The 72,089-nt window shown below is 41.4% G+C and overlaps 2 protein-coding genes across 3 annotated transcripts; both read left to right on the forward strand.

Moving 5' to 3' along the window:
• Positions 1-3,868: 3,868 nt before the first annotated feature.
• MYCT1 (MYC target 1) lies at positions 3,869-30,410 on the forward strand. Its single transcript, XM_075064064.1, has 2 exons — positions 3,869-3,950; positions 26,283-30,410. Exons 1-2 carry the CDS (start codon positions 3,899-3,901, stop codon positions 26,813-26,815), a joined length of 585 nt encoding a protein of 194 aa, XP_074920165.1. The 5' UTR covers positions 3,869-3,898; the 3' UTR covers positions 26,816-30,410.
• VIP (vasoactive intestinal peptide) lies at positions 3,885-57,348 on the forward strand. Of its 2 annotated transcripts, none has more exons than XM_032773076.2 (7): positions 3,885-3,950; positions 49,370-49,486; positions 51,599-51,739; positions 51,970-52,074; positions 54,161-54,292; positions 54,758-54,872; positions 56,466-57,348. In XM_032773076.2, exons 1-7 carry the CDS (start codon positions 3,931-3,933, stop codon positions 56,472-56,474), a joined length of 639 nt encoding a protein of 212 aa, XP_032628967.1. In that variant the 5' UTR covers positions 3,885-3,930; the 3' UTR covers positions 56,475-57,348. The 2 variants fall into 2 exon arrangements, with proteins under 2 accessions (XP_032628967.1, XP_032628969.1); XM_032773078.2 differs by lacking the exon at positions 3,885-3,950 and adding an exon at positions 40,626-40,686 and having other exon boundaries at positions 51,596-51,739.
• Positions 57,349-72,089: the final 14,741 nt, after the last annotated feature.

Raw genomic sequence — 72,089 nt, forward strand, 5'->3', positions numbered from 1 at the left:
TTGATTGTCCTTCTGTTTACTCATCTCTATATGTTTAGCATCCCTGAAAAACAGGCCTCTTTTGGTTAGGAGTCTAGACATGGATGTAGGCACCAGGTTTGAAAGTTCTGGTCACTGTATTTTATTATCTCTTTTAAACATACTCCAAAAAGGATGATTTAGACCTTAGACTTGTTTAGGAGAGAGAAGATTTCTTCCCTATTAATAATTTTCAAAATAATTCGTACTTCTGAAAGTCATGCTTCTTTCACTTGGTGTCTAATACTTGGCCCCTGGTTTGAAAATGTTGGTCATTGAGTTTTCACTAACAAGTCATGTTTCTTTCTTTAATACATTTTAGCTTGGTGTAACATCAGAGTTCAGAATCAGTAATATTGGGCTAGAACCAAATCCTCAGATCTAAATATGCCTGAACTTTGGGGTTTTGGAATTCAAAGCCAGACATGGATGATGTAACTGATCCCATTGTCTATGAAAGGCTGAACTGGACCCTACAAAAACTCTGGAAGAGAAAAGAGATTTGAAATCTGTACCAGAATTTTATAGATTTTATAGACTTATCACTAATTAATTAGCAGGTGCATTTAAGAAGTAAGAGCTTTTGCTCTAGGACCTGCAATGTTTTCACAAGAATACATAGTCATCTGTATTCTACTGCTCCTTCTACCTTTTCACAGAAATATAGCATATAAACAATGCACATACCATTAAGTCTCTTGATTGTATTTTTGAGGCATAAAGTGTGTATTATTATTACCATTAGGGCTGTCAAGCGACTGAAAAAATTAATCATGATTAATTGCACTATTAAACAATAATAGAATACCATTTATTTAAATATTTTTGGGTGTTTTCTACATTTTCAAATATGTTTATTTGAATTAAAACACAGAATACAAAGTGTACAGTGCTCACTTCATATTTATTTTTTACTACAAGTACTTCTACTGTAAAAAATCCCAAAAGAAATAGCGTTAGGTGAATTGAAAAATACAAGTACTATAGTTCAATCTCTTTTCAATGAAAGTTGGACTTACAAATGTAGAATTCTGTACAAAAAACTTCCATTCAAAAAGAAAATTATGTAAAATTTTAGAGCCTGCAAATCTACTCAGTCCTACTTCTTGTTTACCCAATCGCTCAGACAAACAAGTTTGTTTACATTGCAGGAGATGATGCTGCCGACTTCTTGTTTATAATGTCACTTGAAAGTAGGCTGACCAGATAGCAAGTGTAAAAAATCAGGACCGGGTGGGAGGGAGAAGAGTAATAGGTGCTTGTGCAAGAAAAAAGTCCCCAAAATTGGGACTATCCCTATAAAATTGACACATCTAGTCACCCTTCCTGAAAGTGATAACAGGTATTTGCATGGCACTATTGTAGCCGATGTCGCAAGATATTTACGTGCCAGATGCTCTAAAGATTCATATGTCCCTTCATGCTTCAATCAGCATTCCAGCAGACATGCGTCCATGCTGATGATGGGTTCTGCTTGATAACAATCCAAAGCAGTTTGGACCAACGCATGTTCATTTTCATTATCTGAGTCAGATGCCACCATCAGAAGGTTGATTTTCTTTTTTGGTGGTTCGGGTTTTGTAGTTTCCACATCAGAGTGTTGCTCTTTTAAGACTTTGAAAGCATGCTCCACATCTCATCCCTCTCAAATTTTGGAAGGCACTTCAGGTTCTTAAATCTGGGGTCGAGTGGTGTAGCTATTGTGACAAAGTTCCTCCTCCACCTTGGTGGGTCCTGCGCTTATTGGCGGATTTGTTCACCTCAGTGATCTTCCCTTCTTGTGGAACCCACAGTCTGAGTCAGCTCCTCCTGTGTCTGATCAGGAGTTGGGAGGTTTGGGGGGAACCCGGGCCCGCCCTCTACTCCGGGTTCCAGCCCAGGGCCCTGTGGATCGCAGCTGTCTATAGTGCCTCCTGTAACAGCTGCATGACAGCTACAACTCCCTGGGCTACTTCCCCATGGCCTCCTCCAAACACCTTCTTTATCCTCACCACAGGACCTTCCTCCTGGTGCCTGATAACGCTTGTCCTCCTCAATCCTCCAGCAGTACACTCTCTCACTCTCAGCTCCTTGCCTTCTTGCTCCCAGCTCCTCACACACGCTCCTTCTCCTCTGGCTCCTCCCTGCCTGACTGGAGTGAGCTCCTTTTTAAACCCAGGTGCCCTGATTAGCCTGCCTTGATTGGCTGCAGGTGTTCTAATTAAAGTAGCTATCTCTACTGCCTTCTAGAAAGATCTTAATTGGCTCCAGGTGCCTTGATTAACCTGGAGCAACTGCCATTTGGTTACCAGGGTACTAGGGATTTGTTTAGCCTGGGGCTAACATACCTGTTTCTCAGTACTTTACTGTAGCCATCTGGCCTTGCCCCATCACACTATCTTTAGAAATCTCACATTGGTACCTTCTTTCTGTTCTGTGAAATCTGCAGTGAAACTGTTCTTAAAATGAACATATGCTGAGTCATCATCTGAGGCTGCTATAACATGGCAGAATGTGGATAAAACAGAGCAGGAGACATACTATGCTCCCCTCAGGAGTTCAGTCACAAATTTAATTAATGCATCAGCATGGAAGCATGTCCTCTGGAATGGTGGCTGAAGCCTGAAGGGGCATACAAATGTTTAGCTTATCTGGCACATAGCATATCTGGCCAGCTACCAAAGTGCCATGCAAATGCCTGTTCTCACTTTCTGGTGATATTGTAAATAAGAAGAGGGCAGCAGTATCTCCTGTAAATGTAAACAAACTTGTTTATCTTAATAATTGGCTGAACAAGAAGTAGGACTGAGTGGACTTGTAGGCGCTGAAGTTTTATTTTTGAATGAAGGTTTTTGGTACATAATTCTACATTTGTAAGTTCAACTTTCATTATAAAGAGATTGTACTTGAATTAGATGAATTGAAAAATACTATTTCTTTTGTTTATCATTTTTACAGTGCAAATATTTGTAATAAAAATATACAGTTTGATTTAAATTACAACACAAAATACAATATATATGAACATGTAGAAAAACATCCAAAATATTTAATAAATTTCGGTTGGTATTCTATTGTTTAACAGTGCGATTAAAACTGATTAATTGCAATTAAAAATATTAATCACGATTATTTTTTGAGTTAATTGTGTGAGTTAACTGTGATTAAATAGACAGCCCTACTATTTATTACTCCTTTTGCAGTGGTAGGTAGAAACCCCAAGCAGGGATTAGGGCCTCACAGCACTAGGCATCATTCAAACCATAAAATTGCTTTTTGGAACATGAGCTCTCTCTTTCCTCCCCACATACATCCTTTGATTAACAGAGGAACTGTGAAGTATAGTAATTAAAACAATATTCATACGAGTGGTGAGATTGTCAGGTCTAAGCTTTCGTTCTAGTTGAACAAACAAAAACATACTGTTATGAGACATTTAAGGAAAGGATATTTAATAAGACACCAATCCTGCCTTCCTGGTTTCTTGACAATTCCCCACTGAAGTCAGTAGGTGTTTTGAAATGCTTAAAGTAGGCAGGATGAGGGGGATTGATGTGGGGCAGAGGAAGGAACCCTCATCTCTCTCAGATGACTTTGGATACAGTGGCAAGCTTTAGAAAAAGAGATTTGGTATTGTTTTAAGTCAATTCACTCCTTAGCTGAGGAAATGACGAGAGGGAAATTGTCCCCGTCTCAGGAACCATGTGGCACTCCAAGATAAGACAAATAGTTACTAATTTGAGTCTAAAAGCAGGAAATGTGATACTTTTTATTTCCTTCTCTGCAAGCAAAACAATGTGACTGGCTGCGTGAACCCATTTCTTCTGCTGAACTGCAGACATATCAAAATCTAGTGCTTCATCGTGGACGTACCAATTTCGCATTTATTATTTTGGATGTTATGGATAAAAACAGTACTCATTTGGATAGTTCATGGCCGCCAAACTTTTGGGGTAAGATTATTTTTTTACTAGAGTGTTATTAGTAGCAATTATAACACAAGTATGCCACCAATTACTTTGTAAAATGTCATGTTATCACCGGGGCAGATTTCTAGAATTATTACCACTGAAATAATTAATGGATTACTTATTCTTGTGGTGCAAATATTTTCCAAATGCTCCTTAATGAAGTGTCAGGATAGTTTCTTGAAAAATCCAAACAGTTGAGATCTAGCAGGTGGGTTTTTGGACCAACTCTCACCCATGGTCGGATCCAAAGTCCATTACTGAAGTCAATGAGACTTTGTCAATTGATTTCAATGGCTTGTTAAGCACCTAATCTCAGTAATTTAATGAAACTGCTCGTATAAGGAAAGCAAGCAGGATTTGGCCCATTTTCAGATGAAAGGGATGTAGCAAAGACTAAAGGAAGTGCAATTTTTTGAATAATCGGGTTGTCTTTCCAAGCTGTGAAAGGTTTCTAATAAGCTGAGAGCCTCACAAAATCAACTCGTCTTCACAGTCTCTCAGAATCTGACCTGTCCTTTGTCCATTAACTCTAATGTGCTATTGTGAAAACCTGGGAAGGGTTTCTTAACCAAAATATATTGGGTATAAGACAGGGGTATTAGTAATATCAAAAATTCAGTAGGTAGATTCACACGCAAAAAAACCCAAACCACCAGCAGCAATCATGGAGAGCCCTTCACTCCAAAAAGTCCTAAAACTTGCCCTGATTTGCATTACACAAGTCACATACTGTATATTTGCCTATTTTAGTCTTACCATCCCTTGTGATCTTTACAGGAGTCCTTGCAATATGTAAACCTACAAAATAATATACGGTAAAAACAACAGAGACCTGCTTTACTATGAGGATGCATTGGGAGTGAAGTGGGAGATAAGCTTATGGGACACATTTGCGGGAGTTCCTTTGTGTCACCTTGTGTGAGTAACAGACCTCTGAGTGCCAATCTCTGATTCTTGTATTGATACGTGCACTTTATAGATGTGCTCTTCTTGTTTCAGGTACTGTCCTCTGGTATCTGAAGCAAGGATGGCTGCCAGTTTTTAGAGTGAAACTGCATATTTTTGTAAAGTAGCTATTTCAGAATAGGAATGAAAAAGTGCTTTCATATAGCCGATACTTTGAGAATCCTTGAGTAAGAGGCACTATCTATCGTAAACCCCAGATTTTATTCCATTCTTAGCCAAGTATCCAGAGCACTATATTTTCTCTCTAATGGAAAAATCCATCAAAAGGGCAAAGTTACATGAGACATTGTGAATTCATAATCCAGAGTTTCTAACTCAACAGGCACTGTGGTTTTCCAGGCAGAGGAGTCCGTGGACAAGGTCCTTCATCTGCACTGCGGGCTGGGCATCTGCTTTACCCCTGGGGCCTAGTGTTGGCACTATGGCCCGCTGAGTAGCTGTATTGCTATTATTTTTCTGCTCACTTTTGGGTGCCTCCCAGGGCTTGCCAAACCCCTGATTGTTCAGTGCTCCTGGCTGACTGTACAGAGAAGCACCTGCACGAGTTGCTATAATGCTGAGAGAGTCAGCATTCACTTCCATAAAAAATTTCTTGTGCTGTTGCTAAGGAATTGATATTGCATAGCACCACAATTCCCTCCACGTGGTGACACCCACACAGTAGATCAACTTCTCAGTGAACCAGCCAGTGTTCCCGTTGAAGGGCTTCCATGGTTACAGAGAGAAGATAGAGATGCCTCTGGCTCAATGCTTCTCTCCCCAATAGTTTTGGGACATAGCAGTGGGATTGGCACTTCTTTCTTTCCTGCCATATCACATGGGAACGGGTGGAATAGGAGAGGTGATCAAATGACACTGATTTTCAGGAGATGTCATCAGTTAAACTGAGGGTATAGCATAGCTGCTTTCAGGAAAGTCTGACTTTAAGAATACATTTTCCACTCTCTTTTTAAAGAAGGATATAGGATTGTGGGCACTAACAAATTTACTTGGGCCAAATCCTGCAGTAGTTCACACACAGTCTTAAATTTACTCTTGAGAGTCATCCAGTTCATTTCAATGGGATAATAAATGGATAGACTTAAGTGTGTGTGTAATTGTTTGCGGATCAGGGGCTTACTAGAGGTGGACAAAATTAAGTACTGTAAAAAGTGTTAGAACAATTCACCATCATTATTAATCTATTGTCCAATAGCTAGTATCACACTCTGGAAATTATCTACAGGAATCCTGTTTTCTGGAACTCTTGAAGTTTCCACTGTTAATTTGAGACTATAGCTCTTTTAGAAGTGATTTTAAGAATTTTAAAACAAAGAACATAGTCAAGTCTCCACTGCGAGACTTACTGTTTGTTTATATTTGAGCACACATTATTCTTTTCCAAACCAGTCCATGCCACAGTATATTATTAAAAGCCCACATGTTCACTCCCCACTAGGTTACCTCCTTCTGGCTATTCAGGGGATAAGCTCCGTCCAGATTTGATGCCCCTTTCTGTCATTTGCTCTCACTGCTGCTCTTTTTGCTTTCTGGGACTCAGCACGCTCTCTTTTCATGACTTGGCCCTCCAGGCAGGTCGCTATTGGTGTTTCCCCTTTGGGGTATTAAAGTCCCACTAGATCAGCTATCTTCATGCCACTCCAGACAGTTTTCCAATCCAAGGCTAGGTCCTGGGCCTCTTTCCCAGTGGCTGTAAGGGAAACTCAGGCCAACCCAGTACTCCAGGCTCCAATCCAGGGACCGAATGTCTAGCAACTATGGTCTGCTTGCTTCCAGGACACCTTTCTACCTCTCTGCTCTATTTCTGTCCCCAGTTTTCCAGCCTAAACACTCTTCTTCCAGGAAGCAAGTGTACTATTTAACTGTCTAACCCCAAACATCCTCCCTTCTCCCAGGAACTAACTACAGATGACTTCCGCTACAGCCCCCTTCTGGCCTCAGCTTGCTGGCTTTGTACAGGGCCAGCCTATACCTGCTCAGCTGAGCTTCATCTTCTGTTAGGGTTTGCCTGTCCAGCCTAATTCTTCCCCAGGTGCAGCCTCTTAGTTTAATTAGCCCCTTTCCAGTTATCTTAAACCCTTCAGGTGAGGTGCGGAATGAGCACCGCATCAAACCAGCTAAGCAAAGTTGTATAGATATATATGATAGGAGCAACATATGTGCACAGTTTGGTTTGAGTCATGTTATGTGAATTGAGTTAGTGGTCTCAGTCCACTTCCTATTAGACAGCTGTCCACATCATAAAAAAACAACTTGAGAAATGACTCCCAAAACCCAATATACAGCACAAATACATGAATAAACTGTAAACAGAATAATTTTGTGGGAATAAAAATCATGAGTTTTTCTATTAAGTATAGAAAGATTTATTTTATCCTCATTTCCTAGTGTACACTTCCATGAGTTTTGTAATAGATGTCATGGTCTTGTCACTAAACTTTCTCTATTTAATAGGGAAACCATAGCAAACATGTGATAGGATGTGATACCTTCTCCTTCTGTCACCTAGAGGTACTTAGCCAGGTTGTTGTAGCCTCTGGCAGCTCTGCTCCTTCCCTAGCCAATTCAAGAGATCTCAAGAGGTGCTTCCTGGTTGCAAGGAGGAATTATTTTTCCCACTTGGAAAGCAAGCATATGCCTGTCTCGGACAACTTGGCTGGACTAATCTGGCAAAGAAGAAACCTCCCCCTGTAGCCAGTTCTCTCTTTCTGGATCCCATCTGTTTATAGAATCATAGAATCATAGGGTTAGAAGGGACTGAAAGGGTCATGTAGTCAGGGGCGGCTCTAGACATTTCGCCACCCCAAGCAGGGCAGCATGCCACGGGAGGCGCTCTGCCAGTCGCCAGTCCCGCAGCTCCAGTGGACCTCCCGCAGGCGTGCCTGCAGAGGGTCCGCTGGGCCCGCGGCTCCATCGAAGCTGCACGGGACCAGCGAACCCTCCACAGGCACGCCTGTGGGAGGTCCACCAGAGCCGTCAGCCGCCCTCCCGGCGACCGGCAGTGTGCCCCCCGCAGCATGCCACCCCAAGCACGTGCTTGGCGTGCTGGGGTCTGGAGCCACCCCTGCATGTAGTCTACCCCCTGCCAAGATTTTTTGTTGGCAATATACTCTCTGTGGGGGGAAATGGGAGTTAGGTGTGAAGATAACAGTAGTACCAGTTTGTGTAAAGAAGGATCAGACTGCCAGTCTTGTCAGAATGGTGGCTACGGGTCTCATAGATCTCACGGACATACTACTGATGGAGAGAAATGCTGGCATGAAATGTTGTAGGGTAATCTAATATATATGTGCATTTCTAGTGTACTCACTAAATATGGCATCTTGGGAACATAGTCTGGGGCATCTTCCTCCAGAATTCTTTTAGAAACTCACTCTCAAAGTGAATAGTTGTTTGTCTCCCATTCCCCACTTTCTGAGTGAGTCTCCCACTCTTCCTACTGTGTCTCTCACTTCTCTTTTCATTGTCACTTCCTTTTAGGCACACTTTCACTTCCCCCATGCTCCTTCTACACTTTTTGCACTCCTCCATTCTACCCTTAGCAGTACAGCCTAACAGTTCCAACAACTGCTGTGACAGTCTATATCCCAATGTCCACCTTTTTTACAAGACTATGATGGATTTTGTACAAACTATGCCTTGTGAGGTATCATTTGAAAACTCATAATGTGCTGATCATTACTGTCCTAGTAAAATATGTGTGGCAACATATTATTTACTGTATGGCTTGACTAAGACAGGCTCGAAGTTTAAAAAAGCAGGCCAGTTTCTCAGAGACAAAAGGCAAATTGATGCCTCAGCCAGGTGTCAACAAAATCAGATGGACTATCACCTGGGTAAGCAGCCATTCTTTGGCAGGAAGAAGGGTGTGAGCAATAATTTTACATCTTGGCAATGGAACAGATGGAAGTTCCTGTGAAAACAGACTGGCTGTCACCTGAACTCCAGCTGGAGATGATTCACAAAGAAGAGAATTGTTATAAAAATGGGGAGCAAACGCCCCTGATTACCTCTTTCCTCTTGTCTCTACTCATGGCATCACCAATACTTGAAAGACAAAAGAAGCCTCATAGAACTTGGGGGAAGGGCCCTGGCTGAAAGGTTTCCAGACAGACTGCTTTAAACTTGTGGTGATAGAGAGCCTTTGCTTTTAATTCACTTTAGCTTGTTTACTTAGCTATTAATTGTATTTTACCTTTAATTTTCTTATAACCAAATTCTGACTTTTATGAATCATTACTTTAATTTCTTAGTCTTTCTGTAGTTAATAAACTTGTTCTATTGTTTTATCTAAGTCAGTGTGTTTGGACTGAAGTGTTTGGGAAACTCCACTTGAAATAACAAGGTTTGTGCATATCATTTTCTATTAATGAAATGATGGGCTTTATATGAACTTGTATTGTCCAGGAGGGTGCTGGGCAGTACAAGATACACATTTCTGGGAGAAAATCTGGGACTGGGAATTTGCTGGTGTTGCGCTGCAGTATAATTCAAGGGTGGCAGGCAGGCTGGCTGAAGCACTCTTGCAGTATAGCTGGGGGTAATTTACCTGGTGAAGGCTGTGTATGAGTAGGCCAGGAGTGGTTGCTCTCACAGTGAAGCATTGTAAATGGCACCCCAGGTTGGAGAATTGAGGGCACACAGCTGTCCAAGAGTCCAGTTTGTACCCTGGAGAATGTCACAGCTGACTTACTATCTTGCTATAGTTACGGACATTGAGACCCAGAACCTTGAGTCACATGGGGAGGCAGGGTAATGGTGGCTTTAACACCATTTTCTTACCTAGTCCCAGGGCTGTTCTGTGCTGAGCCAGATCCCTGGCACAACCTGAAAGGGCCATTGTTCTGGCAGCCCATGATCACTAGGGTGTATGATGGGCCAGACACAATTCCTGTGCCAGCAGATAGGAGGTGGGAGGGCAAGGCGCAAAAGCTCCCCACCACCTGAAGTTCTGTTATGCAGGGGCACGCCCCAAGAGGCCAGCTAAGCCAGCTTTAGGGCACCCTTGCATAGCTGGAGTGGAACAAAGCAGCTGGAACACACCCCACAATCAGGGCCTCAGACTCCATGTGCTGCGTCACCCTTAGTAGCCTTGTTTCCTGAAACAGTATTACTGGTTTTCCTTTTTTAATCGTTCCATGCTGGAATGGCTGTTTTTTTTAAATGGTGTTTTAATCAGTAGGGATGAGCCAAACCTGTCTCTGGGAAGGATGGCTTAATACCTCAATTGCAACTTTCCCTGCAATCATTTTCTTTCTGTCTCTTTTCTAGGACCCTTATTATAATATGTAAAACCCAAAGATTAAAAGATGTCAAACCGCTGAAACATATCACCCCACTTACTGCAGAGGGGTAACTTAACTCTAAGAACCTCTTTTTCCCCCTGCAGTTGCGGCCTCCTTCTGCAGAATCTTTGGGCTGGATTAAGACTGACTCCTGCCTAGATTTACAACTGGGATGTGGGAAAAGAGTGTAAGGAGCCTCTTCTGGCCTTGCACCTCCTGGGCAGGCATGAGACTACTGCAATCTTTACAAATCCTTGTAGGTGGTAGCAACCCCATGGGACCAAAGTAGGGAGGAGAAGGGCTGTAGCCTTTCGGCAGAACTATCCAGCCATGCTGTATCATCCCAAAGTACAATCCCTTCCAGAGCTCTCCCTGGGGCAGTAGGGCTCTCCACCTCTCCCATCATGAACTAGTAGCTAGGAGCCATGATGGAGCCTTTTGTGTGCAACTGAAGATATTGTGATGGCACAAAATGCACATATGCAGTAATTCTGATGCCTAGTATCAGAGGAGTAGTCCTGTTAGTCTGGATCTGTAAAAGCAGCAGAGAATCCTGTGGCATCTTATAGACTAACAGACGTTTTGGAGGGTGACGAAGTGGGTATTCACCCACGAAAGCTCACGCTCCAAAACGTCTGTTAGTCTATAAGGTGCCACAGGATTCTCTGATGCCTAGGTAAGCAGGTTATCAATATATAGTACAGTACGTGCAATGTGGATGAATTGATGTTGCTCTCTTTGTCTTAAAATTATTTATATTAATTTGTTTTGCCATCTTTAATTGTCAACCTCACTGCAGGTTTTTTTTAATTAATTACCATATATAAAATATAGATCAACTCAGTAAAGTATTTATGTAAATATCAAGCCAAATTTAGCAACTGGATGTGGAGGAGTAAAGAGGGCAAAGCAAATGGTGGTACTTTTAAGCAACATGGAGGGTGGGGGAGAAGGGAACGGAGGGGAGAGATTTAGTGAGCTTGTAAGACCAGGAGTCAGAATATCCCTAAATTCTTCCTAGAACAATGTGTCAGCATCTCTCATAAACTGTCAATAGGAGCATATAACCCCCCACACTGACCACACCCTCCCAACTGGCAGACTCTGCCCTTTTGGAGCTATGAATCACAAGCGTGTGAGTTAGCCAGCCCGCCAGTTCTATCAAACTACAGATGGCTAAAAGTGTACCATGTCAGCTACTATGTAGCTGTACTTGGAGAGGGTGACGAGGAGACACTCCTTCTTCCATAGCAGTGAACCTGTGCAATAGAGGACAGGATTTTATTCACTGATTGAATACTCTGAAATGTATTCAGATTCCTGGGTTAAGGAGCCCATTTTAGGGTGAAGTGTTAATTCTTATCATACCCAATGAGAGATTAGAAGTGCTGTCTTCTCTTGGGAACAACCAGAACTTGGTTCTATCTGGTTGCAGCAAGTAGAGACTTTCTATGGAAAGAATTACACTGTCAGACAGTGTTTCATTAATAGCCATGGGTGGCATTTGGGGCACTGATAGTTGTGCCAATTCAGAGTGCTGTAGAATAAAGATGAAGGATGATCTGATGGTTAGAGCCTAGCCTGAGACTTGGGACATCTACTCTGGCACAGACCTCCTGTGTGATCTTGGGCAAGTTTCTTAGTCTCCTTGTGCCTCAGGTCTCTTTCTGTAAAATGGGGATAGTAGCAGTGCCCTACCACACAGGGGTGTTGTGCGGATAGATACATTACAGACTCTGAGATACTCAAATACTATGATAATTGGGGATACCTACAACAGAACACAGAATCTGATAGACAAAGAGGCATACTGATGTGTTTTTTTGTGTGTGATCCCTTGGAAATACACAAAAATTGTGTAACTGCTTAACAATAAATCTATTTTAGGTACAGAAAGAAAACCTATATCACCAAAACTGAAACACTTAAACAGCTTTATGAAGGAATCCTAGAGTGTGATTAGATAACTCCTTATATATTTTTTCTCCACCTTATCAGCAATCTCAGATACAATGTGCCTCCAAGACATTCCTCCAATTCCACAGGGAAATGTTACACTGTGACATGCATTTGATAGTGATAAAAATTCTCCTTTCACTTAGCAAAAGATTTCATTTGTATGAGTAATTCTGTTTTTCTTATTACTGGAGCATAGTGACAATGTGTTTACAAGGTGCATTTGTGGCAATTGGGATGACTGATTGCAAACTCGGTTTCGAATGTAAGCCCTTTTGGTTAGGAATGCGCATACAGTGTGAGCACAACGGGGCCTCCTTTGGGCCTCTCGGCACTACTGCAATATAAATGAATATAGTAATTGTAATCAATATAAACCTTGTCTAATGGAGACTGAAAGCACAGGAAAGGCTATTTTTTTCTGACGAGGGATCTAGAATGTGTATATTCCCAGTGGTCTCAGTGTAACATTTGCTAGATGGCTTCTGGGGCAAGATGGGTCACTTTGGATGAAATGCCAATTTCCTGCTTTCTTTATTGAAGCTGATATAATTCAATGCAAACCCACAAAGTATTTAGGCCCTGATCCTCAGGTACAGCTGAGGAGTGCACAGTACAGCTATTCACCACTGCACTCCCGAAGTGCTGGGCTGGCTAGCTGCTGATCTGATCAGGCATAAGCTAACAGCCTGAGGGCTGCCTAATGATTCTGATATCCTGGCATCCCCTCATACACTGGCTACCTCTCTTACACTGGTGGAAGTGAGGCGGGTTGGTGTTTTAGCTATTATACCAGCTCTACACCACTTGAGGGTCTTCCTCTTCCCATCTACATTGACTTTAGGGTGATCTGTACTGGTGGTATAGTGAGGTCAGTCATGTCTGTCAGGATTGCACCAAAACATAGAAAGCAATCCAAATCACACAGATGGCAATACAACATTCAAAGACTTCAATCCTCAGTGCACCAAGAGAACTTCCAAACACACCTCAGTGAAAAACTGGCCATATGCACACCTGGAAATGACAACACAAGTGTTGGAGACTGGGAAGCCCTAAAACAGACCATCCATGAGGTTTGCGAGGAATCCATTGACCTTGCTACCTGCCGCCAACAGGACTGGTTTGACAACAACAACATTGAGATTATAGCCTCTTTGGACCAGAGAAAGAAGCTTTCTGTGACTGGCAAAACCAACCACTATCCAGTAAGAAGCAGAACATTTTCCATCAGCTCAAAGCTGAAGTTCAAAGGAGGATCTGAACAATCAAAAACAAATGGTGGGAGGACAAAGCAAAAGAATTCCAAAATTCACTGACAGACATGATATGCAGAGCTTTTTTTGTGAGACAAAGACCCTGTACGGACCTAGCCCATGTGGCCTCACACATCTGAGATCCGAAGATGTAGCACCCTTCTTAAAGATAACAAATCCATCAAAAAGCACTGGAAGGAACACTACCAAAAGCTTCTAAATCAAGAATCGACTGTGACGGATGACACCATAGACTCCATCCCTCAGTACCCAATCTGGGAAACTCTTGCCAACCCAACAACACCTGAGGAGGTCTGCAGAGCTATTAAACAAATGAAGAAGAATAAAGCACCGGGTCCTGATGGCATAACAGCTGGAAGTGGGGGAGAAACATTGACTAACAAGCTTCACTTGTTGCTCCTCAAAATCTGGCACATTGAAGAAATCCCTGCTGACTTACATAATGCTAACATTGTCATCATTTTCAAAAAGGGGGACAGGGCTGATTGTGGCAACAATTGAGGCATTGCCCTCTCTCCATCGTTGGGAAGATTCTTGCTAGAATCTGACTGAATCACCTGCCCCTTCTTGCAGAGGAAGTACTTCCAGAGTCCCAGTGCTGCTTCAGACCATCACCATCGACATGATTTTTGCAGCTAGCAGATCCAGGAATGTAAAGAACAACACCAGGAGCTCTATATGGCCTTTATCAATCTGACCAAAAGCTTCGACTCTGTCAACCATGAGGCTCTGTGGAAAATCATGTCAAAGTTTGTATGCCCAAGCAAATTTATCATCATTGTAAGACTTCTCCATGACCAGATGATTGCCTCCATCCTGTGCAGTGGCTCTACAGTGGGCAGTGTGTGCGCATGCCTGATGTACGCATACCACAACAACTGCTGTATGCCCAACTCAGCAAAGGAGAAAGGAAACGAGGAGGTCAAAAGAAACACTTTAAAGACACCTTCAAGATAAAAACATCAAGAGATGTGGCATCGATACCACACAGTGGGAGACAGTATTTTAGGATAGGGATAATTGGCGAAGACTTGTCAGAGAGGGAACCTCCACCTTTGAGGAAAATCGCCTTGCTCTGGTCGCAGGAAAATGCCAGAAAAGAAAGGAAAGACAACAGTCATGCAGCAATCGTGGCCCAACCCTGTCTTTCAACCCTAGGCACTGACTCCGTGGATACTCTGGGGCTCAAGCACCCACAGAAAAAAGTAGTGGGTGCCCAGTGCCCAACAGTCAGAACTTGGGTGTAGAATGTGGTGTTTTCTGTGTTGCTAACAACTTCTTCACTTGGGGCAGGAAGTTTGTTTATAAACAGAGACAAGGTGATTAAGATAACAAAAGGCTTGTCGTTAAATTAAATTAAGGATCGTTAGATGATCCTGAAAGCATTCCCAGGCACTCTAGTTAAAAGATAGGAAATAAAGAGTAGGAATAAATGGTCCAAATTTCAGAATGGAGAGAAGTAAATAGAGGTGTACCCCAAGGGGCTTGTCTGGGCCCAGTGCTGTTCAACATATTCATAAATGATCTGCAAAAATGGGTAAACAATGAGGTAGCAAAGTTTGCAGATGATACAAAACTACTCAACATAGTTAAGTCCAAAACAGGCTGCAAAGAGTTACAAGGGGATCTCACAAAACTGGGTGACTTGGCAACAAAATGGCAGATGAAATTCAATGTTACATGCAAAGTAATACACATGGCAAAATATAATCCCAACTATACATACAAAATGATGGTGCCTAAATTAGCTGTTACCCATCTGTAAAGATATCCTGGAGTCATTTGCGTTAGTCTGGAACACCGTATTTCCAGAGTACTGCAAATTCATAAGAATCCTTCTCACTGTGCCTGTATCATCCTGAACTGTGGAATGCTCATTGGCCTTTTTCAGAAGACTTAAAAATTATCTCCAGCCATCAATGGGATAGATGCAACTGAATAATGTAGCAGCCCTTAATGTGCATCAAAATAATACCAGGGAACCTAGATGTAAATAAGATTGCTGACAGTTTCATCCGGAAAGCTTCAGTGAGACATAATGTCTTTAACTGGGATGTTAGTGAAGATATGTTGTAGGTGATTGCAATGATCTTAATATACTGTAATTCATGATAATGAATGTTGTAGGTCATAACAATTGAATCATTATTAAAATAGTAAAGACACCAACAATAAAGACATTCAATAACTAGAATATGAAAGAAGTGTATAAATATGCTGAAAATAATCTCCTCCCAAAACTGGCAGAGTGCCCCCCCCCCCAACACACACCTCTTCCAAAGCAACCACTGGCAAAAACAAAGGTAAGCACCTTTGCTTCCAATACCACCTGCAATGTCTGACAATGAGCCTCTTCAGTCACCAAAGGACCCATGAAAAATAAAACCTGTGGAGGAGCTCATCCTTGACCTCAAGGGCTTGCTGCCACCGCTGACTGGTAGTATGACATAGAGTGGCTACAGGACAGGCTGGGCCAGGGATCTTAGCTTTAAATCAGAGGGGATTAGGGCAATGACCATGGTATAATGGAGACCAAGTGACACAAGGTATAGCACTGTTATAATTGCCCCCACACTAAACTCTTTGAGACACTGATTTCATTTCAAATATTTGTTCTTGTTTAGGCTGACACTACTAGATGTAAATGAAAGGCAGTTGGAAAATGAAAATAGTGCTCAGTCAGAGCTTGATCCGCAAAGGGATTTAGGTGCCTAACTGCCAGATTAGTGCCCACATCCAAAATTTAGACCTTCAGAAACCCTGCTCAGCTGCTGCCTAACCCTGTAGGTCCCTAAATTCCCTAGTCACCTACATTTATGCCTGTAAAGTCTGATAGATGCCTACATTTCTGCCAGTGGGATGCACAAAGCCAACTTAGTTCTGTCACTACTGAGCGCTTAAGCCCTGGTGAGATCCTCAAACTAAGCATTCCCTTGCCAATCTCACCTATGGGACCTAATCCAGTAGGCATGCTCAGAGGCTGCCTAAGTGCAGGCTTATCAGATTGGGCTTTACACAAAATACAGCTGCTAGTAAGCCTGCTTCTTCCTCTTTATAACCCAGGATGTAAGAGATGTGAGTTCAAGTCCCCACTTTGTGTGATTCAGTGCAGGGACTTAAACCTACATTTCCTAGCTCCCAGATGAGTGCCCTACCTATTGGGATATAGGGCATTCAGGAGTGGGCCTTTTGTTGAAGCTGTTTCACTTTGTAGGAAATATTTAACTGTTCTTTAGAGGACTGAAATGACTTCATAGCCCTAACCATTGGGCTATAGTCAGGGATGAAAGTAATTTAAAGGATTTACCAGTATGCAGGACTCCTGAGCAGGGGGTGGGGCCTCAACCAGAAGGGGTGGGGTCTTTAGAATCCCAGGCCCTTTAAAGTCAGATTTAAAGGGCCTGGGGCACCAGCTGCCACAAATGCAGCAGAACCCAGGGCCCTTTAAATCACTGCCTGTGCCTCCTGGTCACCTCTGCTACCCAGGGGCTCTGGCAGCAATTTAAAGAGCCCAGGGCTCTAGTTGCCATTCCAAATCAGGCAGAGTGGGGACTTGAACCTAGGTCATACATATCAGCAGTGAGGGCCCTGACCAGCAGGCTATAAGTGTGGCAACAGCAGCTCACCTCCTCCTAACTTTGTTGCAAGAAAGGACTGACTTGGCTTGGGTGCTGAGCTCCAGCCGTGGGTTCACAGCTGTGAATTCCAAGTGAAGATAGGTGCCTCCCTTCTGTCCTAGACTTCCTGTCCCCTTGGCATTTCCAACTGTCTAGATTAGGTGACTCCTCACTTATCACATTAGTTTTTGTGAATCCCTTGCTTAAGCACCTAACAGTTTCCATAGGGAGAGGGATAGCTCAGTGGTTTGAACATTGACTTGTTAAACCCAGGGTTGTGAGCTCAATCTCTGAGGGGGTTATTTAGGGATCTGAGGTATAAATCTGTCTGGGGATTGGTCCTGCTTTGAGCAGGGGGTTGGACTAGATGATCTCCTGAGGTCCCTTCCAACCCTGATATTCTATGATTAAATCTATCTAGGGAGCCTGGATGCCTAACTTAGGGCTGAGGATTCCTCTGCTGTCAAGGGGCCTACAGTTAGGTATTGCAGTGCTGAACTTTGGTCCCCTGCTCTTACAATATTTGTGGTGATGGCAACTATATGTAGTGCCATTCCTTTGGCAAACCAACAGCAGTGATTCTCATCAGTCTGTAGAGCCTGAGGTTTTTCCCCCCCACAAATTTATTAGAAATATTCATGTACGTAAAGACTAAAAGACAGGATTTATTTTTATGATGTATTTTAAAAGGGAGCCATTGTTCATCTTCCCAGCCACTTTTCCAACATGTCAAGTGTCTGTACTCACCAGCAATATTTGAGAATGAGGGATTTGTAAGTAGTTTGTCAGTCAGATTTCTTATGTCTTTGACAGCATTGCTGCAGGATGTCTCTCTGGCTGCTGTTTTTGTTGTCTTTCTGTGTTACTAAGGAGCACCAGAAGCAGTTTTTTATTCACCCATGCACTGTGTTTGCCAATTTTGCAACCCACCCAACAACTGCAGGAAGCTGAAACTTCCTCCCAATTTGATCATGAGTATGAGTAGAGGTCATAATTTGAAAGGAGGCACCATTTCCTTGGGAGGGACAGAGGTGTGTCAGCTATGTTATTGTGTTTTGTTTTCTAGCTAGCCCCTTCATTACCGTATGTCAAATATAGACTATTATCATTTATATAAACTTCAGTAAATATAAAACTAAATCACTAAGGCACTCTCTTCTGATGAGTCTTATTTAGACCAGTTTTAGACTGGTGTAACTGCACTGATGTCACTATCAGGGGGCTGCTGAGGATGGAGATTTGGCAGAGAAGACACCAAATGTATCCTTGGTATAATTCAGATGAAGTCACTGATGAATGTTGGGATCTACACAGACAAGCAGATAAAACAAATCAGAAGCTACATAGGTGCAAACCTACCAGACAGAGAAACTGTGTGCTTTGTACTGGGAACTTAGTTTCCCTTTGCCATTCTTCTGCTAAACCTGAGGTAAACATTACAGTGGCTGTAGCTAGGTGAAAACAACACACCCTGTAATGGTGATGGGGCATGATCTTATGCCTGTGTGCTGTCCCTGCAGGCTATGTATGTTGCCTTAGGCTAACTGCTACCTTCCTGATCCTTTTGCTCTCAGGGCTCAATCGTTCCACTGGAGGAACACGGAGCAAGTGTAGTGGTAGGGGGGAGAAAGGCCAAGAAAACGTTGCTTAATAGTATTACTTGTTTAAGTTAATCAAATATATTTTACACTATATTTGCCAAAAAAAAGTGTGCAACAGTTACTGTGCTGCTTAGTTGAGGGCTGTTGTTTATTCCCACAGCTGATAGCTCCCCAAAGGGTCACGGATTTTTCTCATTTGAGAAAAGATTCCAAACCCTGGAAGTAGTTTTAGGAGGAGGTCAAGGGTATTTCTTCTGCCAAGGACTCAGTCAGTGTTTGAATGTGTCTGCACCAGTAGCAACACAAGGAAACGATCTTTCTTTGTCCTCTCTCGTCTCTGGAGGATAAGTTACATGCAGGTGAATTCTAGATTTAGGGATCACACATGTCAAAATCTAGCAGGACCCAGTATCAGATCTGAGCAGCATGTCATGGGGCCAAGAACTGTTCTTCAGCTAGTCTTGTTACTGAGCCCTCATTTTAAAGTCTTTTGAAGAATAATACTTTGTTACCAAGTGGCTTCCATCTGATTACCTAGGGGTACTTTAATGTTAAAGTGCACGAAACAAAGTGTTCCTCCTACATTCATAAATGTAGCTTCAGTCTTCCTGTGAGCTATGTATTATTATTATAAGAGTTATTGTCCTCATTTTCCAGATGAGTAAGCTGCAGCATGGAGAGGCAGGGGGACTTGCCCACAATTACAATAGAAATATGTGTAAGAGCACTAAATAGAACTAAGTTGCCTGGGTCACAGTCTTCTGCTTTACAAGACTATCCTTCCATACATAACCCAATCTTATGCCCTGTAACTAGGGGTGGAGGGAGGAAGTGAAAGAAGTTCAGTGTCATACGGAATAAGATTTAGTACTGACTCGTATTTTCCTCACTCTTTATAGCAGAATTTTAACTTCTTGCATGAGTTAATTTAAACTATTGACTATAGAGATTCTGGTAGCCATATTATAGCTAAGGTTGCATCCAGTGCTCCATTATAAGATCCACAATCAACCCTCTATTGACTCTTCAAAAACAACCAACCACCTTTACCATTTCTAAATGCAAAAAGCTAAAACTTTACTTCTCAAAATCTTAGAAGATGCCTTGCCAATTACTACTGGATGAGAACTTAGCATTGTATTCTCAAAATGGCATGCACAAAAAAAGAAGATGCAATTTTTAATTTCCCTGCTACACTAAATTTAACACTAGTGGCTGGAAATCAGATATTATGGTGATGAGAGTGTTATAAGAATCTGTATAGATTAGTCTAGGGTTCTCTCTGTGTTACCAGCCTGAAGTCAGTATTCAGTAAAATGCACTAATTGCTAAAAAAATGAGACAATCTCCAAGTGAAAACAAGAAATACAGAGGGGGAAAGAATGGGGGGAAATGGGACAGTCTGAACAAGTAATGGAGAATATAAGTTGATTCATTAAGGAAACACATGGGATATTTTTGAACTGGTGATGCAGAAGTTAAATCCATCAGCAGAATTCTCTCCACTGACCTTGGCAGCATTTCAGTGGTAACAGATTTCTACTTAATGAGGGACTGTTTTTGAGAAATTTTTCTAATGCTTTAGGTTCCAACAGGATGTCCTTCAGCATCAGGCAGACAACAAAAATTTTATAGAATTGCATGTGTTAATATTGAGGACCTTTTAAAAGTATCACATACTCTCAAGTCCTTACATCAAGTTCAAGATCTGCATCTTTGATCCAATACTGTACATTTTCTTTATTGTAATGTGCTGCTAACTACCATGTATTCCATTAAAGAAATCCCTCTTCATTTGTGAAGTCTCCATTTTAACCACAATATTAAATATTAAAATTGTAAATAATTTTACTGTCAGGTTTATAAGATATTCTTATTAGCTAAGTAGTTACTACAATAAAAGGTTATGCAATATTGCACTGTGGAATTATGTTCACTGTATCAGTACATTCAATTGGTTTAAGTTCTTTAAAAGTGCATGCTACTCCAACTCTGTTTTTACAAGATAGACAGTAATGCTGTGCAAGAGGCTCATGCACTGCACATGTGAGCAGATGAAAACCATATGTTGCTATTTCAGCAGCATTTAGGAAAATAGGCCGAAGCCCTGAAGTAACAGTTTCTACAACTGCCTTCACACAGGATTCTTTAGAAGAGCCAGTTACTGCTTTGCTTAATTCTTTACATGACTGTGCTGATGTTAGGAAATAAACACGTTGATGTCTTGATCTTAGATGTTTCCTCTTGGTCATTAGAATTACTCTATCGTTATTATCCCTTTCAATGCTGGTCACTAGTGAAATCAAGTGAGCTCTCACTTGGTTTTTATGATTTTCATATGACATCTTAAACGTTTCTTTTCAGCTTTTTATCAAGAACAAAGGCTAGTAACGTAGAGACAAAGCAAGTTTACTGCTCCAATCCTAAAATAGAGTTTAATGCAAACATTCACAAATCCCTTGTAAACAATACTTCACAAAGTTTGTTTGAACATTCCCCTTCACATGACGGTTCCAAAGTCTGAGCAGAATACTAACCCAAGAGCCTACACCAGAGAGATCACAATCCTCCTCAGTTTCTGGCAATTACTAAATAGAGCATTGGTCATGGTGCTCTCCATCTCCTGAATGTTTGCTGTGAGTACTTCTAGTACAACAACATCTAAACTTTTATCTATTGCTCTATTTTCATCAATGTAGATTGCCAGCAGAGGGCAATCTTGTTTCTAGGTAGGTGGCTTGGTTATGAAATTTAAACCACGGTACTTTCTGTTCATGAACATTGTTCTCTTGATGATAAACATAATAACTACACCTCAGGGACTCATGATTTTCCTATTATTGATTCAGTTTGGCTAATTATTTCCAGAAGCTTCTAGAAACCCTTCAGGTAGAAGAGTGTTAGATAGTTGCCTACTTAACCCAGCACCATCCAGGCCTGCTATGTAAGCCTCCGCAACATCTGTTTGTTTTCCCAATGTCCCAATTACCTGAATCAGTCCGTGCTGCAGACAATCATTTCTGTTCTTTTCACCATTACCACACTGTGACCTTTCCCAACATTTGCCATGACAAAGATCACAGCTGGTTCATTCTGTCAACCCACTGATTCACCCAGGCTACTGAATCAGGGATTTGTTACAAATAGTCAGAGGGTTGTTTGGACCTGGCAATCAGTGATAAAGATGCGGGAATAGAATCATTCTAAACACTTGTCAGTTGTAGAGATGTTGTTTTGGCAAACTACACACAACAACAATGCTCTGTGCCACATGGGTTGGCTTATTGATCTGAGCCTCAAGGATCTTGCTGGGCTTTTTAGAAGCAAAGTCCAAACCCTAGCAGGTTCAACTCCTTACCTCATAAGTGCTAGGAAAATTTATTTAGTTTGTTTGCTTGTGATCTTGCATGAATCAGACTGCAGAATGAACTACAGCTGACAACTTGAGAAGAGACTGCTTTATCGTCGCAGAATAATCACAATCCTCACAGTTTCTCTATTCCAGTTATTTAAGAGTTTGCTGATTGGATGCAGGTGCAATTCATGTTTTGTCCACTAGTCTGTGTTCTACATTAAATATCCATCACCTGCTCAAATATGGCTTTCCATATCACAGATTATTTCATTTAGCATTAAGGCAAAATTGTGATGAAGAAGAACATTTGGCTGGCTTGCAGTCTGGAAGTCTGCTTGCCTGAGATGAAAAATACCTGATCAACCATTGTTTCCAGCTTTAAAACACTGTATTTTGTGGATTGGGCAGTTGGGAAAAAATGAGTCTCCAAATAGTATTCATGTGTTGGGTTGAATCAAGTTTTGTCTCATCAGCACATGCTGATCTACTGTCCCAGCACAAGGGAGGAAATGCTCACAGGAACATGAGAGGGAGAGAAGTTAAAAAGGGAAGGGACAAAAATGATCCTTCTTCATTGTACAACAGATGCTTTCTGATGCATCCTCCTTCAACCCAACCAAAGTCAAGCAGCTTGAATATGACATATTCTGTGCATGAATCTGCTAGAGCCCCCAGAAAGCAGAATTTTCTTGTCTGACACATAGCACTTCATTTATTTGTTTTATGTTCTATGTAGCTGCTGTGAGATTTCAGTGGGGGAGGGAATCACTCCCAATTATTGTGGAGAAATAGAGGCTTGCCCTAGCATGAATAAATCCTTCTCTACAGGAGGCTGTGCACTTGAATTCAAAGCAAGGACTCTCCTACCTGACGCTAGGTTAATGTTCCCAAACAGAAACCTTTGTTAAATTTCAGATAGGTTACTAAATCATTCTCCTTTTTAATAAAACAGTAATAAAAGAGTGTGGTGGCCCAAAATCTTAGAGTAGATTGCAGTATCTGAGACCGATCCAAACGCCATTGAAATCAGTAGGGATCTTTCAGCTGACTTCAATGGTCTTTAATTAGGTGCTTTAGTCATAGTCCACAGTAAGGAGTTGTCTCATGCCAGGGGGAGTTTTAGATGTTTCATGGGGCAGCTAATAATGTGAGTGGACTCCAAGTTTGGAAAGCTAATCTGGCTCTTTATTCACAGGTGCTGGAACACAGGGTGTTTGTGGTTGGGGGGAGGGGACTGGCTGACTGGCTTGAAGAAGTTTCTATTATATACAGGGTTAAGTCAGTTATTTTTGTCAAGGTCCAGATTTCTTGATCAAAGTATAGTTAAGGTCCAGACTTCAGAGAAAACAGTAAAATTATAATAATGCTAATAAATACATAAAAATATTTCGGGGTCTATTCAAAAACATCTGGCAGGCCAGATTTGGCCCACAATCTGCCTATTGACTACCTTGGGTTTACAGTTTGGTTCAATGGCTCTCAGCACGCTCACTATACAAAGTGTTTTAGCACCCCATCTTTATTAAAGCTACTCTTTACAAAGGTGCTGCAACTTCAGCTAGTATTTGCAGCATGTGCACACTGACTGATTAATTTGTTCCTTTCCAAACTCTTTCCTCCTGCAGCCCATGCTCCAACTTCCAAGTTCCCTGCAGGCTGCTACGTTGAGAAGCATCTTGCACACCTGCTACTACATCTTTTTGTAGGGCACTACGTATTCCCCCATTTAGAGGGTCAGTTCAACTTGCTAGTAGAGTAGGGTTAGTCATGAGCCCAGCTCTACTGTGCCACCCTTGGCAGAGCAGTGTTCTACCTGGGAGTAAAGGGAAGGAGCAAACCCCACAGTCCTCTGAGCCCAGCGAATGGAATTCTGCCTTGGACCTTGAATAAGACATAAAGCAGAGGGTAGGTGTTGAGAGGTGGATAGGGATAATCTCTAGCCCTTAATTGGAGAAAAGTTTGGAAATTCACTATCAAGTCTACCCATGTATGTCAATCACCAATAACTTACAGTTACTTTTAAAATTTACTATTTGAAACTAAAGCCTTTCAAATGAAACCTTTGTTCACCCTCTTGGTGTGGTACATGTTATGTTCATGGCATGTACATAGAAGGATTAGATAAAAACATATTTTTGAAAGGTTGCACTGTAACTCTATTTTATTTCTTAAAATCTAGAGCCTTATCAACAGAGGAACCAAAAACAGAGAGACAAAACAGGCTGCTCCCCGAACAGAGAGGCACAACTCATCCTATCTTAACGTAAACTGTCTGTCTGTTGCAATCTGACTGCTACTAGGCCCAGATTGCACACAGAGCGCCCTACCATGCATGGAGAACCAGGAAAATCCACCGAGCATTTAAAAAGTGCAAAGAGTCCTGTAGCAACTTATAGACTAACAGACATATTCGAGCATAAGCTTTCATGGGTGAATACCCACTTCGTCAGACGCATGTGGTGGAAATTTCCAGAGGCAGGTATAAATATGCAGGCAAGAATCAGTCTAGAGATAATGAGGTTAGCTTAGTCAGGGAGGATGAGGCCCTCTTCTAGCAGTTGAGGTGTGAACACTAAGGGAAGAGAAACTGCCTTTGTAGTTGGCTAGTCTTTGTTTAATCCTGAGCTGATGGTGTCAAATTTTCAAATGAACTGAAGCTGAGCAATTTCTCTTTGAAGTCTGGTCCTGAAGTTTTTTTGCTGCAGGATGGCTATATTTAAATCTGCTGTTGTTTGTCCAGGGAAGTTGAAGTGCTCTCCTACAGGTTTTTGTATATTGCCATTCCTAATATCTAATACAAAAACCTGATCATGTGGGGAAGAAAATTATCCTAGCTAGAGTCCTTTTCCAGAGCCTCTCAATGCTGATTATTAGAGTGCAGGCGAGTGTAAAAAGGCTAGAAATTTTATGCTTTGTGCAATGACAGCTTGACATATATATGTCCCCAAAACTGGGGGTCAGGAGGAGGAAAATGTCCATTAGCTTTTTGTGTTTCAGTGGTCACCTCTGACCAAAATCATCTCAGTCCTTTTCTGGTAGAGCTGTTGTCAAGGTATTTTTCCCACTTTGAACTTTAGCATCCAAAAAGTGGGGATCTGCATGTACGCTTCTAAGCTTAATTCCTACCTTAGATCTAATAGCGCTGCCACCAACCAGAAATTCCAGTGTCTGGTACACTCCCTCTGTCCCCCAAAACCTTCCCTGGGGGACCCAGGACCCAAACCTCGGTCTTAAAACAAGGAGAAATAAACCATTCCCCCTCCTTCCCCCTCCCAGACTTTCCGCTCCCTGGGTTACCCTGAGAGGCTACACTGATCCAAACTCCTTGGATCTTAAAACAGAGAGGAATTAACCTTCCCACACCTCCTTTTCCCCCACCAATCCCCTGGTGAATTTAGACCCAATCCCCTTGGGTCTTAAACAAGAAAAAAAATCAATCGGGTTCTTAAAAAAGAAAGTTTTTAATTAAAGAAAGAAAAAGTAAAAATTGTCTCTGTAAAACTAGGATGGAAAATGTTTACAGGGTATTCAGCTCATTTAGACTAGAGGGACTCCCTCCCCCTTAGCCTAAGATACAAGTTACAGCAAACAGAGGTAAAAATTATTCCAGCAAAATACACATTTGCAAGTTAAAAAAACAAACATAAAACTAATTCACCTTTTCTAGCTAGTACTTACTATTTTGAACAAGAGAGACTGTTTCAGAAAGATTGGAGAAAGATCTGGTTGCATGTCTGGCCCCTCTTAGTCCCAAGAGCGAACAACGAACAAAACAAACAGCACAAACAAAGACTTCCCTCCACCAAGATTTGAAAGTATCTTGTCCCCCCATTGGTCCTCTTGTCAGGTGTCAGCCAGGTTCACTGAGCTTCTTAACCCTTTACAGGTAAAAGAGACATTAACCCTTAACCATTTGTTTATGACAGCTGTACATCTGGTCTGCATCTGATTGTAATAGGTACTAACAGCCTCCTGCAAGGTCATGAGTACCTTCCACTTCCAGTCTTCTCTCGCTCTCATTGATATCAAACAGGAGTTACTGACTGGAGTCACACTGTTAAAAGCTAGTGTAAGTGAGATCAGCATCAAACCCTGTATTTCTGTTCCAGCGTAATTACAAGTTGCCTGTGTCCTCTATAATGTCACTAAATGAATATCTTTAATCCTTATTGATATTGCCATATCAAATTCATTTTCTAGACTCAATAGTCTGTATGGTAAATAAAGCAACCTTGCTGTTTATTTTCTGTGTTTTAGGTCAGATGATAATAGCCTTCTCGGTGTCCATGGTGATTGGATTGGTGATTGGAGGGATAATCTGGGCTTTGTTTACTTGCCTGTCCCGTCGCAGAGCCAGCGCACACATTTCACAGTGGAGCTCGTCGATCTCTAGCCGCCGTTCCAGACCTTCTTCTCAGGGCCATGCTGCCAACAGGACTGGATTCTACCGGAACAACAGCTGTGAACGCCGTAGCAATCTCAGCCTGGCCAGCCTCACCTTCCAGCGGCAAGCCTCCATGGAGCAAGCCAACTCCTTCCCAAGAAAGTCAAGCTTCCGAGCCTCCACCTTCCACCCCTTTTTGCAATGCCCTCCGCTCCCTGTGGAAACTAACAGTCAGCTGATTACTCTGTCTCCCACCAGCACCACCACTACCCTTGTGGGGAACACCACCAACAGCTTAACTCGTCCTGAATTCCACTGGTCCAACAACAGCCTCCGCATCTGTCATTCAACACAAACACCTCCTCCTGCCTATGAGACCATCATTAAAGCTTTTCCAGACTCTTGAACTGGAGTCTTCCTTTATTTCTTTAAAAGGAGGACTCTCTGTTGTGTGAAGCAGATTTTCTGTATGCTCTGAAGGCCTCTGGGAAGCTCCCTGGTGCTGCGGCATGCCACAGGCAAACAGAAGGGACATACGCAGATGGTGTTGATTTGCTAGGGCAAGGTGTGGTATCCTGCAGCCACAAGGATCTTACCCTCCCCCCCAACTTAACTGGTCTGCAATGTAATTCTGTATCTATATTATACCTTTAATTTGTAATCATTGTAAGGCTTTAGTTTAGAAGAAAGAAACTTCTGCAGTCTACAAAACTGGCAACTTAAATGAAGAAACAAACCACATTAGGAAACCTCTGTTGATAATCAGTTACTAATTTCCTGCAAAGTTCACTAATTCATTGTGTTTGTTAGAAACCCTGTTTTTGTACATTTGTCTGTGAGTCTTACATTTTCATTAGATACTTTCCTTCATCTCTTACATTCTGGGTTGCTTCTATGCCTCCTGAACCACAGGGTTTCCTGTAGCTCAGGAATCCCTTGTCAGAAGTAGAGTTTAAAGTGATTTTAGTGTCACAGTCTTGTGGCAGGTACTAGGGCACCTGTTCTGATATTTGTAGGGGGCTCCAAATGACCACTGGCCAGTCCTGTTTACAACAAATTCCCAAAAATATAGCAAAAAAGGAGTATCCCAAAATTTGTGCAATGGGAGAAATTTCTAACCAACTGAAAAAAGAATAACTCTATAAAAGGACTTCATCCTGCAACCTAGCAGGGATCACATTTTATTACCCTATAAGGTTACAAGGATACTAGTCTTGGTCCCCAAGATAAACAACGTGAATGGCAACTATTTTTTATTTGAGCTTCCTGTTTCTGCATGGGAACACTCATTTCCTTTCTTTAAATTGTTTCTCAATTTGTACTAGTGTTTTATCCTTCCTGGTGTGTAGTACAGTGAAATCTTGCATTTTGCTAAAAGAAAATGTCTTAGACATCTAGGGTGAAATCCTGGCCTGACCAAATTCAATGTCAAAACTCCCATTGACTCCAGGATTTCAACCCTTCAGTCTATAATTATGAAACTGCTTTTGAGTATGAAGATGCTTAGGACAGATTAATGCCCATTTTGGACTGTCAGACCTGTAGAGTTATTATAACATACTGGCCCACTGGCTCAGAGGTGACCGATTACACTCACATGTGAGAAGTCAAAGCTTGGAAGCAACAGAGATAGTACAGACACATTGATCTGCAATGGGAGCTGGTTCATTTCTAAGGTGATGGATTTGAACACAGTTTAGAGAGTACCACCTGCTGTGCCAGGCCAGATTAACGCTTCTGTGGGCCTGGGGCTAATAGATTTTGTGGGGCTCCTGTATACAAGTCTTTTTCCTGGGAAGGAGTTTGGTGCAGGAGGGGGCTGGGGCAGGGGATTGGGATGCCAGAGGAGGTGTGGGGTCTGAGAGGGAGTTTGGGTACAGGAGGGGATTCTGATCTGGGGCAGAGGGATGGGGTGGAGGAGGGGGTGTGAAGTGCAGGCTCCAGCCGGAAGGCACTTACCACAGGCAGCTCCCGGCCGGTGGTGCAGCAGGGCTCAGGCTGCCTGCCATAGCCCCATGCCACTCCCGGAAGGGGCTGGCTGCTAACATGTCTCTGCGTGCCCCTTGGGTGGGAAGGGGAAGCAGGTTTCTGTACGCTGCCTGTGCCCACAAGTGCCACCCTGTAGCTCCCATTATCTGGGAATCAGCCAATGGGAGTTGTGGGGACAGCGCTGGGCGCATGGGCAGCACATGGAGCTGCCTCCTCCGCCACCTCAAGGGCCACAGAGATATGCCAGTAGCCAGCCCTTTCTGGGACAGGCTTGGGCTATGGCAGGCAGGCAGCTCGCCTGAGCACCCCTTTTAGTGGTCCAGAGATTGCTTCCCCCTAAAGCCCCTGCCTTAATCTGGCCCTGCTGCTGTGCAACACCACCATTCCTGGCTTATTAAGATCTCTTTGGTTCTTATGGAGGATTACAGGAAGAGGTATTAGTTACAGTGGGCCTGATCCTTAGAGGGCCTGATCTTGCGCATGTACCGAGGACCTGCAATCACAGCTGTAGTTAATGGGAGCAGTTCTCAGGAACAGACAAAGTAGATAACACCTTAAACTTCCTCTGTGGTCAGAGGCAGCGGAGGGACTGCATTGCATTGCAGTGCTCAGCACCTCTCATGAATGGGCCCAGAGTAACCATAACTGCTCTTATTGCTGCAGTCTCTAACCCTGCTATTTTCTCTTTGCAACCATTACTACTAATGCTAAACAACCTGTCCTGCTCTCTAACTTTAAAGGCAAATTAATTTGAATATATCAGACTGACTGGCTTTTGTTCTTTTTATGTGCATTTTTTTTCACTTTAAGAAGTTAAACCTAATTGCTAGAGATGCACATTGTCCATACAGATTGCATACAGCATTTTATTTTTATAGTAAACTAAGAACACTACTATGTTGGAAAATGCCATCTGACTCCAGTGATGGCAGGATATGGCCCTAAAATAGTGAATACAGATGTATTGTTTACCCTTTCCATAATACAGCAATCAGAACTCACCCGATGAAATTAATAGGCAACAGGTTTAATGAAACAAGAGGAAGTACTTTTTCACACAATGTTCAGCTAACTTGTGGAACTCATTGCTGTGGATGTTGTGAAGACAAAAAGTATTACTGGGTTCAGAAAAGAATTACATAAGTTCATGGTCAATTGGTCCGTCAATTGCTATTAGCCAAGATGGTCATGGATGAAACACTATGCTTAGGGGCCACCCTAAATGTTTGACTGCCAGAAACTAGGAGGGGAAGATGGGGTGGATTGCTCTAAAGTCCCCTGTTCTGTCCACACCCCCTGAAGGTCTGATACTAGATACTGTTGGAGTCAAAATACTGGGCTAGATGGATCATTGATCTGATCCGGTATGGCCGCTCTTATGTTCCTATGTAAAAGTATACTCTTTTATGAGAGCAGGCTTCTATTATTGTATTAGATCTTATTGTTTTTATTTAGCTTTTCAGTAGGCTTCACTGTACTCTAAAGGCTTATAGTGTCTAAGTTCTCTCTTGCAGATAATGTCTTCTGTTGTAACATGCCCATGAAAAATTGCATCTAATCCTGCCCTCTTTGCTCATTGACTTTAATGGTCTACTTGAATGAGAACAGCAAGGAGGATTTGGTCCACAGTGTGTAACCAAGGTATTAGAAACGATCATTCCTTCACAGAGAAATTATTTTAAAAGAACTGAATATGTACTTGTGGGTTATAAATGCAGGATTTGCAATACAGCTTTACATGATATATTATTCCTTGTATTACACTATATTTGATAAGTAATATAGGAAGAAAATCTATAATGTACTGTATTTTTTTTCCTCTTGAAATCTGCATTGGACACAAACTGTTTTATTTTCCCTGGATTAGGGAAGTTAAAAGTATGAAATATTTTGTGCATAACCAATTTGGAAGTCAGCTGCTTAACTAACAGCTTAAACAATAATGGATATGAATATTTTGTAAGCATTGTGAAGACTCTGAAATGTGAAATAAAGGTAGAAATTATAATCTATACTGCATGATTTTCCTTACGTTACATTTTACTTGTGAAAAAACTAATTTATATGTAAAATCCTTGCTGAAGAAATCAGACATAAAGAGCTGGAAAAGTTGTATAAATAATATCAAGTTCAGCCTTTATTCTATGGTAATAAGATCCAATGGCTAGAAGCTGATACTAGAAAAATTCTAACGGTAAACAAGGCTCAAATGTTTAACAGTGGGTAATTAACAACTAGAACCTCAGGGTGCAGTAGATTCTCTGTCACTTTAAGTTTTTAAATCAGGATTGGATATCTTTCTAAGAAATACGCTCAAAGGGGTTCAAACTGGCAGGGTTTTGAGCAGTATGTCCTTGATGCGGGAAAGTGGGTAAGCATACAAAGCACGAGTAGTCTCTATCAAGTCAATATTTAATGAGATGTTTTATGTTTTTAAAAAATGCATTCTATTTTTTTAGCAGGTGAAATTATTAGTGCTTTTCACCTTCTGTCATGCTGCAGGAAAGCTTTTGGAGGGGGTCATTCTTTTCAGAGATATTTTACTGACCTTATACAACAGCATTTTCTACAGGAAGATCTCAATACACCCTCACATAATGAATTAATAAGTCTCATAACAATTCTGGACAGTAGGTAATCACTACTTCCACCAAGTGAAGCACAGAGAGATTAAGAGACTTGCCCACAGTCACACAAGAAGTCACTGGCAAAGCTATGACTAGAACTGCTATATCTTGACACCCAGTCCTGCACTTTTTAAGCACTAGACAATGCTTCCTCTTCTCTTCTTAAAATGAAATACTTTCCATACCTTAAATCACACACACAAGCTATTGCCCATGTTTCATGCAGAGAACAGATTAATGCCATTCCAAGGTATTAACACAAGTGGTTTCCACTATATTCCTTGACCTTTCCTTACTGAAGAATTTCTGACTGCTTATTCAGACATCTACTGGATTATTATACTACTTCTCTGACCATGGCATGTCTTTGCCAAATCAAATTTTTAAAGTTCATTTGCAATTTACCATGAAGTTTTTTAGTCATCTTGACATCTCGTCTTAAGTGTAAACTGAAAACTACATTTACTGGAAATGTCCACTCAGAAACGAAATGACACATGCCAGATCTCTGACCTATAGGTACTTTATAAAATTAGACAATGTCTGTGATACACTGCAGCTTCTGGAGAAAAGAAAGAAAACACTAATAGGCAATTTACCTCTACCATGTCCAAAACAGATTAAAGAAGAGAGTGTTGATGTACTTTATAGAGAGGAGGACCATAAATCAACCTTGTCCAACCTTTTCAAATGTAGGTGCCTAAATCTTTTTTTTTTTTTTGGCACCTTGACAAAAGTGACCTGATTTGCAGAGGGGCTGACTTCAGTGCCTATTTACCGTTTTAAAAAATGGTGATAAGGACAAAATCCTAATTACATGTGGGCTACAATTCGGTGTAATGATGACATAGACTTTTATTTCTGTAGCACTTTTCATCCAGCAGGATGATTAAACCTTTTCACCTCAGGACTGGAAGGGGCTGCCAGCAGCTTTTCTTGAACCTCAGAGAGCAACAGAAGGGGGAGTGTTTTCCTCAGCTCACTGAGAATCATTCCCCCATCCCATCCTCATTCCATCATCCCCTCAGTATTCTCCCCCTCATCTACTGTCCCCCTAGTCTCTCTAAAATCTAGGAATTATTACTTCAGCAGTTGACTATTTATAATACCACCAGCAGTGATAGTCAAGGACTGCGGCCCTATTGTGCTAGGTGTTAGAAGGAAAAGACCTGGGGTGACCAGACAGCAAGTGTGAAAAATTGGGACAGGGGTGGCGGGTAATAGGCATCTATGTAAGTAAAAACCCCAAATATCGGAACTATCCCTATAATCTGGTCACCCTAATTAAAGACCATCCCTGCCCCCAAAGAGCATACAGTCCAAGTAAACAGCTTGAATGAGAGCTCACAATGTTCTATGGGCCACTAAATAGTCCAGTGCAAGCAGAAATTAATGAATAGTAACAAATCGCTTACAAAGGTTCAGCAGGTTCACTGAGCACACTCCTCCTTGCATCTCATCTGGAAAGGTTTGATGCTGGTTACATTGCCACTTGCTGCTACGGGAAGGTGGCAGACGCATGACGAGCATGAAACAAATTCTGCTGAGGTACTGCTGTAAGCCAGTTTTATGTCTTCTGTTTGCACAGACATGATGAAATGGCAACAGGCCCTGAAAACAAGATTTTCTTTGTTCAGCAGCAAGAACAGGCCGATTTTGCCCTTATGGACACTAAACGATAGAAATACTGGTGCTGAGTAGCCATTTGGCTTGAGTAAGTCTTTACTAGGGAGGATAGGATGGCTCAGACTATTGGTAATTAGACTAACCTTTCACGTCTAGACCACCAGGTCAAATCCAGACTCAGGTATGTAGCTACCCAAAGTCATTGCCAGATGACATCACTTTGGTGACTTATGTGGAAAAAAGGGAATGATACCCAATTTGTTCCTAGTGAATAGGTGTGAAAATCACAATTGGCAATAATCAGGGGTGGCTCTAGGTATTTTGCCGCCCCAAGCATGGCAGGCAGGCTGCCCTCTGCAGCTTGCCTGCAGGAGGTCCCCGGTCCTGCGGATTCGGTGGCATGCCTGGGGGAGGTCCGCTGAAGCTGCGGAACCAGCAGACCCTCTGCAGGCATGCCGCCGAAGGCAACCTGCTTGCTACCCTCACAGCGACCAGCAGAGCGCCCCCCATGGCTTGCCACCCCAAGCACGCGTTTGGCATATTGGTGCCTGGAGCCACCCCTGGCAATAATGTACAGCCTTTTGGATAAGATCAGTGAAGCCATCAATGATTAGAGGAACCTTAAGACTACTCTACTCCCTTAACTCTGCATATTGTCCTTCTAGAACTGGGCTGATGCACACTGGTGAGTCAGAGTGAGGAAGTTTTCTCTCTCGATGCTGCATGTGTTTTGTGGACTTCTGTCAGTGTTCTCAAAAGCACAAAATTCACTGGAAACTAAATATTATCCTCCATAACATTACACTATGCTATTTTCATTGTGGGCGAAAGGAAAGAATTTCAAGTACACCATTTAATAGAGACTATTTTTAGAGTGATTTAATAACTGATATTTCTCATGACACCAGGCAGTTCAGTAAGGAACTTCTATCCCTCTTTCTGTGGATTCTGTCCAAATGTTGGTAAAAATTCAGAGGTCTTCCTCAGACCTAATTATTTTGTTGCTTTGGTAAGCAATAGAAAAGGTGACACCAAAGAATCAGTTTGTGAAATGTACTGGCTTGCATTATTTGATAAAGCCTTATGAATTAGTTTGGCAGTATTGAAGTGCTGTATTTTTTTTCTGTAAGGCTTTGGGCACATGTCATAAAATGGTATGGATAGTCACTTTGTAAAGATTTGAAGTGCCTTGCAAAATCCTGGTAAATCCATAATATAATAATTCATCATTCAGATATTTATGAGCATCCTGAATAAAACAAGATGTCTCCTGCAGAAATCCCTGTGCACTGAACAAACATAGTTTTGCATATTTTACTTATATATTGGGTAAACTTTTCAAAAAGTGCCCAAGTGGCTTAGGATCCTAAGTCCCATTGACTTTCTCTGGGAATTTGGCTTCTGTCACTTCTGAAGATGGAACTTAGGCTCCTTAGTAATGTAGGCACTCTTGTAAATTTTACAAATACCTTTTTTAAAAAAGCTTAAAATGTTAAAGGTTGAAAAGTCAAGCACTCAGAAATTAAGAAATGGCAGGGTGTCAGGGCACGCATTCATTATATAGCCTTTAATAACATGATCGCTATTTTGAAATAGGACTCCTCAAGCTCTCTACAGAAACAGTAGTTTGCCTACACACAGTGAATTGTGGGTTCAGGGCCTTTGATTGGACCACTCTGCTGGTTTAACTGGAATTGAAAAGGTCTCATGTTGCAATTTCTTCACAGAACATAATTAAAAAAAAATTACCAATTAGTAAAAATATCGATAACTTGTATTAAATTCATAATAATTTAGTACTGCTTCTTGTTATGAATTAAATTCACAGATTCCTTGGTTCTACTAAAATCACACAGCCATCTTCCTTTACATTTCTCTTTTTGTAATTTTAGCTTAGTTGCACCAAATCCTAAAGTCCATTAAGGCCTCCTAGTCCTATGGGTATGCCTGCACAGCCCTCAGCAGCAAGACTCTGAGCTCCGGTTGACAGATTCAAGCTAGCAGGGCTTACTCTACTGGACTAAAAACAGCTGTGTAGATATTGTAGCTTGGTCTCTGTGATAAATGAAGGGAGGGATGAGGGGAGGGGTTGTTCCCTTTTACGGACACCCAGCCAGCCAGTTAGCTACAAAATCCCTGTTAGTAGCTATTCTTTACTCACTTTACCTGTAAAGGGTTAAAAAAGCTGTCATGGTATAATTCCCCACTCTGAACCTTAGCGTCCAAAAGATCGGGTACCAGCATGAATTCCTCTAAGCTCAATTACCAGCTTAGTACTTGTAGCGCTGCCACCAACCAGGAATTCCAGTGCCTGGTACACTCTGGTCCCCCCAAAACCTTGCCCGGGGAACCCTAAGACCCAGATCTTCTGGATCTTAACACAAGGAAAGTAAACCCTTTCCCCCATTGTTGCCTCTCCCAGGCTTCCCCTCCCTGGGTTACCCTGGAAGATCACTGTGATTCAAACTCCTTGAATCTCAGAACAGAGAGGAAAATTCGCCTTCCTCCCTCCTTCTCTCTCCCCCCCCAGACTCTCCCTGAGAGAGCAAGTAATCCTATTACAGAGAGAAATTAACCTTTCTCTCCCTTTTCCCTCCTTTCTCCCCACCAATGCCCTGGTGGATCCAGACCCAGTCCCCTGGGGTCTCACCAGAATAAAAAAACAATCAGGTTCTTAAACAAGAAAAGCTTTTAATTAAAGAAGGAAAAACAGTAAAAATTATCTTTGTAATTAAAAATGGATTTAGGTAGGCCCACAGGTTTTTTCAACAGAGAACACTGGAATACCCTCCCAGCTAAGTATACAAGTACAAATTAAAATCCTTTCAGCAAAAATCTTTGAACTCCTTCCAGCTAAATGGCACATTGTGCATAAGATAAACAAACATAAGCCCTAACTCGCCTTATCTACTAGTGCTCACCTATTTCTGAACTTATAGACCTGTATCCGGGGAGTGGAGATGTAAACGCTGGTTGCTACTATTCTGTCACTCTCTATGAATGCCATGAGAGACAATCTAAACCAAAAACTAAAGGCACACAACACTCGCGCAACTTTCTCCTCCCTCAAGATTTTGAAAATTATCCTGTCCTCTGATGTGTTCTCTGTCCATGGTGACAGCTCGGCGATTACTGAACTTGTTAACCCTTTACAGTCAAAAGAGATATAAAGTACTTCTGTTCTATTAACTCCTACTATCTGTTTATGACAAAAGCCCATAAGTAAAAGGAAGGAAGTGGGCATGTGACCGTAAGAGCCAATGGGAGGGCTCGAACTTTTTAAAATTGGGAAAAAACTTTTCCTTTGTCTGGTTGCAGTTGTTTTCTCCAGAGGGGAGACACAGAGCAGCAATGCTGTAAGAAGCTTGCAGCAGATATGAAAAATCATCAAATCATACCTAGAAACTACTTATTTGAAACCCCAGATATATAAGTAGCTCAGGAAATGACTAGGAAGACACAATTAGGTTTCTCTCTTTTATTTCTGTAAGGCTTGTGGACTCCTCTGTGCTATCCCCAGGTGCTTTTGTTTGCTTGTAACCATTAAACTGGACCTCAAGAAAGTTATTTTAATGCTTAATCCCTATAAGTGGTTCTTTTTAAAACCTAGCAATAGTCTGAGTTTTTAGATGTATTTTCTTTCCTTTTGTTTTTAATAAAATTTACCTTTTTAAAGAACAGGATTGGGTTTTTGTGTCCTAACAGGTTTGTACATATGTAGTTTAATTAGCTGGTGGCAACAGCTGATTTCCTTAGCTCTTCCCTGGAGCGGGGGTGAAAGGGCTTGTGGGTACCCTATAGGAAGGAATTCCCAAGTGCGCCTTCCTGGGTTCAAAGAGGGGTTTTGCGTTTGGGTGATGGCAGCATCTACCCATCCAAGGTCAGAGAGAAGCTGTAACCCTGGGAGTCTAATACAAGCCTGGAGTGGCCAGTATTAATTTTTAGAATCCTTGCTGGTCTCCACCTTCTGCACTTGAAGTGCCAGAGTGGGGAATCAGCCTTGACAGGCTCGGAAGCCCACTGTGTAGAAGTACCCACTGAGGGTAGCTGCATGTGAGCCTGACTGATTTGAAAATGGTCAAGCTAGTACACTAGGGGTTCTGAAAAGTTACTCTACCACTCTATAGTCTGAATCCACAAGAGGTCCAGAAGGAGGTAAGAGGATCTTTACTTGTCATCTGAAGATCCTGATCTCCATGGAATCATAGTCAGGGAGGGAGGCAGGAGCAAGGGTAGGCAGTCATCAAGCATCAAATAAACTATGTGCCATCCTTCCAGGGTTTGTTCACTGCTCTGCATCCCTGCAGCTTGGGAGCATCATTATTAGTTCAGGCAGACAGTGAATTTGAACTGGCAGAGCCACTTGCAGTTTAAGAAGTAGGCTCAAGAAGGCAAAAGTCTGAGTGATATGAGGAGCATGGTACATCTCTTGTTAATGGCAGATGAACTCAGTTCTGGTCTGTGACTAGTGCATAAAATGCACTCATTTTATTTTCTTCCATAAAGGGTTAAACAGCATTTTGGCTCACACAGCCTGTTAAATATTTTCTCTCTCTCAATCTGGGTGTTTTTTGGACTACAGGTATTTGTGTGAAGTCTTAAAATACAGTGACAGGGATGTCAATCACCAAGGCAATAACAAATCCATGTCTGAAAACAATTCACAAGGGCCACATATTGCTTGATAAATTTACTGGTGAAGTGAGGATGTCACACAACTCATAGTCCTTGATGTCATCGAGTGCATTTAAATGCATTTACTGGGATCACAAGAGATATAAATAGGTGCTCTTGCTTCCTCCAGAGCTCCTGGATGACACTGAACTGCCAGTTGATTTAAACGTTACTGCCTACGTTACAAAAGATTTGGAAATGGAGTGTAGATATTACATATCTATAGTTATATTTATTTATTTTATTTTTTTTCTTGACAGTGAACTCAGACTAAATCAATGATAGAGGAAACTTTTTAGGCTAGCTGTTTAGCCATGGTTAATTTACATCTGGATGGCAAATCCATTCCCCTTTCAGGGTCAGCTATAGCACAGATACCAAAAGAAAAGAAAAGTAACATGGTTCTTTAAATATTACTGCACTGGAGATAGATTTGCAAATAGTGCATGTTAACTGCATGGTTGATGACTAAGGTGTGGAAAATAGAGTGTCCAGCAAAGCATTTAGGCACACGCTTAACTTTAAACCTGTGAATAGTCACACTGATGGTTGACTGGATTAGGATTTGCTCTATTATTGACTTCAGTGGGACTACTCATGGACTTAAGTCCTTTGCTGACTCAGAGCCTAATTTCTTAAACTATATAATTCCAGTAACTAAATTTAGGAGCATAATTTGTGCCCTAACTACTGAATGCTGCTTGTTAAAATGCTTCTTGCTGTGATGGGTTGGATCACAGAAACCCCCTTGAGGCTGCCAACTGATGTGCCAAGACTACTTCTGCCCCTGCTTTCCTGGCCAGCCTGGGACTCCAGCGCCCTGTCTTGTTGAGCCAGACATGCCAGTCTGCTCCAGCACAGACCCAGGGTCTGAACCACGTGCCCCAAAGCTGCAGACTTAACTGAAAGCAACTTAAGAAGTGTTCCTGTCTTTAACACTCAGATGCCCAACTCCCAATGGGATCCAAACCCCAAATAAATCAGTTTTACCCTGTATAAATCTTATTCAGGGTAAATTCATAAATTGCTCATCCTCTATAACACTGATAAAGAGATATGCACAGCTGTTTCCTCCCCCACCCTCCCCTAGGTATTAATACATACTCTGGGTTAATTAATAAGTAAAAAGTGATTTTATTAAATACAGAAAGCAGGATTTAAGTGGTTCCAAGTAGTAATGGACAGAACAAAGTGAATTACCAAGTAAAATAAATTAAAACACGCAAATCTAAGCCTAATACTGTAATAAAACTGAATACAGATAATATCTCACCCTAAGAGATGTTTCAATAATTTTCTTTCACAGATTGGATGCCTTCCTAGTCTGGGCACAATCCTTTCCCCTGGTACAGCCCTTGTTCCAGCTCAGGTGGTAGCTAGGGGATTTCTCATGATGGGTCCTCCATTGTTCTGTTCCACCCACTTATATATCTTTTGCATAAGGGGGAAATCCTTTGTCTCTCTCTGGGTTCTCACCCCCCCCCCTTCTAAATGGAAAAGCAGCAGGTTAAAGATGGATTCCAGTTCAGGTAACATGATCACATGTCACTGTAAGACTTCATTATCCACTTGCCAGCACACACATATACAGGAAGACTTACAAGTAAAACAGAGCCACCTACAGACAATTGTCCTGGTTAATGGGAGCCATCAAGATTCCAAATCACCATTAATGGCCCACACTTTGCATAATTACAATAGGCCCTCAGAGTTATATTTCATATTTCTAGTTTCAGATACAAGAGTGATGCGTTTATACAAAGAGGATGATCACACTCAGTAGATTATAAGCTTTGTAATGACACTTTACAAGAGACCTTTTGCATGAAGCATATTCCAGTTACATTATATTCATACTCATCAGCATACTTTCATAAAAATCACCAAGTGCAATGTCACACTTGCGTGTTAAATTAATGGCTACACTACCACGCCTCTCTACTCAGCTTTCATTCTTGTTTAGGTATGAATGAGGCATGGTACCCCCACCATGGATTGTCTGTTGATGGACATAAAGGGACTCCTTACACCCACTGTGTAGGCATGTAAGAGGGCTCATGAATGAGCTCTTAGTTACTACTCAGTAATCAATGTCCTGCTTGACCTTGAAGAGGACCTTTCCTTCACTGCAGTATTGGTAAGGCATTTGGTGTGATATAAGATCAAAGAAGAGAACTCCTGAGTCACAACCTCCTCAGAGGCAATGTAGGTTCAGTTGTTTATTTAAACCTGGTTTCCTCTGAATGCCACATCATCTCAAACCTCTGGATAGCACCTATATGTATCAGTGACATGGGGACTGACAGCAATAAGGGCTCTATTGAACTTTAGGGTCATTGCCTCTCACTGCTAGAGGCCTCTGCCAGGGGAAGGCCCAGCATCAGGGAGGGGAACAGGGTCATTCTTGGGTGTCCATTTGGGATAGAGGCCTCTCAGCTGGGAGTCCTGAAGTTACTGAAGGAAGTTGGAGAGCAAAGCTGCACAATGCCAGTTCCAGCACAAACAGGCCACTTTCACCACCTGATCTGCCCCAGAGACTGCACAGCACAGCACTGAACTGACTCTAGCAGTGTGAGGCCTCAGCAGTGACTAACGGCACCAGAAAACCTGGACACCAGAGGGATGTTGTCACGGGTCGCTGGCCCCTTTAAAGGGAGTCCAAGTCCAGACTATGATTGATGAGCTAATTTAAAGGGAACATGCTCATCTAGATAGTTAAACAGTGGGGGTACATAGGGGGTGGCCAGGGTCGACCCCCGCCCCCAGATTTGCAGTTTGGCTTGAACTGAGCATTCTTACATGGACTGAGTATGCTCAATAACACTGCTGAAGAAAGCTGCCTTCACTTACCGCCCCTTCCACTATCGGCAGGCATGGGTTACCTCTGTAATTAAATAATGAGCACCTGGGCCAATTAAAAGGCTATCAGGGCTCAGTTACAGGGAGGTGGGCACAGACAGAGAAACTCTCCTAAGGGAAAGGAGCTCTCAGAGGAACACAGGCCCTAGGCAGAAGGGCTGTGCAACCCCTAACACCAAGGGGAGAGACTTTATTTCAAGTGTATTTGGACATAATAAAGTAGAACCTCAACAGCAGAATTTTGTCTTACACCTTTTTGGACTGTGCTGAGTGGGTCTTGAGAAAAGAGAAACAGATGCAGAGTGCCTGCAGTGCCACAATAGGTCAGGAGGGGGCACTACAGAGCAGACATGCCCTGCAACAGACATGTTCCAATGAATTGTGCCAAAGGGAGAAAAGCCAGTTAAAACTGAGCTTGAGAAACCCCCACTAAACTCATCTCCTTCATTTTGTTGCATTATAATAACCTGAGGAATCCAACAGCATAATCATCAAACACAGTGTAAATTACTCTGTTATTCACAATTACTAGTGTGCAGAAGTATCTGTGATTATATCTTGCGGGAGGGACAAATGGAGTGCATTTATTGTAGTTTATTTCGATTTCACTAGCTATAATCCTATCTAACCACTGACCCAAGTTGCTTGCCCCCCCTTGTCTAATGAATAGGCAACCTTGTGTCTAAATCTTTATCTGGTTTCCTACAGTGTTTTGCTATTTCTGCAAAAGCTCTGCATTAAGTAATATTTGTTTATTTTCTGAAGATTGCCAGATGAAGGTACCAGGTGTTAATTTAGATTGAATCCAGGGTAATTTATACTCCTGCCACAATTTTACCACATATTCTATAATCCCTTGGGTGTAAGAATGGCTACATTTACACTTGTGTAATTTCTGGGTCTGAGTCCTCTGTGCCTAGTGCTGTTATTGAAGGATAGACAGCCAGAGTTTGGGTGATATCATTCCCCATCAATTGGTTTCAAGTTCTACGGCTAATAATCTTTCCCCTGCATTTTAATTTTCCCCTCCTTTTCAACAAGAAACTGTAATGTATGATCTCTGAGTTTGCACATGCACCTACCTGTAGAGCTTCCCAAGTGTCATAATACTTTGATTTGGCAAATAACTTAGCTATTGACACTGTGACATACAAAAGTTGCTGATAATAATAGTTTCTCACTCTGGTACCAACTGCTTTTTACCTTTCTCCTACAGGAAGCCACCAGGGTCTGCCTTATAATTTACAAGATTCCAAATTGCAAGTGGCTGTAGATCAGGTTATGAGTTTTCTCCTTTTCAGGTCCCACTTCTGGCAAGATTGGACAATTAGGATCATCTGCCTTTGTCCTTGCTGCTGGATTGGGGTGTTCAGGTCTGCTACTGAGTTTCATAGGGTCCTTCTAATCATGGATCCCCTTGCAGTTGCTTCTATTTCTTGTGCTTAGCTATGGCGCTGGGATCAATCCAGTGCCTTACAAATATCTTTGCTGCATTCTGGAAGAAGGGAATAGCATGAGTACAGCTACTGCTGTAGCTGGATCATTCCTCTGGATCCCTAAGATCAGATCTGAATCAATGAAATTTGAAACCAAGCTTCAGTACAATTACAACCTGGACCTTCCTAAAGTTTGTCAGTATCCAAAATCTAAGGCTTGCCATTCAGCTCATGTCTAAAGAGCAGTTAACAAAATTTTAGAATGTTCCTGCACTGAATGTTTCATTAGTGTCTCTTAAAGACCCTTTAATTCTTTTGCACTTCTTCACTTAAGAAACCAGGGTGTACAATGATGTACATTTGATAGTTGTCTTAATTATTGCTGTGTTGATTAATCTCTTTTTGTCTGTTGCAACTGAGTCTATCTTTTACTTCTCCTTCCAAAATTGTTAGGAATCCAATTAGGAGTAAGTTTATTTATGTGGAGTTAGTAATGTGGAATACATTGATTGCAGTACCATGTTCACGGGAACATTTTTTAATGCTTTATGTGGGGTAAAAAAGGATAATGAGCCATTGATTTATCAGCCACGAAGCAAATTAAACTAGATGTAGGGTTTTATTGTTTGTTTGTTCCAGTGACTTGTGGAGTTGAACTAACACTGTATTAGAACTGTATCTCCTTGTTCATGATCACTGTAGAAATGGTTTCACAATTAATATTAAAAATAAGATCAAAACTGAAATTTATTAAAGAAGAAACTAACAGATTGATGATTTCTTCTCTGTAGTTTATTTAAATAAATTAATTATGTTGATTGTGTTTTTTCTCAGCCAGAGTAGCGTACATTAGGGGTAGTTTAAGGTACATAGAAAGCCTCATCAACATATCATACTATGTCCTCTGCACTCTTTATACATACATGCAATTTTAGAAAACATCTTTAGACTGATTTAAAATGAAAACAATAGGAGTAATTTGCTTGAGATTGAAGCATCTTTTAATTAATTTCCATAATCACTTTTAAATTGTTGCCTTGTGGAGTTTAGTAAACAGGAAATGTGGGATGGAGGGGTGGCTGGGCCAAAGGGTGTTGTGACCTGGCATATGGGGAGTCTGCTTTTGTATGGCAGAGCGCAGGGGAGCCCGCTGAGAACTCAACTCCTGGTGGTGCCTGCTCATGCGTTGTGTGGGTAAGAGAGAAGGTTGATTGTCAGGGGGAAGGATGAGCTGGTGCTGGAATCGGGTCTCTACCCATTGGAATCCAGAATCCCTTCCCCTAAGAAACATCTGAAGTGGTAACAAAAAGCAAGGGCACAGTCTAAATGGTGGAGATTCTAAACAGGTCCATTGGAGCACAACTTATAACATGCAAGAGATGACAGCACACCACAGTACTTCCTGAGGCAGGGCTTGTGAAGTGCTAGATGTTTTTACTTTTCTTTTAGAGCATGCAAGCCACTGGAACCATTGTCTTTTTATACATTTGTTTAAAAAACCAATATTGTGATAAAGTCATTTGTCATGTCTGCCAATTTAATTTCATTTACTTGATATGAAGAAGTGATAAACCTGGTAAGCACTGATGGGACTTCAATGAAACCATACTGATTTTCAGCAGCTGAAGAGTATTGACCTAAGAATTTTTTTAATACATCAGTTTCAGCACATTTCAGACATAATAAATAGCTGTATACACAAAAGTAATGTTAGCCAGAAATTCATAGCCAGCCGACAAATATCCAGCTCTCCTTCAGAAAGTTTGTGGCCATTTTAGTTCACAGTATATGGTTGAGTATGTTGTGTGTACATAAACACGTATGTACATGATCACATGCGTGTGCGCGCACCCCCCCACACTTTTCCTGCATTTTTTTCCAAATTGTGCAGTCTTTCCTGAAATATCTCAAATGACAAGGTTTCTGTCATTATTCAGTGTTCTACAATTCCATTTTTGAGAAACTTTTTCTGATATTCAAACTAAACTTTCCTTAATTTAATTTCATCCCACTACTAGTTATACCACACTCTAGAACCCAAAACGAATCTTTGAATTCTTTGGTGATTACACCCTTCAAATACTTTTGGAGAGCTATATCCTTATTCTTTTGCTTACCTAAAAGAAAGTAAGATGTGGTTAGGTAAGATGAATAAAAATTAACCAAAGGACTCCAGCTAATGTGGGCTCTTTGTTGAGTGAATGTAGAAGTGGAGTACTACACAGAGATATTCCTGTTGAAAACTTTGGCATTTCATGGGCTGTCAGCTGCAAAATACTATCTTGGGTGGCAGGGGATGGATCATTTGATGATTCCGTTCTGTTAATTCCCTCTGAAGCACCTGGCATTGGCGTCTATTAGAAGACAGGATACTGGGCTAGATGGACCATTGGTCTGACACTGTATGGCCATTCTTATGTTCTTCTTATCTTCCTGAAAATTATCTGTGCCCAGTTCTTACTCAGTGGAAACCACACAAGTGTTATCTCATATTGTTTCCTGATAACTTTTTCCTTGTGGGAAAAGGTTTTCCCATCAGTGGAAAATGCCTCAGGCCTGTGGATCTACCTAGATCTCAAAGGATCAGCAAGCAGCAACCAGCATTCATGTACGGACTGCTTGTCTCTACTATGTCTCCTTAGGCAGTCATGTTTTCTTGCATGTATGGCTTGTGCCTACCCAAGTGTTGGCATTATTGAAATATAACACAATAATATTATTATTATTTCAAGAGGAGATTCCAAAACCCAGAAGAGGAAGTAGTCATTTGTAGTGGCTTCCTCAGAGATTTTGAAGGAGAGGAGAGTTAGTTGGGAACTCGACTTGCCACCCCAGCCTCCTCCTTGCTCTTCCTGCAGATATGTATCCTACAGAGAGACCTCTGTGGCAGGGGGAGAGAGAGTCAAGAGAAAAAGAGGAAGTGTGCTATGGAAGTGACATAATCCCCTTCTGCACCACTTAGCCTGGTTTCACAGGAGGAAATAGAGGGTGGCATGGGGTCATCTTTGGAGAAGAAAGATAATCCAGTCTGGAAAGAGGGAGTTGGCATGTCTTTACTTGCCTAAGCAGTGCCTCACCATCTACACTGCTACTTATACCTATTCGAGCGGTATGCACAGAGTATGTATTCTGCATGTTGCCATGAGGAGTCTGCAGTGTAAGGGTACATCTACACTGCAATTGAACACCCACGGCTGGCCCATGTCAACTGACTTGGGCTTGTGGGGGTGTTTAATTGACGTATAGATGTTGAGACTTGTGCTAGAGCCAGGGTTCTGGGACCCCCTGAGTGGGGAGGGTCCCAGAGCTCAGGCTCCAACATGAGGCCACATATCTACACTGCAGTTAAACTGCACCTTAGCCCAGGCCCCATGAGCCAGAGTTGCTGTGTGTGTTTAATTGCAGGTTAGACATACCTTAAGAGAGGTAGGTTCAGTTCTCAGCTCGGCCATTGACTTCATCTATGACCTTGGGGAAGTCACTTAGTCTTTCTGGGCCTTCATTTCTTGTTTGTGAATGGGGATAATGCCCTACCTTTCAGGGAGTTGGGAGCTGCTCAGATACTGGGTCTATGGGAGCAATATAAGACAGCCAGCTCTTTCAGGAAGGGTGTTACATCTAGACAGGGCCTGCTGTGTAACCTCATCCACACAGCTCAGAATTGAGCTCCACAAAACATCTGTTAGTGCTTTGCCCTGTCTAATTCTCTACTAGCCACATACATGCCTTGTGAGATTAGCAACAAGGTCGTGGCAAAACAGGGAGTTCTACATGCTTCCTGTATCAGGAGGTACCTGATTTTTCCCAGTCTAGACCAAGAATATCCATGTTTGACATTCACTCCTGTACTCTATTTATTAGGCTAGACGAGGGGGAATTCCTTTTCTATCAAGCCACCACAAGCCAAGAATGTCAGCGCTTTAGCGTGTAGGTGGCGCTCGCGCCACATGTAGATCTTGAAGTTTCACGCTTTCATGAAACTCACCCGCATGCTTTTTGCCAGCTGTTTGTTGTAAAACTTTTCTAGGGAATTGGCTGTACAAAGAACCCTGCTCGGGAATAATCTTTGCAAGCGCAGCTTCAGTTCTACGTGTGCGAACGGTCTAACGTTGCCAAAGTCACACGCTCCCACGCAGATAACTCGTCTTTCAAAATCAGGAGTATCCTCCCTTAAACTTATACCCTGTGTTCTTCCACAAGCCCCTTCCACTAGCTGAACTTTCAAAAATGCCATTTACCAATCGTTTGAAGCACTTTATTTAAGCCTCTGTTTATCATCACTAGCCAGCAGTGCGACACCTTGTAAATTCCACGTAGAACATTTAAGAGGAGAAACTTCACCAGAAGTCAGGTGAAGAAGAGCTATCAATGCTCATCATGTCATTCCAGAACAGAACTTCTTATTCGATCTCCAGTTATGTAGTAACAAGGGAAAATTTCCTGGAATTAGGCCATTGCAGGAACTCTGGTTTGAGTCACAGCTGACATCCGAGAAACAAATTTCCAGGCATTTTTGAGTTTAATTCACTTAATTGTTATGTAACCGAATTAGAGAATGAGATTAAGGCTCGCAGAATATTCACCGTCAAGCCTGTCTAACCTTACGGATACATGAAACAGAGAAGCACGGAAAACGTATTATAAGTCAGAGGAAATCGCCTGCACTGGTTTTGTACATCGGGTATCTTGGGTTAGGAGGACTAGGTGTACATCACATACGCAAGAAAGCTAAAGCAGAACTGGATATTGTGCCTTTACTGGAATGATTACTTGTCGGGGCTCTTTTGATGTATGAGTTTTAGATACAAAAAGTAAATTCGGCAAACAAAAGAGGAACGTGCGAAAACTTCCTAGGCTATAGAAATCAGACTAGCGCTAGGCAGGATACCGTGTCTAACTACCACGTGCCTACCAACCTGCTTCCCCGCAAAACAACTTTTCTCAGGCAACAATTGGGGGCTGTATTAAAACTAAATGACTCGCCACATGCGGTGGTAGTGATTCCACCTCTGGTGCTCCGGGCATGATTCAAATTCGGAACACGCGTGGGCTCTCCTTGCAAGCGCAGGTCCCCTTGCCATTCACCTGCCCAATGCCAGGTCGTCACCTATTATCTATTCTGGAAGCCTAGTGTCTTCCAGGCTTTGGTTTAGTTTCCACGCTCCTACCACTGCTTTATTTCCCCCGAGTAATCTGAGTGAGCAAATACGCTTTAAACGAGAAAACAAAGAAGAGTAACTTAATTCACAAAAAACATATCTGTCAGCAAACAGAGAGTTAAAAAACGACACCTCTTCTCATCCAGCTATACTGCCCCAAATCTCCGCGTTAAAGGTTACACGGGAAAGCCCTCTCGCGGTATAGAGCTTTCTAACTATGTCCAGTATGGTGATATTTCACCGCTGTTCCCCTTGGACTGCAGATAACGCTCCTCCTGAGCAGCTAGGGTATATCTGTAGCATAGCTGTGTACCTGCAGAGAGCGGGAGCTCTTGGAAAGCGGAGCTTGGCAAAGTCCTTACACTTCATAAGTAAACCGTGAATAAAGCCTTGTAACATACACCCAGAAAAACAAAAGATGTTTCTCTATATATCTATCTATCAAAGAGCGGAAGCAGCCCCCCGAATGCTGTGCACTGTGATAGGGAAAAAGAGCTTTAACAAACTCTTCCTTCGACGCAACCTCAGCGGGACTCTTAACAGTTTACAAGACACCAACACTTTTCTGGGAGTGGATGTGCGGCTGCTAAGGTCCTTGCGACTGTTCTGGACAGCAGCTCTGCTCAGAACTCATGCTTGGCCATACGTCCAGCTGCTACCCACATGTTCGCTCTCTCCCCCATCCCTCCTTTTCTTTAAGGTACAGAAGGGGAACCAGGCTGCTAACAGTTCCGGGTTAATCATACACAGGCTAAACATACAACAGGGCTCCCTGTTGCAGCCCACCGAGTAGCAGGACCTGCCCAACTATCTTCTGTTGTTTTAAGCTGAATTATGTTGTCAGCCAAGTCTTACTCACTGGATAAGCCATTCATTAATATAAATCAATAAAAATAGGGTACGCAGGTGCTCATGAATTAAGTATGAACTTCTTCCCCGGCTCAGAGCATCCTGAACAAAGCTATCACTGACTTCCATTCATCCCCTTGGGAATAGTGACGTCTCCCAAGTAACGTGATTGCTTTTTCTGAAGCAGAAACGTGGTCCTATGTATAAACCCTATAAAACAAGGCTGTTTGGAGGGCTGAGCAGAGTGCTACTGAAGGGGAGAGACGACATCAGCCTGAAGAGGAGGGCTGGAGAACACCACGAAACACGGACCAGCCCCTACACATTCCCCTTCAGGACCCAGGACAGAGTGCGGGTCGAGCTGCCGAGGAATTCAGCACCTAGGAGAACTCCCAGCGCCGGGCGGACTTCCCAGGAGAAAGGACCGTCTCCTTGCCTCGTGAGTACCGCCAGCTAGCCCCCGTCTCAGTAAACCCACTGGAACTTCCTAGCGAGTAGAGAGAAGAAAGGACCCCCCGATTGTAAGAGCAATGCAAACAGTCTTAACGCTAAAGAGTTGCTGACCAACCAGCAAATGGGAATGTATAGAACAGTCCTGCCTTCTCTGACGCTACCGTCTCCTTCTTAATCCTTGATCAATTCCTATGGACTTTAGCTCAGATTAACCAGTTTAGGGTGTCTGCTTTGCTCGGGGAGGGAGCGCCTTCCCCTGTATGTCTCCTTACTGCTGCATGTTAGCTGCCCCTCCTTCAGTGCCGATTTTTCCCTTATGGATAGTTATCACGCGTTTGGTTACTTGGGCTCCCTCTTCGCGCTTTTATGATTTTATATCCTCAATTTAAATTCACCGAATTAACCAAATCAAGCCGATTGTTCTTTTCTCGCTTTCCCTGCACTTTTCTTTCCTGCCTGGGGTGTGCGTATGTGGGGGTGCGTGGGTGGAGGAACTAGAAGAGGTGTTGATACTCTACAAAAAGTTTCCACTTGAAGTCTCTGTTTCGGGCTCAGAGGGATGCAGGCTGGTTTTGAGCGAACATGAACATTCATGTTTAGAATGTTTAACTCAAGTTCCTCACTGCCTGCTCCTGCCTTTTGGTTGCTTGAAACAAAGTGCAGTTTCGCTTTCTACGGCAGCATTGTACAGTGCAGCATGAGAACCACCGTTCTTTATTTAATCAGATTTAAGTTATTAAACTACTGGAGAGAAATAAGTGTACGTGGCTTCCCCAGCGGAGCACAGGGTAGAGGACGCACAGTGTTAATTCACATTATTACTTCCTTCTTCAAATTCAAACGGGTTTATTTTTCATTAACGTCTGAGTTTCAAGGAGGTTTACGTTTTGGATAGAACTTCTCCCTTTCACCCTCTCCCTGCCTTTGGCCTTCAGCAGATACTGGGAATTACAAAGCAGAAGCAATAGTTTCCTTCCAGGTAAATTTAGAAAAAAATAGTTTATTGTCAACCAGATCTGTATTACCGAGCGAGTGCCCCCGACCTTTAAAGCAAAAGCGAAAGATTATAGCTCGCAGCAAATTTTAAACCGCAATACCCTGGCATGCCATATTTGAGGGATGAGGTGTAGCCCGCAGAAGGGATCTTTACTTTTCCACGTGGGATCCGAAACCTTCCGCCCTCTTTCCTTCAGACAGCAACAAAAGCATCTTAGAAATGGCCCTCTGTCTATGCAGTCGGAAACCCGTGCGATGGGAGATAATTAATGTCTCCTATTCATTAACTCAGGTCCAGCATGATGGAACATAGAAGCAGCTCCCAGCTTCTTCTGTCCTTCACACTCTTCAGTGTTCTCTGCTCGCCAGCACTGGCATTACCCCCTTTGGGGACATATTCGGCTATGAGGTAAGTGCTGTTCCAACTCATGCGACCTCGAGCTAAAGCACCCCGCTGCTCGCTAATGACACAACACGATCTGCGAAAGGCGAGATTGTAGCAAATGGGCTAGTTAGTTAGCATCAGCGGTGTCCTACTGTACTTGTTATCTTGGAAACTCTAATCCAACGCTTGAATGCAAGGCTTCTCTTTAGCAAACGTGGTTTATTACATTCTCACATTAACATTGCAGGAAGGGACTAATAATTATTGTGTACGCTGGCAATCTTTGCAATAGCGTCAGTCAAGATTTCCCCTTTTGGCAGTGGCATGGACGGTATGGACTGGTCTACCTCCCCTTTCTGTAAATAACGTAAACGTTAAACGAGTTTTAAGAAGTGGCGCTCCCTTCTCCATCTGTTCCCCAAGAACACCAGGAACTGATGTGAGCCTTTCATTTAGCCAGTGCCAGCATCACTGGTGGATAGCAATTAAATGGCTTCTTCTTATTTTAAAGGTCCTAAGTACCATTTCCACTCGAAAAGCCCTTTAGTAATGATTACTATTTACATGAAGAATATGACAAATAGTAAACATGCTGAATTGTGTTTCTGGGGTTGCACTGGCCTCTCACAAATAATAAGTATCAGCTCTTCTTATGGCAAAACCTCCATTTCACCTCAACCCTACCATTGCAGCTGGACTGGTATCCTGTAATTCTTTTCAAATATATAGCAGATTCAATGTGCCTCAAATTATGGCTGTAGACTGGATTACAGTAGATTGTGAGAACATGACTTGCCTACCTCTATGCATAACTTTGGCATTAAGAACACATTGTAGTTTGATATTTTGAATTTTTGTTGCTTCATAGAATATCAGGGTTGGAAGGGACCTCAGGAGGTCATCTAGTCCAACCCCCTGCTCAAAGCAGGACCAATTGGTAAAGTCAAATGTTACAATGCATTTTTCAGTATTAAGTTGAAACAAATGTACATGCTGAAAAGAACAAATGAATATAACTATAGTTATATAATTTTAAAATTTTCCACTTGGGTTGGTTTATTTCACACAACAGTAATTGTACTTGTTTCATAATATATCTGTAGCTGAAGGAATACTCGTAAGAGCTCAGTCCTGCATGTCTTACTCCAATAGGGATAATTTGTCCACAGGAAGTATATGCCTACAATGTTAGCATGAAATTTCTTCCCATCCTCAGTGTGTGATTTAGTACATCATCACATGCTGCATCTACCAATCTGACAGGAAGCTATCATTTTCCATAGAATACAATAGTGACCCAAAGGAATATCTGTGGCCATACCACTGCAACATAGTCATGTTATCCTTAATAATACATGAGATCATGCATCAAACTGTGGGAGTGGGCAACATTAACAAATAAGCTAACAAAAAGTTTATCAGTCAATGTTTGTGATATTAACACTACTTGAACAGAATTATGGTTATGATGAAAAACACATTAATTATTAGCAGAGAGATATTCTGATGAGTTACTAGCAAATCAGTCTTAAAAGATAATAAAAATCAGTATATAGCTATATGTTTATTCCTTATGTGGTTAAATTCATCCCTCTTCAGAGAACCTGAACAAAGGCCTAAGAACCACTTAGTTCCACTTACGAACCATTTTAAGGTCTTGACTGGAACTTAAGTTGCACATAGATCTTCTGGCCCTTTACACAGAAGTGAATTTAATCCATAGTTTATATCATATACATATTCCTGTATATTGCAATGGTTGCCATTAACATTTTTACAATTGCCATGTGCAAGTAATTATAATGACCAGGGATTGCATGGTATTCCCTTAAGTCAATTATTTGCAAAGATAAAATTATAAAAATGTGAATGCTGACCCATTATGTAGATTCATATAAATATATGGTTAAAGATAGAGAAAATCTATTACACCAGGTACTCTATCATCTTGCCAATGGAGGATTAGTACCTGCAAAGTATTTTCTTGTGCTTTATCCAGTTTGCATTAAAATGCCTTGAGCATTAGACACATGTATATTGTTTGACACATATGAGACTGCATGCAAATTGCATTGAAAGAGACAATATTAAATATCCTCATTTTGCAATACTTTACGAGATTTTCTTCTCCAGTAGGTTGGGAAACAGAATGCCATTTGATGGAGCAAGTGAACCTGATCAAGCCCAAGGTTCATTAAAACCTGAAACTGACAGTTTGCAAAATGCACTACCAGAAAATGACAAATTTTATCTTGACATGTCCAGAGCTTTGGAGAGGTGAGAATTTATGTTGCTGTAAATATAAGTTTTGATGCATTGCTTGAATGATACGACGGTAGAAAGTGCTTTTCCTGCATTTATTTAAATGAACTTTTCAAACTGCTTAAGACAATGACTGATAATGACTTTCCAAAGATGTGCTTATGAAATCGAAAATAAAAACTGTATTTACTTGTAATACATGAAGCCCAGATTTTATTGTGGAGTTATTTTTTCATCCATATTAGGAATGCAAGACACGCTGATGGACTTTTCACCAGTGGCTACAGCAAACTTTTGGGTCAACTTTCTGCAAGGAGATATCTGGAATCACTTATTGGAAAACGGGTTAGGTGAGGTTACACTTAAATAGAGCTTTTATTCAGCTTGCTTCACTAACAGTTCTGTGCATAACTTTCCCCATCTGCAAATTGGGGCAATGATATTTACCATGCTTTAAAAAGTTTTTTGAGATCTTCAGATATAAGAGCTAAGTAATTAAATATAATTCAGTAACATTAATATTTATTTGTATTATATGTACTGTAATTTTTGTCCAAAAGTGACTTTTTGAATTATAGTGTAATACTTGCGAGGAGTCACATCACACACTAAACACAGCTCTGAAAAAAATCAGATTGTATGCTGTTTAGACTAATGATAAATACTGTCAGTGATATGACAATTATTGGGTGAATTTTTTAATATTTTTCCCTTTGCAGGCCATGCACATCCTACAATTTGACATTCAAACTTTCACTCAGGTGCATAAATTCCCATTTTACATGCCCAGAAGGTGATTAGAAATTGGGCACTGAATAGGCACTTATTTCTACCCAGGCTACTTTGTCCTTAAATACAAAGAACTGGATTCTGAGCTGGTGTAAAACCATGTAGCTCCTTCAGCAGAGTGATGACAGATTACACCATCTGAAGATCTGCCTTTAAACTATGAGGGAGGAAATTTCTGACTTCAACTTTGGCTTTCCCAAATTTACTTAAAGCCAGTGGTGCAGTGGTTAAAAAAAAAAAGAAGTGGGTAAATTAACCTAAACTCCTCATTCCTCAGGTGAGAAGTGGGTAAACTCCATTTACACATGTTTATTCTTGACTTCACTACTGCTCAGAGCAAACATTTTAAAGCTATATATAAACATGCTGTAATAGCTGGATCCTGCTCCCAGTGAAGTCAAAAGCAAAATTCCCACTGACTTCAATGGGAACAAGACTAGGTCCTTTAAGAGGTTATTTATATTTCAGTCAGCCTATGTACCGTATATACTCGTTCATAAGCTGAATTTTTTTAGTAAAAAAGGGAAGCACCAGAGATGGGGGTTGGCTTATGAACGGGTATAGAGAGGGGAAGAGGTGGTACACAGTCCCTCCCCACAACAGAGGGATCAAGGAGAGGCAGCACAGCCAGCAGAGCCAGAAGGGAAGAGGCGGGGGCAGAGTGTCTTCGCCTCTGGCCACGCTGCTCTTCCCCCAGCCTCCGAAGGAGCTGCCCCTCCAGGGCTGGTAGGCTGCAGCCATGCCAATTGGCCCACTGGAGCAGTTCCGGCCAGGCCAGAGACATCCTACCCTGGCCTGCCCCGACCCAGATAAGGTGGGAAAGGATGGGATGTGGAAGGTATGGGGGTCCCGGGCTAGGGTGGGGTCATGTGGGGGGTGGTCATAGGGGTTACTCCCCTGACTCCTCCCAGATTCTCCCCCCGCAAATTTCCCCACCAGTTGCTATCTCGACCTGTCAGGGTAATTCACTAGTGGGCCAGGACACTTTGCTTACTTAGGTTTACCTCCATGCCTGTGGACGCTCGAGATAAACAAACCATCTCGGCCTGCCAGCGGCTTCTCCTGATGGCCTGGGAGCCAAAGTTTGCCGACCTCTTAATTATAGGGTTGGCTTATTAATGGGTCAGAACAAATTTCCATTTTTACTTATCCATCTTGCGGGGGTCGGCTTATAAATGAACTGGCTTATGATTGAGTATATACTGTAATTTGATAATTTACTAAAATATCTTTCTAGTATAAATCAGGATGATTTCAGTTTGTTAAAAGGGTTTCCTAAGTTACAAGAATTGGCACATAAGGGTTTGTGATTTTAATTATTAGAAAACAGAATGGGCCAAATCCTAAAAAGTCTGTGCTCAACCCTTGCTCATACAGAACTTCCAGAGACATCAATGTGAATTCTAATTACACTGAGATGGGAGGAAGTCAACAGGAGATCTGCCTGAGTAAAGACTGAGTAAACATTTCAGGATTTTACCCATATGATCAGAGTGACTTTTGAAGTAGTAAAAGAAAATTGGAATAGAAATGAATTTTTACTCAGCCAGTCAGCAATTGAAAGACTTACTGCGTATAGTTCAAAGTATTTAACTTTTCTAGTTGAATGTATTTGTGATAATTTCCACTGTTTTTGTGTTTACATAGCAACAACCTCATGGACGAACAGATGCCCGTCAAACGTCACTCTGATGCCGTCTTCACTGACAACTACAGCCGATTTAGAAAGCAAATGGCTGTGAAGAAATATTTAAACTCAGTTCTAACTGGAAAAAGAAGGTATTAATAAAATAAAATAAAATACAATGAACATTAACGGTCTTGGAATGTAATCTTAATATATAGACAAGTATTAATGACATTTTCTTCTAGTGATTTATTTACAGCACACTTCACAGTCAAATTCGAATGAAAGAATAAGAATAACACACAGAATTTGGGAGTCTTAAAATAAAAGAAAATGTTATTGAAATATCCTTAAAGTGATTTTATTTAGAACAAACATCCTAGTAAAGAAAGAACTAAAGAGCTAGGGCTTATGCATAGGACTTGCAATCAGGTAACAATTTTACAGTGAAAATGCACAATGTTTGAAATTTGCAGATATCTAGAGAAGTGCTAGACATGTTACTTCACTGAATGAAAAAAAAGTTTAATAAAGTTTAAGGAAACAGAAAGTTACTATGATCAGTTCTGTCTTATATTTCTGAGTGCAACAAAATCTATGTTTCTTGTCTGCAACAGCCAAGAAGAGCTAAACCCTGCCAGCCTTCGAGATGAAGCAGAATCGCTTGAACCCTCTTTTTCCGAAACCTATGATGATGTTACAGTAGATGAGCTGCTGAACCGCCTCCCATTGGTAGGTGCAAATTAACTTTTACCCTTCCAGTTCAGCAGTAGTCACCCCACCCTTAAGATATTAATCTTACACAAAAGATGGCCTCTCAGTAAAGTGCACCCCTCTGGCATAAGCCATATTCCATTACATATTTTATGTCTCTACAGGGAATGTGTCTCAGTGTAATGACCTCTTTAATAAGATTAATTAATGATCCCCATGATTACTTTCACTCTAACTTCCTAATTAAATGAGCAGTCTGACACTGTTGGTAATGCACCTAGCTCACTTGGCTGTTTCAAACCACATGCACTGAGGCAAAAAAGCATAATTGACTTATTTTTAATTAGGAAGAATATTCTGGCTTCTGAGAATAAATACACTGGTTTTCTGTAATTAAAAAATAAAGTTCCATCCCCCCTTTTTGCCTTACATCATTCTTTCTAATTGAAATCCAAGCTCCCCCTAAAACTGTAGAATGAGAAACGTGCACCACCATCCCAACCTATGTGACAGCTGATTCCTATCTGAAAGTGAGTATCAAGTGGGGAAGATCCTTTTTTCCTCTGTTCTGATATGCTTAATATCTGAATTACTACTTAATATCTGTGTTACTACTTCCTATTTAGTTGTGTGTCAGAATTTTTGGAGACAATGCACCTCATTCAGAACTGTGTTACTCTACTTCATAGATTTCAATGTATGACACAGACCTTACATTGGAGTGATAACACAGTGGTGAATCAGGCCTGATCTTCTTGAAGATATATTAATCTCTGTTAGAGGATTTTTCATATCAGTGGTGCTGTTAATGCAGTTGGGCAAAAAATGGACTACAAATAAACAAAAAATAATTATTTACCCATCCTATCATTTGATGGACACTATAGCCTTATACGAGTAAGAAAATGTTTTTCTTCAGTTTTTCATTTCCTTCAGATAATAGAAGAAAATGCATGTTTCCAAACATAAGCAAAAATCCAAAAGATCACACTTCAGGGTATAAGATAACTTCTAAATGATGGGTTTAGGAAGAAATGTTCCCTATGGGAAGATTTTTTTCATCATTTCCTCCAGCAAGGTTTCTTACACCTTTTTCTATAGTATCTGGTGCTGGCCACAGTCAGAGTCAAGAACTTGGACTAGACCATTGTTCTGATCCTAGCAATCCTTAAATTTGTTCCTTCCTTCCTCCCTCCCAGATTAGGGGACTGTAACCATGCTACATATTTCCCTGAAGAGGGAGAATATGGTCAGTGTTGTCCATTATTCTATCAGTATTCATTGATGCCATGTCAGCTTGGTAATCTGCACTTATTGACTTAAAAGATACAACTGCTTTCAGTATCATCCCTTGCCTCCTATGATGATATTCAACAACACTCTTGTTAGTTGGGCTTGATTCTACAAACACTTCCTACCAGACACAGTGCTTATTGCCATGAATAGGGGTTCCATAGATATCAAAGTTGCTACTCCCAGCAGGGATACTTGCACCCAGTAATTGATGTTTGCAGGATTTGGGTCAGTTGTATACGCTTTAGATAAAGTTATCTGATGTTGCAGTCACTTATAACATTGATTTTTGAAACACACATTCTTCTTGTTTTTCAGAGTCTCTGAAGGAGAGCTGGTAAAATCTATGACAAGAACAAACTATTTTTTGAGTTCCACATCGTATTTCAAAGAAATGACTTCAGTATTCAAACCAAAACAAATATGTTGTGAAGTGACAGTTGTGATATATTTGTTTCTGATATAATAAAAGTTGATGTTTACACTGTAAATATTACTTTAGAGATCTCTACCTAAAGCTGTACATATGTATGCTAGTCTAACTCATGAAAACCCTGTGATTTCATATGATGTAAACCCTTTACTTCAATAAATGCATTTGAAAAAGAGGAACGCACATCAGAAGACAGCACCAAATTACTGATTAAATGGCTTATTTTAACTATGGGAACACTTCAGGTAAAATTGCATGATGCAATAGATACATTTGCAGACAGCTTAATAAATACAAAAGACCATAGAAAGGAACTGTGTTCAGTATGTTCAAACTGTGTAAGAAAAAAATGTCGGGGTAGGATCTGTACAAAAATATATGCTTTTCTAACAATTGACCGACTTAAATAAATAAAAAGGCATTTAAAATGATTGGATCTTTCATGGAACCTTATTTTTGTCCTCTTCCATTTTGAATGTATTCATTAAGTTAAAGCCAGTAATATTTCCTTTATTTTTAATGTTAAACACTTTTTTAATCCAATGTTGCCAAAGCACAAAGAAGGAGAAGGGAAAAAAAGCTACCCCTTAATGTTTGATGTGCTAAAGTCATAGCAGTAAATTTATTCTACATTTGATTGTGTATAACTTTGCTGATGAGCGCATTCCTTATATATAAAGTAGATCTGAAGACAGTTTACTATTTTTTCAAAATGAATGTAACTTATGAAATACACAGACAATAAAAAACATTTTATTATCACAGGAACTATTATTGCTTTGCTTCAATACTGCAATTGTCTGAACAGACAAGACCCCCTATTAATAACAGAGACAAAATAAACACATTTTTCCTCTGGGATATACTATATATCTTTCTCATTGTATTAAAAGACACAATGAGCCTGATTCCTGATTGTGTTATTCCAGTTTAAAGTCAGTGTAACTCTGATGTAAAACTGGAAGAATGTTGCTGTGAATCAGGCCCACTGTGCATTTTAATATAAGCTACGTAATCATTTGCTCAAGAAGGACCTTTTCAGAGGTTGTTTATAGCGCTTGATAATTCTAGTACAGTATGAAAAAGACCTAGTGTATGTACTACTTATGTAATAAGAACAGCTCAGTACAAATTTGTATGGAATACTAGGCCTAAAGCAGAGAAAACCCATTCATAATTTAAAATATTTTCAAGTTTGGAAAGGGTGAAGAAAGTATGTAGAGGCTGCTTAGCAATATGCATATTTCCATTTGGAATTTTACTTAAATGTATGTATTACAGACTTAATCTTGCTTCCATTGATGTTAACTGCAAAACTTTATTGACTTCTATGAGTGTGGGACTGGTCTTTAAATTATTGTTGAGTTAAGTGTGCACAGAAAAAGCTTGCTTTTCTTTTATTCATGCTGGGAAATGTTAATGTGTTTCAAAAGAAAATGTCTCAAAGTTGCTTGTGCATGCTAAGCCTAAGGGCGTGTCAACACTTCAAACACAACATAGGTGCCGCTGTAGTGGTTCAATGTAGACGCTACCTACAGCGATGGGAGGGGTTACCCCATTGGCATACTTAATGTACCTTTCTGAGAGGAGATAGCTAGGTCCACAGAATTCTTCTGTCAACCTAGTGCTGTCTACACTATAGGTTAGGCTGGCTTCCCTGTATTGCTCAGGGGCTGTGGATTTTTCACACTCCTGAGCAACATACTGGGTGAACATAACTTTTGAGTGTAGATTGACCCGAGACTTACATGGAAAAAGGTTCATACAACATGCAGGCTGCTGGGTTTTTTTTGAACACATCCATTTATGTACCTAAATGGAAATCAGCTTCCATAAATCAAGTAACTGATTTTCTAGTTACCTGTCTTGGATTTTCAAATTCTTTTTGGCATAAGCCAGTACATGTATATGCAAAAATTACATACATAATTTCAGTTTTGCAGTTGGACACACAATGAATATTGTGTTCCATTGGCAATTCCTACCTAAACTGATTATGAGAATATGAGTGAACAAACAGCTGTTGAACATTGCTGACACATTATAACTTTTTACTTTGTGATGTCTTATACAATGTAGTTGAATTCACTTGGCATTTCCATGAGAAAACCTTTTTTAAAAAGATAATAGATTGGAAAAATATCCTTCAGAAATAAAAATTGGTACACATGTTGTCTCAACACACCATATTATTTGTTTTAAAATAGGAAAATTTCATTCAACCATTTTAAAGTACACAAAATAGGAAAATAATGTAGAGGACAGAAGTTTCCAAAAGTTTTTAACTCTTAAAAAAAAGCACATTTTGAGTAATTAAAATTGTATAGTTCTAACAGGCCAAATTATCTTTAGATATTTGCAGTTTGGATTTCATAATCTGGAATGGTTTATTTGATTTAAAGTCACAAAAACTAAACAATGACTTTTTTTCAGTACATCAGAAGCAGGAAACCTGCCAAACAATCAGTGGGGCCATAGAACAATTGAGGTGTTAAAGGAGCACTCAAGGAAGACAAAGCCTTTGTGGAGAATATAAATGCATTTTTTATATCAGTCTTCACTGCAGAAGATGTGAGGGAGATTCCCACACCTAAGCCATTCTTTTTAGGGGACAAATCTGAGGAACAATCCCAGATTGAGGTGTCAATAAAGGTGGTTTTGGAACAAATTGATAAATTAAACAGTAATAAGTCACAAGGACTACATGGTATTCACCCCAGAGTTCTGGAGGAACTCAAATATGAAATTGCAGAACTACTAACTGTGGCATGTAACCTATTGCTTAAGTCAGCCTCTGTGCCAGATGACTGGAGGATAGCTGATATAATGCTAATTTTTCAAAAAGGCTTCTGAGGTGATTCTGGTAATAAGAAGTCAGAAAGCCTGTTATTGCAGGAAAATTGGCTGAAACCATAGTAAAGAACAGAATTATCAAACAAATAGATAAAAATAATATATTGGAAGAGTCAACACAGCTTTTGTAAAAGGAAACCACGCCTCTCCAATCTATTAGAGTTCTTTGGGCGTCTCAGTAAGCAAGTGGACAAGAATGACCCAGTTGAAGTAGTAGAAGTAGAAGTACTTGGACTTTCAGAAAGCATTTGACAAGGTCCCACACCAAAGGCTTTTAAACAAAATAAGCGGTCATTGGATAAGAGGGAAGGTCCTCTCATGGATCAGTAACTAGTTAAAAGACTGAAAACAAAAGGTAGGAATAAATGATCAGTTTTCACAGTGGAGAGAGGTAAATAGAGAGGTCTTTCAAGGATCTGTACTGAGACCAGTGTGGTTCAACATATTCAAAAATGATCTAGAAAAGAGGGCAAACAGTGAGGTGGCAAAGTTTGTAAATGATACAAAATTACTCAAGAGATTTAAGTCAAAATCTGACTGTGAAGAGTTAAAAGGGAGCTCACAAAACTGGGTGATTAGGCAACATAATGGCAGATGAAAGTCAATGTGATAAGTACAAAGTAATGCACACTGGGAAGAATAATCCTAACTATACATACAAAATGATGGGGTCTAAATTAGCTGTTACCACTCAAGAAAGAGATCTTGGAGTCACTGTGAATAGTTCTCTGAAAACAATGACACTCAAAAAAGTTGACAATGTTAGGAACTGGGAGACTTCCTCTGAAACTTCGAGCTGCCTGAGTTTGAGTGACTGCAAATGTTTGCTGTAACTGGATAGTTTGAGATATTATTATTCTATTTTTCAACAGAAATACTAGGACAGATTCACATAATAGATTAATATCAGTTGAGGATCTGACTCACTTTATTTAGAGAATGACCAGATTTTCAAGGTGAAAAAACTTTGTGGGAGGAGGCTATTACTTAGCAGGGTCAGTGACATGTGATAGGAGGGTTCTGCTTACTGGAGCAGGGGCTAGAGAATGTAAGAGAATAGGCTGCCCAGTCGTCCCTCTGATATTTCCAATGCTTTCCTCTGTCTTTCCCCCACCCTTTCCCTCACCCCCCCTTGATTTCTCCACTTTCCCCTTGCTTCCAGCGGTCTCCCCTTTTCCTCCTCCCTCCCTAGCTCTGTCACCATTGTATCCATAGCAAAAAGCTATTTGTTTATTCTGTTTGGCATGTCTCTGTCTTTCAAAGCCTGACCTTTTTGTGACCTTTCTCTGTGCCTTGCTCAAATTGGGAGAGAATAGAGGCAGCCATGTGCTAGGCTGGGAGGCCTGTCCTCAGTACACAATCATTCTCCCTATCACATCTACACTCAGTCCTCTAGGTTCCCCCTTCTTCCCTTATGTTGTCCCCTTTGCTTAATACTCTGCCTGAGCATGGTGTTTACTTGTGGTGCAGGGACGAGGAGCAGCAGCACGGATGCCTTATCCCAGTTAGTGTCCCAAGCCACCACGAATACAGTGATGGCCCAGGGGCATTGTCTATAATCTCATCAATTGCAAGCGGACGCTTAAGTGCAGCTTTTGCACTTGTATCTGCTTCCAACCCTACTGCTGGTACAAAGTGGCTTTGTGCCACCTCTCCTGCTCACTGCTGGTGTAGGGGGCATGGACCTGGCCACCTTTCCACACACTTCCCCATTGTGCTGTGCCATGCACTGTAGGGCTGGTAGGTTGTCTCCTTTAGTGTATATGTGCTCACTCAGCCCTCATGTCTGTTTCCCCAGTTAGTTGTCAGGCTGTACTTCCATGTGGCCAGTCTGATATGGTTTAAAAGACAAACAAGCCAGCACATAATACTATTTCCTGTGAAGATGGCAGGCTCAGACCCTGAGAAGAGGGACATCCTTGTTTTCATTGTTACCCTAGTCATTGTGCTGCTCATGCCCATGAATGCAGGGTGAGGTGCCAGCATGGTGAGCAAGGACTGGTCGTATTTTTTGCAGTAGGGAAAGGCTGGGACAGAAGTAGGTAACTTTTGGGTGCAACAGAGAACGTCTTGTAGGCAATGCACAAAAAGCTTATGCCAGCCCTAGAGAGGGAATTAATTTTCCAGAGCATTGGCACAAACAGAGTACAGGAAGTGGAGATGTCATTTGCAAAAGCTCCCTCTCCTGCTCCCACACAGCTTTCAACTCCCCGCCACACAGTTCGAGTTTTAGTTTGGTTTGTGACTACTGCAGCATGCTGACCTTTCCCTTGGATAAATCCACCTTCTGTGGATTCTGCATGTGTGGTCTTCTGGGGCCTGTATGGCTCAGCTGGCCACAGATATTTTCAGCTCTGCTCAATTCTGCTTTGGAACGTACAAAAACAAATTGGTTGCCAGTTTGACAAGCTGGCTCAGGACTGAAGCCAGATTACGAGAGCGTCGATCTCCTAAACCACCTTTAGCAAAAGCTGTTTGGAATAATTAGATATGACTTTCACTTTTGAGATGCAGAATATGAACCCTATTACTGAATAGAAAAGTTTTATTTCACTTTATTTCTGTCTTTCATATACAGACACACTGGCTGTACTAGCAGTAAAAGTGCATCAGTACATAAACTTAGGAGGAAGGAAACAATTTCTACCCCTTTATGAGAGGAACACCAAAAGCCAGTATTTGATGAACAATAATTTTAAGAGATCAAAAATATCTGAATTTAAAAAATGATCCTCTCTGTTAAGCTCAGAGAATGAATACGGTGTGATATAGCAAACAAAACAGTTCTGTTAACTAAATATGATCTTTAGAAAGATTCACTCTGTGACCAAAGTATATTTGAAGGAGTGGTATCCTGGAGGAAAAAGAACAGGCTAAATTTCAGCAACAATCCCCTCCCCTCAAATATGTGAGTTATTAACTTCTAGATGCAAGACGTAGGGACCTAGGGCCAAATTTTCCAAAGCATGTGAGTGATTTAAGAGCCTAAGTCCTATTTTCAAAAATGACCTAGGACTTAGGAGACTAAGTCTCATATACCTTCAATGAGAACTAGGCTCTTAAATGGCTCAGTCACTTTTGAAAATAGGACTTTGGAAAATTTTACCCCTAGTATAAACATTTACTTTGATCCGCATTGCATCCTTTCTACTTGGAAAAAACCAGAAGGAAAACTTGATTGCTGACTATATGAGTCATACTCTTCCTCTGCTGGTTTATTTTAATCAATGATAACCTTCCAGACTGGAAACAGACAGAAATCAGTAATTCTTACAAGTATCTTATTATGAAGCTGGGCTGCTGACAGTGACAAAGAGAACAGAACATTAGAATGTGGCATGTCAAATTCTATGGTATTGTTGCCCCTCATGCTGAGCCAGGGACTTTCCCATAAGCTTCCTGATGGAGGAGAAATCAGTGATGTGGAAAGTGGCTACAATATCAATAGCACTTGTTTATTCTACACTATATACCCCAGCATTTGATGCAAGGTGTCATACAGAACATGCAGACTATCCCTTCTTTTCAGAGCCACAGACAAAAAACAATGCCCAGGTCCAAAGGAGCAGCTCTGCCTCAAGAATTGACTCTCCTTAGAGAGACTAAGGCAGGGTGCAACCCTCCGTAACAAAACAATACAGCATTTCTTTGAAGACTGAACCCTGCTCACACACTAAGACCTTGGAAGGCTAAGTCTACACTCTGAGCTGGGGGCGTTATTCCCAGCTCATAGACATACTTGTACTAGCTCTTGTCTGAGCTAACTCTCTATAAAAGTAGTGCAGCTGCCATAGCTCAGGCAGCGGCGGAATGGGCTAGCTGGCCCAAGTACAAACCTCCCTAAACTCCATGGTTGGGGTAGCCTGCCCACGCGACCCTTGCACATACTACCATGACTACACTACTATCTGTAAAGAGCTAGCTCAGACGAGAGCTAGCACAAGGATGTGTATTGCACCCCGGCTTGTATTGTAGACATAGCCTAAGTATACCAATGCCACTGGTGATTCCAGCCATAACACTATACTTCACACTATGTCGTGGAGACATCAAAATATGCTGCTCTTCTACAGCATGTTGTAGCTGAGAAGGTCAGAGCCCCATTCCTGAGGACAATAACATATGGTTAGAGAGCGAGAAAGAGAAATCGAGATATGTAGAAAGAGTGCAAGTGAGCAAGAAAGAATCTCCTTATAACAGTAGTCAGTGATAAGTGATACATCCAGACATGGCTATTATGGGTTTTATTCTGTTGTATAATTGTGGTCTACATTTTCAAAAGTGACTAGTGCCAACTTCAGATGCCTTGAAGGGTACTGATTTTCAGAGACAGGATGATCAGCATTCAGACAACTTTAAAGTGTTTCCAGTTGGACATCCAAAAATTGAGGCACAAAAATCATGAGTCACTTGAAAAAGTTAAGCCTGTGTATGTTGATAAGGGTCTGCACTCATCCACATCAACCAAGGGTGTACGCACAGGGAAACTCTGACTTTGGAGAATAGCTGAGACTCTGCATATTGGGTGGTCTGATCTTGATCTTTGGATTTTACCCTTCCCCTTTATCCGAGGCCAAGGCAGCTGAGAGCTCCATTTCTAATACTGCTCTTCAGTCATCTGCGAAGGAATATTGGAGAGTGATGCAATGTTATCTGAACTCATCGTCTGCTGTGAACATCGCCTTTGCAACTTTCTGCCACTCTGAGGAAGGGAAACCTGAGGGTCAATCCACTGCACACTAGTGATGGACCACTAGGCTTATAGAGGCAATTCAGTGCAAGTCAAGGTTGCTCACTGTAAGGCCACGTCTAGACTACGCGCCATATCGGCGCGTTAAAATCGATTGCTCTGGGATCGATATATCCCGTCTAATCTAGACGGGATATATCGATCCCCGAGTGCGCTTCCCCAACAGAGTTCCAGAATCGACATGGCGAGCCGCGGACATCGATCCCGCGCGGTGAAGACGGGTGAGTAAATCAATTTTAGATATTCGACTTCAGCTACATTATTCACGCAGCTGAAATTGCGTATCTAAAATCAATTTTATCCCGTAGTGTAGACCAGCCCTAAGAGTGCAGTGAGGCGAAAATGTAAAAGGAAGAGCAAAAGCAGCTACTACAGCACTCACTTGCTGACGTATTTTGTGTATATTAAAATATTATGCAAAAGTGTAGTGCCAATGACTAGTAGGGGTTGGGGGTCTCTTTTTATCCACAGCTAAAGGGATTACCAGAGGGATTACCTACTGGATCATTAGTCTGCTGCTGTGCAGGAATAAAGAAATCCAGCGGAGAGAACTGCTTGGGTCATTTGATGCTTGCTCTTTGATTAATGAGTCATTCTCTGTTCCATGGAGGTGAGCACACAAGTGCTTAATGTGCCCTTCACCCACAGAAAAAAGCCCCAGCTCTGTAAAGACTGGATTTAATTGGCTGTAGCAGGTTCTATAGCACTGTGGCCCTATTTGAATATATTTTCCTGCAGAAGTGGGTAATTCAAAATTTCATTTCCCTTGCTTCAATTCAGCTGAATAGCTTTTGAATGTTTTTGGTAATCTGAAGGGTGTCAGCGCAACACATAAAATATTTAAGTTGCTTTTTGATGGCAGAACATACAGAACATCACTTAATAAAGTCAGAACAGCATTTCAATAAAAGTCTTTCTTTTCTATTCTTTTAAAACTTGGTTTACATGACCTTATTAATAAGAAGTGCGTGGCCAGCAGGTATTTTACTGTCTGTACTAAAGATAGTTAATCCAAATGAATGTTTTATTTTCCATGTCTAATTATGTTACTGCTTAACTGTTTCCTAAAAGAAATCCATCTATCTGAAATCTTGCTTTGGAGAGGTACCGTGTTGAGTGGTAAACTTGAGTGTAAAAACAACAAGCCATCAGAAGTGCTATTTTTCTGACTAAATTAAAAACTGATTAAATCTGAATAAATCCTGGTTCCAGATTCTTTACTTCCCTTATTATTTAATGGCTGCAGCAGTGGAGGGCCAAAACGGAGCCAGTTATGGTTCCTTGAGCCTTTGTCCAGTTCTACATTGGTCCTGGCAAAATTTCGAACAGTCTCAGAGCTGCTCAAATGTACACTGTCTGGTTATAGCTCACAAGAGCTGTCCATCAGCTGAAGATGATCAGCATAACCTGTGTACTGCTCATGTACCCTCCCATGCCAAACTCAACTCCAGCATCACCACTACCCTAGTTGTTGCAGAGGGCTGGCATACGAGCTAACTCTGAACCAACTGAGGACTCCCTTGCGCCATAGGAATCCCCAGCTGGGGAGATCCATTAGCTTTCTGGCTTCTTAGGAGGGCTGGTCAGCACCAAAGAGACATTCTAACCTATTATATCAATAGCATCTCAGTCCAGATATTTCCAGCTATGACACATTAGAAAAGCTTAGTCAGATGGACGCTTTGTATGAATATTAGTAATGGTGAATGTAAAAGGGGGTTTCACTCACTGCAGGTGTGCCTACGTGAGGCTGGCTCTGGGAATTAGCTCTCACTGCATCTGTTGCCCCTGTCTAGAGCTTATTCACCTCTCACATGTCCTCCCTACCACCTCTCTGTTCCTATAGAGAGACTGCAAAATCTCTCTCTACAGCCTTCTGCTGTTTACATCTTGGTTTCCTACTACTATTTCTGCTTCTCCCCCAGCAGGGCTTCATCTGCCATTAGGCCTTTTGAAGCCCAGGGTCCTCTCCAGGTGCAACACATTAGGTTAATTGGCCTCTTCTGGCCCACATTAACCCTCTCGGGACTTGCGTGGGGGCGAACATCCCATCACAGTGAATCTGTTGCTAAAAAAAAGGACAATTCCAAATCTTTGCTGATTTCTAAAAGTCAAACTTGACCCTCACCTTACTGCAGAATTCTGAAACATTCTGTTCTTCCACCTCCACTTTCGTCCTGTCATCAGAAACTGAAGTGCCAAAATAATGGGAGGAAACACTTTTTTTTTTTTTAAACAGCAGTTCAGGCCAGCACCAGAAGTGCAGCTGCTTGAAATCTTGTTTTGAAAGCTTTTGAACTTTCGGGGGCTAATTTGAAACAAATGTAAACTCAGAACATTTCGGAGTCTCCCCCCGCCTAACACAAAGAATAGTAAGTGTAACCATCAAATCAATCCATATTTCTTCAATTGCTTTTTGAGTTATTTTCTTCAATTACTGCTTTTCAAACTTCATATTGATTATAGAACTTCATCCAGGCAATAGTCCGTGGTCAAGTATCATACAGCATATTAAGTTATTATTGGCTGACTGTCCACCTGTCATTTTTCTTTTGCATTCTGTAGCTTTGATGCAAATATATCTTGTAATGAAGAAGTGAAATTGCTAATATTCCACACAAGAAACAAAAGTATATATTAAAATAAAAGAAAAGTGGCAATTTCTCCACAAGTAGTATCTCTCCGATTTATATTCAGTAGTAGTGGAACATTTTATACTGAACCCTTCAAGTGCATATACAGAACATTCATTTAGACTCCCTAAATCTAGTGGCGCTGACACACAGGAAAATTAATGCTTTTAATCTTGTTTTCCTTTTGCTGATATTGACAGCCAGTGAATGAGACTCCACCAGACTTGGATTTTAAACAAAGTGCTTGGAAGAACTTGATTCAGTTAGGATGTAATTCATTTAATTAATAAGCTTCCCCTTTTCAGTCTAGACAATATCAGGAGAATGTGTTGCAATCAAAGTATTCTCCAGTTAATTAATTAACTTTCTACTGTAATAATGGATAAAGTAGTAGTATGAAATACTAGTACTAAATACTACTACAAGTAAAGAGCATGTTCACATTCTGGCAGAAGGAAAGTGTTTTTGCACTTACACCTGTTTCTTTTTGCTAATTATGTGCTGTGTACACATGGATTTTTTAAATCCCTCTATCTGTGGTGGAGGCCAAGGGTCTGCTGAGTATTTCCTCATCCCCACAATGGTCTCTTAAGGCCATACCTTTTGAGCATTCAGGGAGTGAAGGGGTTTGGGACAACACCCCCACCTTCTCCCATGGTTAGAAACTCAGCATGTTGAAAATCTGCATTGTGGATGCTTTGGGCCTCAATCAGTGACTCATGTCACCACTGTCTCTACTTTGCTTTACTCTTCTTTCCTTTTATCCAATTTAAGAGACTATCTGGCCTCTGTCACACACGTATCTGGCTGCTCTCTTTTACTTAGTATGCCACATACAACCCGGGTGTAAGCAGGCACAAACTTCATGCTTCAGGGGGGAGAGATAGCTCAGTGGTTTGAACATTGGCCTGCTAAACCCAGGGTTGTGAGCTCAGTCCTTGAGGGGGTCACTTAGGGATCTAGGTCCTATGATGGTGTCACTTGAATAGATATGTGGACAGAGCTGGCATCGGGCTTTGTTGCAAGGTTAGCGTTTACGTTGTGCAGTTGCTGGTGAGTATTTGCTTCAGGTTGGGAGGCTGTCTATAAGTGAGGACTGGCCTGTCTTCCAAGATCTGTGAGAGTGAGGGATCATCTTTAAGGATAGGTTGTAGATCTTTGATGATGCACTGGAATAGAACATATCTATTCAAGTGACACCATCATAGGACCTAATCACATCAGCCACGCCATCAGGGGCTCATTCACCTGCACATCTGCCAATGTGATAGATGCCATCATGTGCCTGCAATGTACATTGGCCAAACCAGACAGTCTCTACACAAAAGAATAAATGGACTCAAATCTGACATCAGGAATCATAACATTCAAAAATCAGTGGAAGAACACTTCAACCTCTCTAACCACTCAGTGACAGACTTGAAGGTGGCAATTGTGCAACAAAAAAACTTCAAAAACAGACTCCAAAGAGAGACTGCTGAACTCGAATTAATATGCAAATTAGATACAATTAACTCAGGTTTAAAGAGAGACTGGGAATGGTTGGGTCATTACAGTAATTGAATCTATTCCCCTATGTTAAGTTCTCACACCTTCTATGGGTCATCTTAATTATCACTTCAAAAGTTTTTTTTTTCTCCTGCTGATGATAGCTCATCTCAATTGATTAGACTCTTCCTGTTGGTATGCATACTTCCACCTTTTCATGTTCTCTGTATGCATAAATATCTCCTGTCTGTGTGTTCCATTCTATGCATCCGAAGAAGTGAGCTGTAGCTCACGAAAGCTCATGCTGAAATAAATTTGTTAGTCTCTAAGGTTCCACAAGTACTCCTGTTCTTTTTGAAAGGTAAAAGTCAGTTTGCAGCTTCCGGTGACAGAGTAATCCACCAAAGAAGTGTCTGGACTGGGGGGTTAGACCCCAACAGCGTCCCCATCCTTTCCCCTTCTCTGCTGAGGGAGAATAATGGATCATCGAGAAGAGAGCTGGGAAACACTTTTTTGACCAACTGAAACATTGAGGTAGATAGGGACTGTGACCAGGCCCCAAGGCAAAGGAAAGGTAGGACGTGGCCCAGAGAAGGCTAGTTAGGTATGCCAGAATGAAGTGATCGAGTGCCTCTCTCCCTTGGGCCCTGGGCTGGGACCTGGCTGACAGGGAGAGCCAGTTCCCCTAGCTATTCCCCACATCTATCTGGGGAGCAACAGGCTGTTCCTTGACCAGTGAGCCTGCTGCCTGTCAGGTAAGGCTATTCAAGGACTTTGGAAAGACTGTCAAGCCACCATCTGCCCATTAAGCCTGCTGGCCTCTGAGCAGAACCCACTACAAATTGGTGGGAAAGACCATTGAGACACAGCCTGCACACTAGGCTTGTGGCCTTCAAGTGAAACCTGCTGCAGAACCATGAAACAGGAACAGATTGCACTTATTTTCACCCTTTTTGCCTTGCAAATGCACAAACCTTCTGAGAACGTGTACTTTTTTACTTGTTTATAAATAGCCTTGATGTCACGTTTTGCTTTAATACTCAGCTATTTTTCTGGCTCCAGGCAACTGTTGGCTTGTAATTCCCAAGAGAAATGACAGTGAAATGGAAGCCCTGTTAATCTGAAGGTTATTTATCAGTATCCTGAAGGTTACTGTAGGTTGCTGAAGTTCACTTTTCATAACCAAGAATAAAGAAACATATATTTTCTTTGACTTAATGCTCCTGGGCTCAGGGACTGGTCTTTTGATGCAGCATCTAAACTTAAACAAAAGCCACAATCTATGTTAGAAGAGGAAGAAAGCATGCTGCAGAAAACACTGCCAGTGGCATAGCCTGTCTGCATTCTTTGTGCACCCAAAATCCCTACTGAAGTCAATGAGAGGTATGCAGGGTTGGATCCTATTGAACTAGAAACCCCGGAAATATGTGGCTTTCAAGAAGAATATTGCTGATGACAAACAAAATACAAGTACTATAATTAGAAACTGGGACTGGGAGAGAGACAGGACTTAGACAAGGTTTTTATAAATAGGCTTTAGAAAAGCCCTCATTGACTGAAAATGAGTTTGAGTCAAAGCCTATTGAAGACAATGGAAAGTGCCTTAGATCAGATCCTAAATGCACCATTCTGCTAGGTGCTGGTGAACTTCAGCTGCCACTGAAATAAATTGAACTCAATGGGACCTGAAAACATCTAACACCCTGTAGAATCCTGGGGTGAATGTTGATATCTATCCATTTCCCCTTCAAGCCAGAACCTGACAGAAAATAATTATGTCAATTATTAACTGAATTGTCTGAAAAAGAAAACTTTAAATGTGGCTGTGCCTTAGAACCTACATGATGCTTGCAGGTAAATGAAACAGAAAGCTCAGGCCTGAGCCTGTACAGTTGGCTGGTAGTGCCAATTTGCCTGCATGGAGTCAGTGGCAGGATCTGAGCCTTAGGGAAATACTAAGCAATGATAATGCCATAGTTTATCATCCTATATTATTTTCTTATATCTGAATGCATTAAATAAATCTGAACTTGTAGAGTCAGTGCATTTTGACTAAGTGGCAATTTCCATTTTTTTCTTTATGTTGTGCAAATGAAAAAAATAAAGCTGATTAAAACACACAAACCAAACCCCAAACTAAACAAACACCAAAAAACTCAAACAAACTTGGATACAAGTATGAAAATGTGTGAGACCCCAATCCTGACATCAGGGCCGGTGCAAGGATATCTTGAGCCCTAGGCAAGACTTCGACCTTGCGCCACCTCTCCCTCCCCTCCCCCTGGAGCATCATTTATTATAAACTTTCAAAAATGAATACAGTGGAGTCACATCTTACCCGGAGGGTTTGGTTCTAAGGTCAGTGCATAAGAGGAAAATTGCATTTAGTGAAAATTACCATAAAGTACAGTACACACAGTATACACTAGAACAGGGGTTCTCAACCTACCGCACACGTGTCAAAGGTGGCACGCAAGCCAATATTTTTTTTAATGGCAGGCTGCGGGTCCCGGCCACCGCTGAGCCCTCTCCTAGCCTGGGGTTCCATTCACTGAGCTGGCAGCGGACTGAGCGGGGCCAGCAGTGGGCTGAGTGAGCAGGCGGTCAGGACCCCAGCTGGCAGGAGCCAGCGGACAGAACCCCAGACCGGCAGTGGTCTGGGGTTCTGGCTGCTGGCTTCTGCCAGTCAGGGTCCCAGCCTCCAGCCCCACTCAGCCCACTGCCAGCTGGGTTCCAGCCACTGGCCCCACTTAGCCTGCTGCTGGCCTAAGTGAACGGTCTGGGATTCTGTTCACCCAGGGTTCTGTCTGCTGGCCTGGGGTTCCATACACCCAGGTTTCCTCTTATGCGCTGACCTTAGAACCAAAATCCCCATGTAGGATGTGACTCCACTGTGGTGTAAAAATAAAACTGGGGTGGGGGGGGGGCACTGCAGGCAGTCCCACATGAAGCCCCTTTAACTTTAATAGAGTCACTCCGTATGGAGTCACTTGTAGTATAGAGCCCTAAGTCAATCAAAGTTAAAATTAACTACTTGGAAATAAACGTTGGCAATATTCACAGAACTGCTAAAAATGGGTTTGTGGGGGTGTGTGCATTCTTGAAAACCCACTCATAAGCATGTAATTGAAGTTAAAGGAATTACACTGGAGATGAATTTAACCCATTAGTTCAGATGCTGCTACTTAATTCACTCAAGACAGCATTATCTTAAAGAGTCCTCAATGTGATATTTATTGGAGATATTTATTTCTTCTGTAGTGATTTCAAGCTCTTTGGATGAGAGATTTCTCCCCATCTCTGATAGAATTTACTTATAAGTTGTTTTGTATTTTTTCTACTTCTGCAACACAAGTTTCCCATGAAAATTTGCTCCAATCATTTCTTCAGTAAAAGGCTGGTTACATACTGTATGTCATATAGAATTGTTATAAATAGGTTTGTTGTTGTGATTGCCTTTCTGGTCCTAATTCTGATGTCATTTACATGTTACACCCCCATTACAAGTTGCAACATATATACATAACATGGACCTGAGGCAGCAATTATCATATTTAAAATGAAATGGGAGACTTCTTTATTAATATAATTTGATTCAGTACAGGCAAAATCCCCCAAAGTAGTATTTAATCATAGCACTCTAGGTGCTATGCTAATTCCAGTCCATTTTATAAAACTCTCAGCGAGGTACAATACATTTAATAGAAAGTAGAAAAATTATCAGGTGAGTCACTCATCTCAAATTATTTTTAATTCCCAATGATTTAGGACACATCAGTGAGTAT

Source organism: Chelonoidis abingdonii, chromosome 3 (assembly GCF_003597395.2).
Source record: "Chelonoidis abingdonii isolate Lonesome George chromosome 3, CheloAbing_2.0, whole genome shotgun sequence".
Taxonomy (NCBI): Eukaryota; Metazoa; Chordata; order Testudines; family Testudinidae; genus Chelonoidis; species Chelonoidis abingdonii.

Excerpts from the sequence above, each read along its gene's own strand:
- MYCT1 (XM_075064064.1), top strand. The coding sequence starts at position 3,899 with ATGGATAAAAACAGTACTCATTTGGATAGTTCATGGCCGCCAAACTTT. Across the intron at positions 3,951-26,282 it reads ATGGCCGCCAAACTTTTGGG|GTCAGATGATAATAGCCTTC; the intron begins GTAAGATTATTT and ends TCTGTGTTTTAG.
- VIP (XM_032773076.2), top strand. The coding sequence starts at position 3,931 with ATGGCCGCCAAACTTTTGGG. Across the intron at positions 52,075-54,160 it reads CTTATTGGAAAACGGGTTAG|CAACAACCTCATGGACGAAC; the intron begins GTGAGGTTACAC and ends GTGTTTACATAG. Across the intron at positions 54,293-54,757 it reads GTTCTAACTGGAAAAAGAAG|CCAAGAAGAGCTAAACCCTG; the intron begins GTATTAATAAAA and ends TGTCTGCAACAG.